The 72,089-nt window shown below is 35.0% G+C and overlaps 1 protein-coding gene across 1 annotated transcript; it reads left to right on the top strand.

The window, feature by feature from the left end:
• Nucleotides 1-21,563: 21,563 nt before the first annotated feature.
• LOC134367425 (charged multivesicular body protein 1B2) lies at nt 21,564-67,214 on the top strand. The gene is made up of 8 exons (XM_063084169.1): nt 21,564-21,678; nt 43,123-43,220; nt 60,240-60,386; nt 60,795-60,863; nt 60,969-61,076; nt 64,194-64,237; nt 66,572-66,644; nt 67,071-67,214. Exons 1-8 carry the CDS (start codon nt 21,663-21,665, stop codon nt 67,113-67,115), a joined length of 600 nt encoding a protein of 199 aa, XP_062940239.1. The 5' UTR covers nt 21,564-21,662; the 3' UTR covers nt 67,116-67,214.
• The last annotated feature ends 4,875 nt before the right edge of the window (nt 67,215-72,089 follow it).

Here is a 72,089-nt window from a genome sequence, read left to right as displayed (position 1 = left end):
TTTGTAATGCATCAAAATGATGGTTTAATGCCTGCATTGTGACAGCACTAAACTCATTTTAACATGAAGTGAATATCTACGCATTAAGGGAAACCTTAGTATTGGACACCTATTATTCATAGGCACTATTCTAAGTGTCTTACATACACTCTCTTTATTTCACAGCAACTCCATGAGGTAGATACTAGTCCCATTTTATAATGCACAAATCAAAACTCACAAAAGTAACTTGGTTCAAATAACACTAGATATTAATGAGAGACCACGGATTTAACCTAGGTATGTGGGAACACCAGTACTCATGCTCTTTTCATGATAATCATCTATTCTTTTCACCCAAGTTACCTTTGCTACCAGTTTCATAGAGCACCTGATGCAACAAGCACCTGAGGAGCTTTAAAATATACTGATGCTTCAGCCCCAGCAAAGAGATTCTGATGGAATTGGCCTGGTCACTGAGACTGCTAAAAGCTTCCAGGTGATCTCTCTATGTGTTCATCCCATTTTCAAGGACCAATGATTTGTGACAAAAATAGGCCATTCTTTTTTCCTCAAAAAAGACATAAAACATGAAATTCAACTGTAAGGTAGATGCTGGACATAGCCCTATTATAATTAACTACGTATCATGATCTAGGAAGTTAACTGTTAACTATTGATTATGAGTGCTAAAATGATAGTGAAAAGATGGATAATTCAAAATAATGGATAATCTCCAAAACTACTATGTTTGACCTTAAAATACATTACAGATTTTATATTCCTTGAATGTACATACACTGACTACTCAGCAAGGACAACCTACATGATAACATGATAACATGATGACAGATGGGGAAAACGAAAATCTTATCCACAAAATAATCAGCATATGAAAAACTGAGACCTAATATGATGATAATATTTAGCCAATTTCATAATAGGTTTTTAAGAACATGTATACTGAATGCACATTCTTTTAACTTTGAAAAGATTGTTTGGCTGAAGAAGGACTAGACAGGAATAATTGAAGTAGAGAATGAAAAGTTACTAAAATACATAAAGGAAAGTGACCTGTTCAACAAAAAGATAAATTTCAGCCATCAATAACTTTTGGACTGTATCCATTCCTGGCAGATCTATTTTTGATGTATGTACTATTTTCTAGTTGTGATAGAGAGAAAATAGCAACAGTATAAAGATACAAGAAACTTTTCAGTCAGTACTTTATTGATTTTATCAGCACCACACTCTCCCGAGTGAGCCACAGGACGGCCCTTTTATTGATTTTATAAATGGAGATTAACAACAAGAAAAAAAAATAGAATTTAGAATTCAATGAGATCATTTACTTCTTGTTCCTTCAACAGATAAAAATTAAAATCAGACAGAATAAGCATTTGGGCCATAAACTTTAATCATTACAAGCAGCAAAACACAGTCTTATAGAGAGATCATTTACTTCTTGTTCCTTCAACACATAAAAATTAAAATCAGATGGAATAAGCACTTGGGCTATAAACTTTAATCAATAGAAGTAGCAAAATACCAAACAGTCTTAAAGATCTATCATATACACCTCAAAAAAAAAAAAAAATCAACACTGAAATTTCTTATTTAGCCCAACAATGAAAACATTTCAGAAAACTGTTGTTATTCAACTTACCTTATAGAGACATAAAGTGTATTTCTATCAAATAAGTAAACACCAAATGGCACATAATATTTATCGCCTTTTTACTATGACCAGGTATTCTATTTCACCAGAAGCATCAGTAAATACAAAGTTAAGTTTTTAAGAGAATAAAAATAACATCAGTGCTCTACAAACAGGGCTATGTTTTTTGGAACTCTGTAGGCTAGTGATTTGAGTTTTTACATTAATTTGTCACTAAAGGTTTCTCCTTTTTTTCTGCATAAATATCACGCTTGAATTACCAAATAAAGTCTCACTAAAAATTAGTATGAGTTGTACTAACATTATAGAAACACTGCTTTTCACGGAAAGGTTTCTTGTTCTTCAGAAAAGAGCATAGAAAGGAGGTAGAAAATAGAGAGAAAGCGAGCAAATGGATGAAAAGCTCACCTGAATTAAACTGACTGAAAATATACATGTACAAATCATAGAAAATACAGTTATAAACCTGTGAACAATGAAGAATTTTTCAGTGCAGCCAAACCTATAAAGTTATCATTTCTGCAGTATTATAAATCACATGCTTATTGAGCACCTATTACATTAAAGAACTTAAGGGACCACAAAAACAAATAAGGCAGTATCCTTGCCTACTAACAATTTACAACTTAGCTAGGAAAATAACATGTACACCTGAAAAGTCAACTAGTGATACAAGCAGGATACATGTACATAAAGCACCTAATGAACTGCACAGAAAATGAGTATAAACAGAGAAAAGAGAGACTGGGTATGATCAAGAAAAGCTTCTAGGTATGGACCTTAAGTTTTATTTTGAAAGACAGGTAGAATTCTGACAAATGGGTAAAGGAGATAGAGTTAATATTCCAGGGAAGGGGAAATTGTAAACTAAAGTAGAAACAGAATGTGCAAGACAACAGTAACAAAAGGATAGCAATGAAACATACAAGGCACATGCACATGGGAGGCAAGCAGTTACCCAGCTGGTTTATACAAAAAGGAGAGAAATTGTCAGATCAAGTTAAAATATTATATAGTTACTATGCTAGGCTTCATCTTGTAGGTCATAGAGAGACACTAAAGTTTGAGTATAAAAGTCACACATTAAAGATTATGCTTTTGGAGTGATGTCATCAAGATGGCAGAATAGTAAACAATATGCAATTATTAAAAAATAAAGGCTGCCAACCTGGGACTGCTGGAGCTGGGGAAGAGGAAGAGAGACCTGTGGAGTTTGTGAAAGTGTGAAAGGCCACAGAAATAGTGTGTAGGGATGGGCCCTATCTTTCTAAGTCCTGGCCATATCTGAGCCATCCTGGTAGAGGGTAAAGATGGGTGCTGCACACAGATTGAAGCTGGAAAATAAGATGCAGTGGCACCCTTCGCATAAACCTGCTTGGAGTCTTCGGAAGAAAGAAGGGTATTGGAGTGAACCATACCAGCCCACAGGCCATAAAAATCAATGGCAGGATTCCCCTGGGCCCACATAGGAGCAAGCAGTTGCAGCCAACTGTAGAAAGGAGCCACCCAGAGGCCAGTCAGTTATTGCAAGGGATGCATACATGGCCTGCCCCATGGCAAGTGGTTGGAGGACAAAGGCTGGCCTGCTGGGGAAACCACTGAGCATACAGCGAGGGCAGCTGCTCTCAGTGGTAATCAGTCAAGGTGACAGAACTGCAGGGGGCACAATCTGCAGGAAAAACTCTGTATTAGGTCGTTTCTGTTGTTTATAACAAAATACATGGAACTGGGTAATTTACAAGAAAATGAAATTTATTGCTTAGAGGCTGGGAAGTTCAAAGTCCAAGGAGCACATGTGGTGAAGGCCTTGGTGGTGGTGACAGTGACAGTAGGCTATCACATTTTTAAATGGCACAGGAGAGACAGACACTAACCTCCTCAGAAACAGTCCTGGGCTGGAATTCCACACAGCCCAGACCTGGAAGTGATAAACAATCCACACAAAAAGCCCCCAGAGAATCAACAATAAAGCAGCAATTAGGTCAAGCACAGAGTACAAGGTCTGCTCACCACAGGAAGTTCTCCCAAATTGGGAACTAACCACAGGACAGCACAATAGTTCCTGTGCAGAGTCTAAGTGGTGGTGGTAAGTATTAATCCACCAGAGAACGGGAAAAAACCCACAGACCAGAGACAATGCTCTGATAACACATATAAAATCCAGAAGAGGTAGCGGATTCCTCAAATGTGCAGGCATCAATGTAAAGACATAAAGATCAAGAAAGAACAGAGAAATATGTCAACACCAAAGAAAACAAAGCATGAGCAATGGATGCAGAGGAATAGCAGATCTACGCAATGTCTGACAGACTATTCAGAATAACCCTCCTAAGGATGTTTGGAGAGTCACAAGAAAGTAAATATAGAAAATTAAATGATATCTGGCAAATAATCCAGGAGCAGAACTGGAAAGTTGACAAAGGAATAGAATCAATTTTTTTTTAAAGTAGAAATTCTAGAAATAACAAATATATTATCTGAATTGAAAAACGTGATACGAAGCTCCAACAGCAGATTAATCAAACAAAGGAAAGAATCAGTGAGCTCAAAGATAAAACACACAAAACTATCCCATCTGAGGAGCAATAAGAAAAAAGAATAAGAAAAAATGAATCAGAAACACAGCAAATATGGGATTCCCTCAAGTGAAATAATCTCTGCGTAATTGGCATACCTGAAGGAGAAGAAAAAGGAAGAACCTAGAAAGCATATTCAAGGAAATAATGACTGAAAAGTTCCCAAGTAGGGAGAAAGATGACAGCATCCAGATACAGTAAGCTCAGAGGTAGCCAATTAAATTCAGTCGAAAGAGGAACACCCCAGGACACATCATAATCAAATTATTAAAAAAACAAAGACAAAGAATACTGAAAGCAGCAAGAGAGAACACATAACATTCAACACGGCCCCGATATGTCTCTCAGTGGATTTCTCAGAAAAAAAGCCCAATAGGCCAGAAGAGAATGGGATGACAGATTCAAAGTGCTGAAGGAAAAAAGACTATCAGCCAAGAATTCTGTATTTGGCAAAACTAACCTCCAAATATGAAACAAAAATAAAGTCTTCCCCAGACAAACAAAAGCTAAGGGAATATATCAAAGCAGGATTTGTGATACCAGAAATTCTAAAGGGAGCTCTTCAATGTGAAAGAAAATGATGCTAAAGAGACAGGAAGAGGCCAAATCATAAAGAGACTTACGTAACTATGTTAAGGAGCTTGAATCCTATGTTACAAATTATGAGGAAACATTTAAGGGATTTAAGTTGAGGTACGGCATCATCAGACTTCAGTTTTAGATAGAATTTTCCGGTTGCTGTATAGTAGATGGCTTTGAAGGGGATAAAAATAGAAGGAAAATATTTGTTGAATAAATGATGAGTGAATGAATGCAGCTGTTATGTCTCATCCTCCTCTGCAAAGACCTCATTCACTCACTCTTAGCCGTATTCAATCTGGCTTCTATCTCCCCCACCCTAACTGCACTAAAACTCTTCTTAAGTTCACATACAGAGTACATATCGAAAAAGCTAATAAACAGTTTTCAGTACCATTTCATTTTATATGGAAATAAATTAACAGATCCAGAAATGTTTTTGAGGTAGAGTCCACGGGACTTAACGATGGACTGAAAGTGGAATATAAGAAAGAGGTAGGAGTAAAGAATTAATCCCTGCCTTCTGCCTTGAGCAATGTGGGCAAATGGTGTCATTTACAGAACTGGAGTAAAGAGAGAAAAAACAAGTGTGTTGTGTGTCTCCTGTGTGTGTCCTATGTTTGTGTGTTGAAATAGGTAGATCATTAATTCATTTACAGACATGTTCAATTTGAGATGCCTCAGAGACATCAGCTTATAAAATAGGCAGTAGGGTTTTTGAGACTAGGGTTCAGAGGAGAGGTTTACCCTGCAGATCTAAATTTAGAAGTAATCTGTATAAAGATGTCATTAAAAATAATGGGGATGGTCAAATGGTACAAACTTTCAGCTATAAGATGAATAAATTCTAGAGACCTAATATATAGCATGGTGACTACTGTATCATTAACTTGAATAATACTGTTAATAATACTGTATCATTTACTTGAATTTGCTAAGAAAGTAAATCTCAAGTGTTCTCACCACACATACACACACATACACAAAGGTAAATATGTGAGGTGATGAATATGTTGATTAGCCTAATTGTGGCTAATTATTTCACAGTGCATACATATATCAAAACATGACGTTGTATACCTTAAATATATACAATTTCTATTTGTCAAAAGAAAGTTATAGAAGTGGAAGAACCAATCTAGAGAGAAAACGTAGAGAGAGAAAAGGAACCAGGATAAATGCTTTATGAACTCCAACTTTACAAGGCAGATAAACAAGGAGGAGCCAGCACAGCAGACTGATGAGACGTCTGCAAAGAGGCAGGAGTAAAGCAAGGAAAGTATATTATCACGGGATCTAAGAAAAGTATCTCATAAAGAGTGTGACCAACTTTGTGGCATATTCCAGTCAATGAACACTGAAATAAACGGTTCATCAAATAAACATTAAATTAAGACCACTGAAAAGTTTTGTAGGAAGAAAACAAAACTATATACTTTTCTAAGTCACTGTTGGTGGAAGAGTTAAGAACAAAATGTTAACTTTGCAAAATTCACAGCACTAAGGATAAAATTTTAACATTGGCGAAATTCTGCTCTAACGTGGATACACTCATAAAATGTCTACCATGCCCCATCTTGTGTTAAGGATGTTAATATTATAGAAAACTTTGATTTTATATTCAGGGTATTCTGAGTAAGGATATAAGTTAGGCTATAAGTTAGGAAATGCAGTAATTGGTACATTATAAGTCAATAAGTATCAAAACGTCATGGTATTTTAAGAAATTTAATTAACAAAGAACCTTTTCTCAGCCCTTCAAGAACACAGAAAAGCAGTGTGATGATAGCTGGTTAAAATAAATGTTAAATGAGAATCTTAATGACTCATCTTTTCTTCCATACTGTTAATGGTTTAGTACTTTTTTTTTTTTTTTTTTTTTTTTTTTTTTAAAAGATGACCGGTAAGGGGATCTTAACCCTTGACTTGGTGTTGGCAGCACCACGCTCAGCCAGTGAGCGAACCGGCCATCCGTATATGGGATCCGAACCCGGGGCCTTGGTGTTATCAGCACCACACTCTCCCGAGTGAGCCACGGGCCGGCCCTGTGGTTTAGTACTTTTTAAGACCTCCAAAATTCCTGATTATAATTACATGGCTTTTATTAAATTAATAACAGCTTAAGCAAAATAAAAATCTGACTGCATGACTACATTGGTTGGTATAGCAATATATGAAGTTTTTCCATGTGTTAATTTATCTTAAAACACATTTGAAATTTTTTATTCAGGCTTGTTTATCCCTTTATACTTACCTTTACCTAGAAACACTTTTTTCTGACAATAAAAATATCTAATGTAAGAGGGTACTGACACTGATTAATTACATACAATGATTTCTATGGCTTGAATGTCCCCCCAAGCTCATGTTGGAGCTTAATCACCAATATGATATTTGAAAGGTGGGGGCTTTAAGTGGTGATTGGATTGTGAGGGCTACACCCTAATGAATGAATTAATCCATTTATGAATTAATGGGTTAATGGATAAATGGGTTATCACGGGAGTGGCACTAGGGGCTTTGTAAAGGGAGCACATGAACATGCTCTCGCTCAGTCCTTGCCATGTGATACCCTGCACAGCCACGGGACTCTGTAGAGAGTCCCCACCAAGAAGAAGGCCTTTGCCAGATGCACACCTTGGACCCTGGCCTTCTCAGCTTCCAAAACTGTAAGAAATAAATTCCATTTTCTTATAAATTACCCAGTTTCAGGTATTTTGCTATAAGTGACAGAAAACAAAATAATACAAAAATTGTATTTGGCATTTTGTATTTGTAATTGCCTAAGGCATTTGGCTGATTCTATGTTTTATTTCATGATCTAGAACAGATGCTGTGGGAACTTCCTTACTGAATGGAAGGGAATACCATCAGAGCTGGAGCAAACAAGCTTTGGTGCCAAAAAGAGCTATATTATTATGCTAAGTGTTTCAGGGTACAGATTTTAGAGAAGACAGGGTCAGTTGGCAGGGAACTAATTAGGTGGAAAAAATGGGCACAAGAGAGCTAGAGTGAGGGAAATAACAAAGCTAAGGGCAAAACTCTAAAACACTGGTAGCTAGCTACTAGGGAGGAAGTGGATAAACACTAAAATGCTTACTTTAAAAGTAGGGATGAGTGAATTTTATCACTGCTTTAGACACATGCCCAAGGGTTATATCTATATTAAATGGCACTGAAATATTAAAAACATCTCACACAATTCAAGTTACTTATAACATTATAAACTGAGGTCTTTTGGATAATTTGGATTTAATAAAACAACAAAGACATACTGAATGAAATGATCATAAAAAAAAAAAAAATTCAACCTGAAAAGACAAAATATAAAATGAAGAGAGATAATTCCACAGACGTACTAAAGATTTAGAGCATCTATGCAGTATTAATTGGCCAGAAAGAAATGGTAAGAAATATATAGAAAAGAAGACTTATTTTCTATCAAACTAAGGATGCACTACAAACACAGTAGTGTAACATACTTTTTGTATGTATTCTTGAGTTGATTTTCATTATTTACAGTAATTATGTTTTATAAAGTCACCATAAAAACTAAATCGGCAAATACTGAACCATTGTTCCTAGGGGAAATACAGAGTTAGGACCTTTCAAGTCTTTGGTCACAACATTTTCATTAACCAATTAATACATAACCATGTGTGTTTCTGTTTAAAGATATCTTAGTTAATACATATTGTTGATTCATTAACATTGAACTCATAGCCAATAGCACTATCACCCATGCCTGAATGAAGCTTATTTAACATAAATATTTTCTCCATAAGACACATCACAGTCTCTAGTGCTTAGAAACACTAGACAGCACTTCAGCACTACACCTACAGGCCATTTTAAGCAGCAAAGTCACCAAAAAAGAAAAAGAAAAACAAACAAACAAACAAAAACCAAAAACAACCAACCAAAAACACCAGAAAAATGTGAAAAACATGACACTAAATAGGCTGTGAAAGGAACCTAGCTATTTTGAACATATATATTGGCCTCTACAGTATGAGAGCTGAAACAAGAAGGCAGAGGATCGTGTTATTCAACCTCAGCTGGGAACCTGCACATTGGACAAGTCAAATTTTTCACTGCTATACACACGTGGGCAAAATAATACAAAAACACTGCAAGTATTGATTTTGGAATTACAAACAGGTTTTAGCAAGTAAGTGAAAAATTTGCAAATACGGAATCTGTGAAAAACAAGGATCTACTGTACTTGGAAGTCATTACCCTATTTCACTAAGGATATGTATGTAGGTCATATACTATAACTAAACCTGGAATCTCAAGATAGTAGCAGGTTTGTAGAAAAGTCTTTGCTTAGAACCTAAACCCAGTTAATTAGTCCACATATGAAATGCAACTGTCATCTGAGGTCTTCTATAGAGGGCACACACCAGACATACCGCTACTTATCAATACTTTCATCAGTTAAATAAAGGTACCAGATAATACTGCTTTTTCATTGTTCAATTATTTCACAAATCAGCACTACAATTAAAGGTAGATAACTTTATTTTGTAAAATATAACAGATCTTTGATTATATACAGCATGCTCTGACAATACATACTCACTGCATTTACATCAGAGTCAAGGGAAAGAATCAGGAGAACCAAACTACTTTGAACATATATATTTGCCTCTAAAATTTTTCTCCTTTTTCTCAGTCACTCATTATGTTAATTTATACTATTCTGTTATAGATCACATCATACAGATCATAACATTCAAAGATCACATTTATTTTCCAATTATTATTATTCTATAAAAACTATATATAAAGACCCACATGGCTAAAATATAAGGTAATTTATTCAAGCTAGGGAATGGATTGCTTAAACTTAGAGCACATGTTCTCTAAAAAAAAAAAAAGAAGAAGAAGGAAATAAAAGTAGCACATCTGAGACTCATCCTGCTAGGGAGAACTGAAATTTAGGAGCCTCAGTTCTTTCTACAAAACTCTTTTGTAGACTACATTTTCCTTCATTTCTCTAAGAATTTGCATATGCAATTAGTGTGTCCTTCACCTTTAGGAGTAAAAGGTGCACTCAGACATTAATTTTTCCCCTTTTTGTAAATAACTTTTAATATTTTTATAATAAATAAGATAGAGGAAATTTTATGTAACTTACAATATCATTGGGAGTGGGGAAGGGACTTCACAACAAAGGTCACAAAGTACTCAATGGTTCATTCCTTTAAAACATCCAACTAAAAAAATAAATATAGAAGTACAAAATACAACTATAGGCTTTTAACAGCAAGCAGCTACTCCAAATATATGTTCACTCTATAATTCAGAACTTATCCCATCTTCTATTTGGTTAGTTTCTTCTATATTAAATCCTATATAGTTGAATCTCATTTACTTCTATTGCTTGAAAAAAAGTGATTGGTATGCTGTTATGTATTTCTACATATAGCATCCCCTTTCTTTCTCCAAAACCTGCTGCCACAGGACTTATCAGAAACAACAGGTATTATTTTTCAGACAGTGCTTGTAATCAAAAACTTTGGTTATCCAAATGGCTTTTGCTTTGTTTTCTCTTAAAACATTTACCTCCTCTCACATTTATGAAGGAAATGAACTTTGCCTTCAGTGCTACTGAAGCATACTACCCCTTTCTGCACACTACCTTCTTTCTTCTGTTTCAATGTCCTACTACTACTACTCGTAGGGAGATAGCAAGGTGTAATTTTCCTCCCAAGTCTGCTCTTTCTGGGCACCACTGCACATTCCAGACCTTTCCTTTTTCTTTTCTATATCAAAACTTAACTGTGCTCCATTTCCTCTAGGTTTTGAAGCTTTTAGCTCCTGGTAAACTATTTCATGCTGAAAAGTTGCTGGCCATAATGTACATTATCCCCTTTAAGGAATATTAAAACAGGATTACATAAGAATCATGAACACTGAAATTTTCTGGTGTATGAAAGGATGGTGATGAGATTTACTTGGGTTAGCATTTTTTAAACAATGACCTTCAAACCACATAGGCAATATATCATAGCAAAAAAAAAGACTAGATTGGAAGGGAGGCGATCTAGATTCTAATATTGATTCTAATACCGTGTATGGGACTTGGCAAGTAACATCACCACTATGAACCTCAGTCTCCTCTGCAAAATGAAAGTGTTGGACTAGATCTTTAACAGCCTCAGCTTCTTTAACTTTTTACAATTCAGTTCTACAAAGACATAAGGTCAACTATACTGAGAATAGTGTACAAAATTAATTTGCCTGACTTGAAACTATACTATAATTTTCAATTTTGTTTCAATAGGTACAGTTGTCAGTAAAAAGTTTCCACGGCTCTTCTAATATACAAGCCTTTATTACAAACAACCAAAGGAGCTGAGTTACTGTTCTGTAACCTCTCTGAACACAGTCTATCAAATACCCCTCATTCTTTTCCCATATCATGTGAAACCAACAATAATCTGTACCCTTACTAGCAACTTTTTCAGACCAAGAACTTTAAGAAAAAACTTATCATAATTTACTGAAAACTATTTCTTAGTTTAGACCAAATCTAAAATTAATTTTGTTTATGCCAAAATTCTGCTTTAAATCTCAAACAGTTAACAGTTTGAACAGGAACCAACACTATCAATTTCTAAAGTGAATGATCCAAACTATCAAAATATTCTCCAAATCAAACCTGAAACAAAATGGCAATTCTTTTGGTTCAAATGCCTAAATTGGGTTCTACTTTACTCTGCTGTTAGAAATGTGTGGTAGCAGACCTCTCATCCAATAAGATGGTAGTAATTTAAAATTTATTCAAAGGAACCAATTAAAAACAGCATGCCTTCCAATACCAAAAAACTAAATTTTATTCACACCTTGTAAATTGTCTCGTCATTTGTCTGCCATTGAGTTAGTAATAATGAAATCTTATTGTGGCGTCACTGCTTTTGTATTATACTAAGCGTGAAGGGAAAAATGATGATGGTAGTACAGCAAAAGCTCTAATGATTTGTGTTTGCTTATGCGTTAAAATAGTGTAATGATTCCATAAATTTCTTTTTTTTTTTTTTTGTCTTTTTGTGACCGGCCGCACGGCGCTGAGCCAGTGAGCGCACCGGCCATCCCTATATAGGATCCGAACCCATGGCGGGAGCGCTGCGGCGCTGCTCCTGAGGGCGCCACGGGGTCGGCCCCCATAAATTTCAACTCATAAACAAAGGACAACTGATTTCTCAGTCTCACTCATCTGGTTCCGAAACCTGTAAAACTTTTAATATCACACAGCTCTGACCAATCACCCTCTTTACCATGACTCTAATACTTAAGAGAGAGTCAACTAGGGTTATATTACTAAGATATTACCCTCAATATGCTAATTTGATTAGTGGTGTGTTTGCCGGTGAATACATGCCATGAAATAAGAAACACATAGTTTAATTATATAAAAACCAAAGTTTCAAAACCTCCCAGTTAGGATTTAAATTAGAGTTCTTGACTCAACTAACAAAGGCATACCCCTAGAGTGGAAATAAATATTAATCTTTACCTCTATATATTCGATCTGGTTGTTCAACCTATCTAACACTTAATGTTCTCTATTTGTCTAAACCATGCCTATTTGATTCTTATGACCAAGTTGTAACTTCCTTGAAGACAGGATTCATGTCTTACATTTCTTTTTCATACAGAATTGTGGAAAAATAGAAGGTATCCAAAAATGTACACTAATTGAATAAACTAGGTTCAACAGAGCTATCCCCTATTATGACATTAGTACAAAGACATTACATGGAGAACTTTTATCCAAATATAATTTCCCCAAAAGAAATTAAAACCACAGGTCTGCTTCATGCAGAAAGGTAAACTATTGGTTGTAATAAAATCTGAATGCGTATTCTGTATAAAATGTATAATTTCAATTTTTCCTATGATTACAAGCATCAAGGTAGTTCTTTTTGTATTCCATCTTAGAGAGGGTATTTCTAAAATTCTTTCTACACTTCTATCACTAAAATGTTTCACACACAATTAAAAATAATAATGAAATGGGACTTCCTTGGTATACTGAGATCTTTTTTAACAACGAAAATCCTTTTTTCGTCTTGGGAGGGGAATATATTTCTCTCAAAAAGTATTCTAACAGCAAGGGCACTATAATATGTACTTAATAACTGTAAAATTGCAAAATCAACAGTCAAGTAACTTGTAATAATACCATTCATAAAGATAGCAAAGTCATAAAATCAGGAAAAAATTTGCTAGCACCAAAACCAATTATATTTTATCATTATTAGCCCAAAGACACCTAAGGCTCATAAAGGAGTATTTTACACTGCTAATTTTGTCGGAAGCTAATTTATGCTCAGTTCTTGACTAGTATCAAAAGTATCTAATAGTATCTAATATATAATTAATATATCTAATATATTTAAATATAATGACTCTGCTATTTTACTAAACAGGTAGTTCTCAACTTTAGATATATATACTTAAGGAAAAAAGATGATTTTAACAGGAATTTTTGGCTGTTGAAAATAACTAAGTTTCTCTTCTTTTCTAATACATTTATCTGTTTTAAATCGATTACTCCTCAAACATTTGCATATTTCTCCAATTACAGAAATGTAACTGGACATGAAGACAGTTCTCTAAATGAAAGAAATAGCTCTAATTTAAAAAGTAGTAATAAAACCTCATCAACATTAAAAACATACTAAGTCTCAACTGTTTGCAAGGAATTCTTTTGGTTCCAGGGGGTCAAAAGTCATATAAGGAATAAAATTACCTGGTTCTAAAGAAGGTTATAAACTAACTGAAGAAATAAGGCACACATATAAAAGGGTAATAACAATTTATGTGGTAGGCAAAGTTGTTTACTAAAGGATGCCACAGTGATTGTACCACTGAATGTTTGCTACCAAATTTCTAGATGGTACCTTGTCAGAAGTTAATAGGCTTCTAGCAAATATAAGAAACATATGATATCTGAGCATTAATGCACTCATGCACCTGGTGTGGCCCCTCTTTGCATGATGTAATACTATTAACTAAATATTCATCTTAATTGCACTGCATTCAACGAATTCTAGTAGACCCTATCCTGGGTCTGAAGTATAGAAAATAGGTTGGTTTTAAGTTTCCTTGGTCAAGTTGATTTTAAAAGTATCTAAAGAGTTATAACTGATTATGAATATTGAAATTAGTGAAAAAAGAAAAAAATTAAAGAGATTAATGAGAAAGGAGAAAATAACAGTAACAGAGAACTACTACTGGTTTAAACAAAAGAGAAACAGGAAACAGAAATAATATCATGAAGAATATCCCCATCAAATACATGTCCATAATCTTTTTTCCCCCTTTCCAAAGTTGAACAACCATTTATTAAAAACCATTTTATTTATTAATGTAATTGTCAAAGGTAATTTTCAAGAATATCTTTTCTACCTTGTTTATAAATACATCTTAAATGATGGGTTATCTAAAGGCTAAAATAAAAAAAAAAAAAAAGACTTAGGTCACACCAATTTGATGTATGGTCTTTAACAAGTTAAATAACCCCTTTTTCTTTTCCCCTCCAATTTATAAATTTATGTCTCTCTAAACTTTGTATCTTACTTTCCAGTTAATGAAACGTAGTTAGATGTGAAGCACTGAATAATTTTTTTTACACAGAACTAAATCTGAAAAGAAAAATAGAGGAAATAGGTTACTAATTTGTTTAGTCTGGACCATTGCTTAGTTCTGATTAAGTTTTGACTTAGGACTTGACCTAGAAATGGGTCAGCTGAATTCAGTCACCACAGAAACTCATTATTTTGTTTTCAGGTAATTGAGATACACAATTGTTTGTAAAATAAAATTTTAAGTTTTTTTTTTTCTGGCCAAATATGGAATTTGAGACGTGTTGTGGTCAAAGTGATGATCTAAATGGAACGTTTTATGAAAAGTCTGATAAATACCACTTGAGTAAGTTGCTGTCATCTTGGCCAAGGGTGCCCATGGGAATTGGCTTCTCATAGTTATGCCTTTTATATGTATATATATAAATATATATATATATATACACACACACATATAAATTCTTATTTTGAATTTGTCTTTTAATTGAATGTCTCTCTTATTCTAGTTTCATGGCAGATTAAATGACATATATTTTCCCTCTATATCTTCACATGCCTTATCCAATGCCCATTTTAGAAAAGAATTTTATACATGGAAATGTCAACTTCCAGTATAGCTCAGCTACAACTGACTAAGAATGGTTTTTAAAACTGTGAGGTTCAGATAGGATGAAAGCATATGGCAAGCCTTCTAGACCATAACTATGCAAATCAAACAGGCAATTAACCTGGTATACTTATACTTTGTAGACTTTTGCCTGATACATTGATCTTGTCCTGTGGTTAGCATTTCCTTCTGACTGAACAAGACCAATATAGAAGCCATTCTGGATCAGACCCATAGTCCAGTCAGCTCAGTATTCTGTTTCCGATATGTCAATTGTGCACTGCAGAGCACACAGTAGGCAATCAATATTTCATTGAACCGTTCTTAAACTAAGCAGGCATTTCTGACTTCTAAGGCACCAATCTCAAATAAAAACCAGCTCTTCCAAAAAATGCATTCAAATTTAACTCCTTCCTGCATCTTCATTTTCAGTATATAAAACCTTTTAACACACAAAATAGTAACTCTTTTATTTACCTTGAAATAGCTATTTCTACCCTATGTCACAGTAATTCTACTTCCATTATATACCTTAAGAAAATTCTTGCAAGTGTGCACAGACACAAAGAAATGTCCCTAAACACCGTCTTCTTTCTAGTCTCCAAAGTGAAAAATTTTATGATGACTTTTTTTCCCTCTAAAGATTTATTTTATTTTTTTTATTGAAACATAGTTGATTATATATATATATTTGTAGGGTACAGAGTTGAATATCAATACCTATGTACAAAATGTGATGATCAAATCAGGATAATTAGTATATTCATCATTACAAAATGTAATCATTCTTTGTGACCCTTTACCAATTTCTTGCTAACCCCCACAATGACTTCAAAATCCCTTTCCCGGATTCTAATTTCACCAACTTTAGTAAAGTGATTCAAAAGCTAGGGGTGATATTGTTTCTCTACTCTTGCTGTGGTTATTCCTAAAAAGGAGCAGGCTGAAAGACATTTCTGTTGCTATTGCTATTGTTTGCCTGTTGGTTTAATATAAAGGCAGTGTTCGATGATTCTAGAGCTAGATAAGTGGTTCTTTACTAGGGGCAACATTGTCCTTGAGAAGATATTTAGCAATGTCTTGAGACATTTTTCGTTGTCGCAGCTTGCAGAGAGGGATGCTACTGGTATCTAGAGGATAGAGGCCAATGATGCTGCTAAACATCCTACACTGTACGGGACACCCCCTCAAAACAAGGATCTGTCCAGCCCCAAATGTCTATGGTGCCGGTTAAAAAACCCTGATCTAGAGGTAAGAATTGTGGATCACACTATCTCTGATTTTGGAAAAAATAATATTCAAAAATCATAGAACGTGTGTACTAAAATACAGAGGACTTGAGAAATTTACAAAGCATGCTAGGCTTTGTTCTAATCAATTACCAGATAAAGTAAGAAGAGTCACTGGAATGACTTTGAAAGAATTTTGATTTGAGACTCCAGAATTAATCTTGGATGAACAGTTGTAATACTAAGAGAGTAATACTAAGCGAAAGCAGTATCTGGAATTAAATGTGTAGGTTCTATAGCCAATAAAATGGAATACCGGAGTACAAAATAATAGTCCTTTGGGAGAGCTATTTTTTTTTTTTTTTTTTTTACCTTGCATTCGCCTGCCCTTCTGATAAAAGCCTCTTATTTTTGCTTTTTCTTCCTTTAATTTTTTCTTCAAACAGCTCCTGAATGGTAAAATAAGAGAGATAAGGAAAATTAAAAATGAGTTTCTCTGAGAACTTAAGACTATGTTAAAGAATTTTGGAATCATACAACTCTCTAATTTGGAATCACCCAAAGTGGAAAAGTACCTCTAATGAGAGCAAATGCTTTACTCTTTCTCACCATATCACCCTTTAAGAATCAATCAACTTAGCTAATGACATCAAAATATAATTTCATTTCGATTATTCAAGTTTTGAAAACTTTTCCTGATGAAGTGTAATTTTAAAGTCATGAGTGCTCTGTTAAAATCAAAGATTTCTAGAGAAATGTTTATTCTAATAACTATACATTATAATCACCAAATATCACCAATTATTATTAAAATAAGGATGAAATGTTATCATGTATAGAAATGGTAAATATGTGGATGCATTTTTCCTAATTATCCAAAACTATTTTTTCCACTTTTTTTTTCTGTTCACTTAAATCATACATTGAGCTTCTCGTCTTTTCTCCTTGTGTTCCTCTCTCACTTCCTAATTATAAATTAGAAAAAATTTCAGGTCACCTATGGCAGCCACTCAAACCCATTCCTCTTGTCTTTAAACTTCCCCACTCCATACTTTATTTGCCTCAGCTAATAGAGCTTAACCTCTTCTGTAGGTAATCTCTTCCACCTGCCATTTTGAAGAGTTCTTGGCTAGGCTAATTTGCAAATAAAATCCAAAACAGCAGAACAATGAAACCAGCAAGGTGTTCTTTGCCAGCCTATGGAGGAAAAAAAAAAAAAAGCATTCCTATTATGAGCAGGAAAGATTCTCAGTATACACTGTTCTAGAAGTCCTAGGAAACTGAATCCATTTCTTCATATAGAAATCAGAAACACTGCCAGCCAGCCAGCTGCAACGATTATTCCTTTTACTCTTATACTGAATGGGCACCTGAGCTATATAAGGCAAGCAATGTAAGTGGTCTTATTAGTGATATTTGTGATTCCTCCTTGCCAATCTGCTATATACATTCAAAAGTGCTGGATTGGGAATCAAAGAGACCTGGATTGAATACAGACTCCATTTGCTCAAAACTTGCTTAGGCAAATCAAATAATCTCTCTGACCTTTTTGTTTTTGTGTTTTGTTGTTTTAATTGGTAAAAAGAGGATGATAATGCCTGCCCAGGTTACCTCAGAAGATTAAGTATCAAATGAAATGGTGTATATGACGCATTTTGTAGACTATTAAATTCCATCCAAATTAAGCTATTTTATGCAATAAAGGATTTATATGACTCTATATTAGAATATTCACTTCCATTATAAAAACAGAGGCAAAATATAGACTCCTGAGTCCCACTCCGAATTTACCCTATTGGAATCTATAAAGATGAGGCCCAGTCATCTATATTTCTATAGATTCAAGGACACCAGCGTTTGAGAAATACTGTATAATACTACACACCATTCTCATTTCTGGTGCACTCCTTTCTTTCCACTTCAATGGGAATTTCATTTTCATGTACCATTTAATTTTCTAATCTTAGAATCATTTCCTAAAAGATAACAAATGTGTTTACACAAAGCAATCAAAATTAAATATTAAAAATTAAGTAGTTTAGATTCTTAACTGCAATTGTTTTATAAATATTTTTAATAACAACAAAAAAAACCCCAAAGTTTGTTCTTTGTAACACACTGGGTTGCAAAACATGTAGAGAACTAAGAACGATTAATCATGAAAATAACTCAATTTCCTGGGGAATTATTATAATTTACTACATTAGTTTTGCTCATGTCAAATTTTAACATATTCAGTAGCTGCTGAGTTATGTGACTGATGTTGTTTTAGTTAAACCTTCATATTTAGAGTTAACTAGGTCCCAAAAGAACAATTTGGGAGATCCTACACCTCTTATCTCTAACGTTATAGCCCTGTTCTAAGGGTGACAGGAGAAGAGTAGTTGCCTACTTAGGTGAGACAGGGTAGGAGATATTGCTAAATCTGATAGTAAGGAGGAAACAAAACCAAGATCCAAGATAACCCAAAATAATAAGAAATATTAATAAATATAATAAACAATGAATGAATAATTGTGCCTAGGGTGAAGGAGTAAAATTATATTTTTAAAGAGAACGCTTGGTTTTTAATAAGTTAACCTCAATCATTACTATGATAAAATAAGCATATACAGATTTCATCCTAACGTGTTTAAGGGACTAAAATAAGTTATTGATCTTATGTGCTTAATCAGAGTATATGTTAAATTAACATTAATCTATTCTTAGAGGCTACATTAACCTGGAAACAATACAAATATCCATCATCAGGAGATCAGATAAATTACAATATATTCATACACTGGAATACTCTAAAGTAGTGAAAATGAATGATTCTTATCACACAGTTGAGGAACATTATGAGTTACAAAAGCAAGTCACAGAACAAGAAAAGCAGTATGATTTCATTTACACAAAGTTCAAAAACATGCTACACTAAATAATATAGTGTTTAGAGATGCAAATACTACAGTAAAACTGCAAAGAAAAACAGGGAAGTTATAAATTCAAGACAGCAGCTGCCTCTAAAGAGGGAGGGAAAGGAATGTAATTAGAAAGGGGTACACAGGGAATTTAAAGGAAATGGCAATGTCTTTCTTAAAGTGAAAGGTCTCAAGTGTGTATTTGCTATATCGCTTTTGTTTATTTTATACACATATATCACCAATATTTTATAGATATTCAATAGCTAATAAAACAACTAATACTTTATATTATTTATTTTTTATAATTTCTCTGTAATAAAAAAGTTTTACGCTTTTACCAGGTTTCAATTTCTTGCTCTCAACAACAGCAGTCATAACTGAATATACATTTACTTTAAGTAGTTCTGTGCCTAAGTTTAAAAATTTTTTTCTAAATCTAGCTTTCAAAAATCAGATATCCAAGAAAAAATATGTGGGTAATTTTTGGAGTCGAAATTAGGACATAACTCATAAAATAAAAACAACTTATTAATCTTCTAAGTGGTTAGTATTGGCTATGTACTCATTTTCTTAATATGAACATCAACAACAAATACCTTAAGTCAACAAATACCTTCAGATCTTAATTTTACTAAAATACTGATCCTATCCTAAGGATCTGTTTCTTAAGAAATTCCACAATATGCAAAAAACATTTTAAAAAAGACTTCTAAAAATGCCTTTTAAAAGATTATTATTCTTACAGGTTGCGTATATATAACTCTAAGACCTTAATCTTTATATAAAACTTGGAAATGCTTAAGCTTTAGCAAATTGTTCTCATGTATACTCATATCTGGATTTGTTGAAAAAGCCGTTCTAAAAAACACTGTCTAGAGAAGATGTGTTCTAAAAATATTTTTTACCTTTATACTAAAAACAAAAAAAAATTCTCCAACAGTGAAATACAATTGTTTATCTCGTACGGAAAATGATGAAACTATGATGACATTTGCTAAGTTTTATGTTTTTATAAAGTAAGTCTTGCATCTCAAATACAAACTGAGATCAAAAAATAAAAATAATCTTTATACAGTTTCACCTACGGAAGTGGTTTCCAGATCATACTTTCCCAGAACCTTGTATTCAAAAAGGTTTTCCAGCATTGAGGGTTTATAATTACGTAACAGTCTGAAGCCTCCCACCAATCATCATGAACACAAAAGGGTAAAATAAAACAGTAGTTTTTAAAACCATTTGTGGTTCCAAAAGAAACAATCCTAAACATAAAAAGATTATCCAATTATAAACTTAATTCCCCCACATACTGAAATTTTAAAGATGAGAAAAAAAATTTTTTTTTTTTTCTTTTAAAGATGACCGGTAAGGGGATCTTAACCCTTGACTGGGTGTTGTCAGCACCACACTCAGCCAGTGAGCGAACCCGCCATCCCTATATGGGATCCGAACCCGGGGCCTTGGTGTTATCAGCACCGCACTCTCCCGAGTGAGCCACGGGCCCGCCCAAAGATGAGAAAATTTTTAAAGCAAAATTTCTTAAATTCTGAAGAGAATAATTATGCTAGTTAATTTTTTTACCACAGCAATATCTGAGTTCCCCTCTGGAATTTCCAAGAGTTTTGAACTGAAATGAAGCGACACCAACTCCAAAGATTCCGTTCGTTTCCATAAATCCAAAGATGGCGATTAATAAATCGCCTTCGGACATTTTAATAAGTCCCGTATAAAACGCCAACTACTAGTATTTCGATTAACTTCCTCGCTCATTATAGCTTAGAAAGATTTCGTAGTATTTTTCGTATCTCACACCACCTACTGCAAAAAGTAATAATCATCACCCAGTTAGTATAAATATATATTTTGCAGCAACTTTATCTCTTAAGCCTAGCCTTACTTTTCTGTTTTCCCCCTCCAGCCTAAAATCTTGATGATCACGATCCTTTATAAAATCTCAACTTCACAACTTAAAATTGCCAACCACGCTAAATACTTAGGCCCTTATTTTATACGCTTATAATGTTTTTAAAAAGTATTTTAAAAGCCCTATACCTTTTTCCTTCATCCGTTAAGACAGTCTCTGAGAATAGAGGTGAGGGGCGAGGGATAGTGTGAAATCTGAGGGAAGCGGTGGGGCGGAACGTTAAGAAGAGTTCGGAATGTGACAAAAGAACCAGGTTAGCTGGCTGACGGAAGGACGAAAACCGCTAGGCGCGGGGTTCCTAGGTGCACACGAAAGACCCGAGGGGGAGGGGCGTAACCTCTTGCCCTCAAGCCCCCGAACGCCCCCAAGCGACCGGAACCCACTCTAACTGCCACTACTCGCGGCAGCCATTTTGGCGTTGTCCCGGCTCCGCCCCCCACAGGCTAGAAGCAGACACAGGAAGTGGGATTGTAAACAGAACAGCCGGGTGGGCTGGCTGCGCGGGATTAGCGTCGGGCTCCGTGCGCCCTGCGGTTCAAACCGTGCCGCAGCCCCGGGCCGTCGCTTCCCGAGAAAAGTCGTGGAACTATGTCGAATATGGAGAGTATCCTTTTCCGTTTGAAAAGCTGCTGCTAGGGCCTGGAGAACGGGGGAAAGGCAGATGCTGGGGGGCTACTGGTGGTGACCTTTCTGGTCCAGTTGTGGAGGGGTGAGTGCTCTGGCGCCCATTAGTAGGCTCCAGCAGCTTGGTATTTGTTGTTTTCTGGTAGCCGCCGCCATCCTAGAATCAGGGGAGGCGGGGCTGCTTCGGGAAGGGTCTGGGACTGATTTGAGGGCTGCTCTCACCTACACTTTCAGTGTTTGTTCTCTTTGAAATTGAGATGAAATGGCTCGAGGATGGAGGCAAGGCGACAGGAGTTTGCAGAGGCTTGGGGCAGAGGTATAGGTTTTAAATGTAATACGAGGACAAATAGCTTTTGTTGAACTGCACTTTTTTCCTGGAGGATACTGGTACTGATGTAAAGTGCTTAATAGCAGACCTCCAACCTAAAATGAGTGGTTGCTGTTAATCTGATTTAACACATGAATAAACTCCGTAGTTCCTAAAATTCATCAGTTGCACCTGTGTTCCCGCTTAAGCAAGGAGGTCAGGGTTTAGAACAGAGCCGTGGGAAGCTCTGAATTGGAGAAGGATGAAATTTTCACAATTGAAATGTCTAATTCTTCCTTCCAGAAGTTGTCATTGTAGAAAACAGAGTAGCTTAGTATCTTGCCATTGAATGAAACTTGGCAAAATGATAAAATTTGGGGAATAGGAATTGTTTGATATCTCATGGTAAAGATCTTTTGGCTTCATCAGTTTGTAAGCTTGAAATATAGGACATTTGGTGAAAGGATTAAATTATATAAACCACACTGAGAATGTTGCTAACATTATATCATGTGGTGGACTGGCCAAGATAAACCAAGAATAAAATGTGAACCCTTGAGGAGGGGCACAGGTCGTTTCATGAACAGAGTAGATGACTAAAAGGCCTACTATACTCCAGTTTAAAGGATAATAAAGGAAGTGTAGGTGTACTAGTACCATAAGGGGAAGAACACCAGACTATGAGTCAGATCAATTTCTAATTCCAGTTCCTCTTAAACCTGTGAGTTAGGGCAAGTCATATATCTTCTATCATGCAAAGTTTACTTGCCTATGAAACCTACTGACCTGCCAACCTTATAAAGCTGTTGTGAAGATGAAATGGAAATGCTTACCAAATTGTAAAGTTTTTAACGTGCTGTTAAGAGGAAATAGAGTACAAATTATCTCTTTCCCCAGAACTTTTGGAAAGATTTGAATAGTTCTAAAAGTGTTTTTGTTTCCTGCTTTAATAATACAAGGTATTTTTGCTCCCCCTAAGCCTACCCTAAGTGTTTTTTAAGAACAAAATAACTGGTTACTAATTTCACTGAAAGGTATGCCTGACTTTAATTATAATAGTGCTATTATCAGTAGTTTAATACCTAACAGAAATGAACTATTAACCAAGTTCACTGTAACAAAGTGAGGAAGTTTAACTTGATTCATTACATCTGGCAGTGATTAATTCTCTTGGTTCATTTATGCAGAATCTGGACCTTTTCCATGGAGTATAGAAGAGGAGAATGACATATGGACTCAGACCTGTCTTCCATAACTAACTTGAACTAAAACTTTGTCACCTTTATAAAATGCAAAAATCTCATTATTATACTATATAAGAAGACTAACCGTGCTAACATAATTCAGTTAGAATGGTAATTTTGACTTCTGTCTTTGAATAATTAAACTCACTGAATTTACCATGGTGGGTTATGGCAAATATAACTTTAAAAAACTTGATGGAATGGCCACATTTATTTTTTGTGACATATTTATGTAGGTGTTTCTCAAGTATTTAATTAATAGCAGTATGTGTGCAATATTTACACAGGGTGTTTGGGGACTAGGGTTAGATTAACTATAGGAGTGTAACAATAGTAGAGAAATAATTAAGGGATACTTCTCTGGTCCACACTTTTTTTTTTTTTTTTTTTTTTTGCTTCTCTACATTTTTACTCTTCCGATTAACTGATTAACTTATAACTCATTTTGTTGTTGTTGGACTTAACTCAAGCGTGATTCATTAATGGGAAGCTTTCCATCTTTCTAATCCCTTAATCTGCCATCCCTGCCAAACCTAGGAATCTGAGAGTACCAGTTCCCACCATTTTCTCCTATGTGCTCCCTTCTCCATCTATTTTCCTTTACATTTTAGAATCTCCCTCCTTTCCCCATTTATTGTAATCATGTGTTTACTTATCTGTCTCTTGCATTAGATTGTGAGTTCCTGGAGGACAGGGTCCTTTTATTTTTTAACTCTCATTTCCTTGCACAGCACTGGACCCATAGTGGACACAAAAATAAATGACTTTCTAGTAAAAGTGAATTATTAACATATATTAACATTACTGTGGGCTAAGCAATACACCCAGGTTGTGGATACATAGAGGAGTCTATGATCCATCCCCAACTTTGAGCAGCTTTTGATCTAGTAGAGCCAAGACACACATGGGTGGAAATAAGTAGCAATACAAGTTAACACATTACTAACTGAGATGAATGGTATGAACAGTTTATTCTAAATAAACTTCTTGAAATTGTAAGCAAAATTGTGTGTGTAAGTATGTGCATTTTCCTGGGGAGACTGTCTGTAGCTGGCATCTTTCTCCAAGGGATTCTAACCTGAAAAAAGTTAAACAATGAAGTAGATAATAGGCACTGTAGACATTCTGAGAGTAGAGAAAGGGAGGTACTAGATTGGTATCATTATTTCCTTTTGTAATCACCCAGACACTTGAGGCTGTGTTACAGGCAAAGACTGCCAGCTACATTAAAAATGTCTTTTAGACATTATGAATCATTCATCACTTTAAATCCTAAGACAGATGTAATTACATATTTGTTTCTGAGGCTTTTCTAGCGTTAACAAATGTATTGTGATGTATTTCGACCAAGATATTAATAATGTTTCAAATTTACCTTTTAGATTTGTTACCTGACAGTATTAAATGTAAGGATTATGTATGGTTTATCGTTTGATGCCATTTGAGGGCCAATTCTGAGCAATTCCTATGAAAGTTAAAATGCAAGGGGGGGAATAAGATCTGAGCTGGATTTGAGTTCCTTTTTGCTCTTGTATTCAGCAACTTATCCTCAGTTATCTATAGTTAGGCTTCAGTTTTCACATGAGTAAAATGAGGGGGGTTGACAAATGATCTCTAAGATTCCTTTCAGTTCTGATGATCTGTGATTCTCTGATCCTAAACTGTACCTCCCCAAAATACACAAGGGATGATCAAGATGCTGGGAACTGAAAAAGGGGAAAGTTGAATGCATAATGCCACTTCTCGTCAAATGTATGAATAAACAATCTATGGCATTGGTACTACTGCTTTTTCTGGGGCAGCTGCTAGTGGAATATTTTTATTTCCTTCCTCTTACCTCCTTTTTTTCTCTGAACTTCTACTTTTGTACACCCTGAGGATTGCATAATCCTTCTTTTGGCACTTGGAATGAAATAGCTTGTGCCCTGTGTTTGTATAACTTATTTTCACTTAGTGTTTCTCGATGCACTTTAGAGATGTAGGTGGAACATGAAATTTCTACTATGAATTTCTATAGCAAACTGACTATAATGATTTTTCTATAGAAATTCTATAAATTTATATAGCAAACAGACTATAACAATATTTGTTCAGGAAACAGATTGAACTCAATTCTAAAAGCAAGGCTTCTTTCTGTATATGCAATGAATATGTTGAACCGTATGATTCTTATTTAAATTTTACAGAGATAAGCTATTAAGACATAGCTGATTTTCATCCTTTGCCTGTCAGCAGTGTAATTGCCAATAAATGAAATTATATAGAATGTTTTAAAAAGACATTTGGACTTTTTATTTCCTGACTTACCGTGTTACCCAATTAAAATAGGTGACTTAGCAAAGTCATGAGGAGGTAATTACTATAGCTGTCATTTATTGAACACCTAGTATATAACACCAAACTGTGTGCTGGAGCTTTTGAATAGATTATCTCAAATCCTTGAAGCAACACGGGGTGACAGGTGGTATAATCTCCATTTTATAGAAGAAGTTGTTAAAGCTAAGAAAGCCACAGAGCTTGTAAGCATAGTGTAAAGGATTTGGGCTGGGCTCCAAAGTCTCTGTTCACTTTTCACAGTGCCTCCAGAACTTGGAGCGCAATTCAGTTATGTTTGATGGAATCCTAGGGGTTATGTAGAGCTACTTTTTCTATATATTGATATGCCACTTGAGATTTTGCTTAAGGAGTTGGAAAAAAGTAAGAATCTATGTAGGCACTTTATGGGAAAGCCTAACCTAGATTCCAAGTCTGGTTGGTAGATATTCCCTGTTAAAAGTTACACCTATATGATACAATGTTTTAAATTTTGATTGTGTAAAATTTAAAGGTGGGGAATTAATACTTTCTGAAACTTTAAAGTAATAGAAATGTTTAGGTGATTCATTGATTTCCTTATTTATCAAACCCAAGGGCCAAGCAAGTTAGTTTTTTGCTTTTGCATGGATTTTGGCAGGAGGGAAACCTATTGCCATTAGTAAAGATCTTTGAGACCAGTTTCACAGACTCACTACTGTTGTTTATATTAGCCAAAAAGTAAGCACAGTGGTATGTGCTAAACCTCACAGGGGCTGGATAAATCCAGTGTAGGGAATTGAGATACCTGCAGCTAAGAGTCTTACTACCTAGATAAGGTTTGAAAAGGTAGTGACTATGAATACAAGAACTGGATAATTTCCCTAGCTCTGCCTCTAGCTGACTAAGCTCCCTACCCCACCTGTTATTATAAATCAGAACTTACTTTTAATTCATTCCAAATTCTAACATCTTTTCCGATTTCTTCAACCTCAGTATGTTAATGAGGGGAGGGGACGGACTGCAGGACACCCGTGTGTATACAAACAGTACAAGTGACAGTTGACAGCCTGGCATCAAAGGAGAAAACAGAAAACTATTACATCAAAGAACGGTTATTAACAGCTATTTATATGGATGCTGAGTAATCAGGAAAATATACCATTTTGTAGATTATTCAAAATTGTTGTTTAAAAGTTTTATCAAAAATTGCTTAAAAATAGTTTAGCAACTTAGAAACTGAACCTGAACCTTAGCTTAAAAAAATGTCTCCTTATGTGGAACACTGTAGTGCTGAGAGTGTTGGTTAAGTAAGGTATTAAAACTATAGCAGTAGTACTGGCAGCAGTGACAGCAATAGGAATAGTAATCCATTGAGTAATTAGAAAAATTATTTTTGATGTACAGTATTTCATTTAGCATTGAAGGATGACAGAAGCACCACTGTCAAATATATTCATATATGTCTGTGTAACCTAAGCAACTTGTTCTGTTGAATCTTTTGCAATAAGCCAGTGGGAAAAGATTGCCGATGTGGAAAATAATGACATCAATTCAGCTACTAAATCGAGCTATGAATCAGAGTTGAAATACTGTGCGATAGTTTAGATATTTTAGTTTGCTGTAAATCTCTGGAGTATTTTTCTATTTGTAAAAATAACACTGGTAGAATAATCTTCACTGATGAATCACAAATTTAGTTTGGCAAACTGGTTGCTATTAAGTCAGCCTTTGTTTTTCTTTGCCCACTGAAAAAACAATGGCTGAAATATTTTATTTTTGATGGATTGAAAGTTTAGAAAGACTAAACAGTAATATTTATCAACATGTGTAGAATGATTGATATCTAAGGCCCTAAAAAAGTGTTATGTAATCCCAGGCTATGACACCTTGTGCTTCAGAGATAATGGCCTCCACAGTAGTTCTCTGACTCTGTGCTTTTGCATACTGTTCCTTTGCCTAGTGTACCCTTTTCTCTCCCCTCCCTAACACTTTTCTCCTTTGAGACTCACTTAAAATATCACCTCTTTATGAAAACTGGAGAGATAGGTAGTCCTCCTCTGTGGGTTTATGTGCTTCAAAAAGTTTATGGAATTAAAATACATTAATCTTTCCGTGAACTTTTTGAAGACGATTTGTATATGTTTATACTTAAATTGTACTAAAGCTGTTGGTAATCTTGTCTCTCATCCATATCATAGCATAAGGCTGAGGTCAAGAAATTCATCCTCTTACTAATTTCTGAATTTATACAACTATTTAGGAGACTAGTAAAAATTCACATTCCCGTAATGTGTATCTTGCCTCTTAAATTGAAAAGACCTTGGCTGCTGTGTGTGTATACATGTATGTATATGTGCATGTTCATTTTCTTTATGGGACTGAATTGTTACTCTGACTTTATTAAAACTAATGTAATAATAGGGCTGTAGTTGTCAGAACTGCTAGTAATTATGATTTAATGAAGATTCCTATATTTTACAAACCACTATTGAATTGTATAAAGTACTATTCATAGTTAAAATATTCCTCCTGGCACCTAAAAGTAAATTACTTAAAAACAATTATTTTTTTATTGGTTATGAATATTCATGGCACACAGAGCAAATTGTCACCACTTGTGCCTAGGATGTGATGGCCAGATCCGTGCTGGCAGTATGCCCATTACCACAAATTGTGATGATACCTCCTGTCCCCCACCCAATTATCCCCGACCTCCCTCCTCATCCCCCTTTCCCCACTCCACTTTGTATCCCTAAATATGTTCTCTTCCTCTGAAGACTCAATGCCCCACTGTGGTCTTCCTTTCCTTCCTCCTTTCTCTCTTAGCTCCCACTTATGAGTGAGTACATATGGTATTTATCCCTCTGTGCTTTGCTTATTTCACTCAACATAAGTTTCTCCAAGTTCATCCATGTTGTTTCAAATGGTAGAATTTCAATCTTTTTTATGGCAGAGTAGTATTCCCTGGTGTATATATACCACATTTTCCTTATGCAATCATCCATCGATGAACATTTAGGTTGGTTCCATATCTTGGCTGTTGTGAACAGAGCTGCAATAAACATGGGAGTGCAGGTATCCCTTTGACATGATGATTTCCATTCCTTTGGGCATATACCCAGAAGTGGGATTGCTGCATTGTATCTAAGATCTATCTATAGTTTGAGAAATCTCAGACTGTTTTCCATAGTGGCTGTACTAATTTACAGTCCCACCAACAGTGTAGTTCCCTTCCCTCCACATCCTCTCCAGCATTTGTTATTCTGTCTTTTTAATTATACCAGTCTAACTAGGGTGAGATGATATCTCAGTGTGGTTTTAATTTGCATTTCCCTGATAACTAGTGAGGTTGAGTATTTTTTCATGTACCCATTGACCATTTGTATGTCTTCCTTTGAAAAATGTCTGTTTAGTTCCTTTCTCCAGTTTTTAATTAGGTGATTTGTTTACTGTGTAAGTGCTTGAGTTCCTTGTATATTCTGGATGTTAATCTCTTGTCAGATGCATAGTTAGCAAAAATTTTCTCCCTCCGTGTACGTTGTCATTTCACTCTGTTGATTGTTTCCTTTGCTGTGCGGAAGCTTTTTAATTTGATATAGTGCCATTTGTTTATTTTTTCTTTTGTTGCTTTTGCTTTTGGGCTCTTGTTCATAATGGCTGTACCCAGACCTAGTTCCTGACGTGTTTCACCTATATTTTCCCTTAGTAATTTTTCAGTTTCAGGTCTTATACTTAAGTATACTTAAGTCTTTAATCCATTTTGAGTTGATTTTAGTATATGGTGAGAGGTGCATGTCTAATTCCATTCTTCTGCACATGGATACCCAATTTTCCCAGCACCACTTATTGAATAGGCAGTCTTTTCCCCAATGTATGTGTTTGTTCCCTTTGTCAAATATCAGATAGCTGTAAGCCTGAGGGGTGATTTTGGGGTTCTCTATTCTCCACTGCTCTGAGTGTCTATTTCTATGCCAGTACCATGCCATTTTGGTTCCTATAGCTTTGTAGTATAATTTGAAGTCAGGTAGTGTTATGCCTCCAGCTATATTTTTTTTTTTTTGGTCAGGATTGCTTTGGCTATTCAGGGTCTTTTGTTGTTCCATATGAATGTTGAGATTGTTTTTTCCATTTCTGTGAAGAATGTCATTGGTATTTTGATGGAGATTGCATTGAATCTGTAGATTGCTTTGGGTAGTATAGACATTTCCACAATGTTAATTCCTCCAATCCAAGAGCATGTGATGTCTTTCCCTGTTTTTGTGTTGTCTTTAATTTCTTTCAGTAGTGGTTTGTATTTCTCATTGTAGAGATCTTTCATCTCCTTGGTTAAATTGATTCCTAGGTATTTAATTTTTTGTGTGACTGTTGTAAATGGGCTTACTTTCTTGATTTCTCTGTTAGCTCATTACTGGAGAATGTAAATGCAACTGATTTTTTGGCATTTATTTTGTGTCCTGTAATGGTACTGAAGTTATTAACCAGCAGTAGGAGTTTTTTGATAGTCTTTAGGTTTTTCTGTATATAGTATTATGTCATCTGCAAATAGGGATAGTTTGACTTCATCTTTTCCAATCTGGATGCCCTTTATCTCTTTCTCTTGACTGATTGCTCTGGCTAGTACCTCTGGTACTGTGTTAAATAGAAGTGGTGAAAGTGGGCATTGTTGTCTTCTTTCTGTTCTTAAGGGAAAAGCCTTATTTTTTCCCCTTTCAGAATGATACTGGTGGTGGCTTTCTCATAGATGGCTTTTATTGTGTTGAGATACTTTCCTTCTATACCTAATTTGTTGAGTCTGAAGGGATGTTAAATTTTGTGAAATGCTTTTTCAGCATTTATTGAGATAATCATATGGTTTTTGTCCTTGAGTTTATTGATGTGATGTATCACATTTATTGACTTTCGAATGTTGAACCATCCTTGCATCCCTGGGATGAATCCCACTTGATCATGGTATATAATTTTTTTGATGTGTTGCTGTATTCCGATTGCTTATATTTTGTTGAGGATTTTTGCATCTATATTCATCAGGGATATTGGCCTGTAATTTTCTTTTTTTTGTTGTGTCTTTATCTGGTTTTGTTATCAGAGTTATGTTAGCCTTATAGAATGAGTTTGGGAGAATGGCTTCTATTTCAATTTTTTGGAATAGTTTGAGGGGAATTGGTATTAATTCCTCTTTAAAGGTTTGATAGAATTCAGCTTTAAAGCCATCCGGACCTGGACTTTTCTCTGTTGGAAGATTGCTGATTACTGCTTCAATCTCATTGCTTATAATTGGTCTGTTCAGGTTTTCTATCTCTTCTTGGTTCAGTCTGGGTAGTTTGTATGTGTCCAGAAACTTATCCGTATCTTCCAGGTTTTCATATTTGTTGTCATACAGTTGTTTATAATAGTCTCTAATGGTTCTTCGCATTTCTGTGGTATCAGTTGTAATGTCTCCCTTTTCATTTTTGATTTTTGTCATTTGGGCTTTTTCTCTTCTTTTTGTTAACCTAGCTAATGGTTTGTCTATTTTATTTCTTTTCTCAAAAAATCAATGTTTTGTTTCATTGATCTTTTCCTTCGTTTTTTGGGTCTCTATTTCATTTAGTTCTGCTCTTTAAAATTTAATTTGTAAGTACTATAAAGCTTTAGACTGCTTTACTGAACCCTATATCTGTTTAAGGAGAAAATATTTCTTACACGAATTTAGAAATAGCTTGATTGTTCAAGAAACTAACTTTACATAGGCTCCTTTCCAAAAAGAAACATTAAAAAATTGCCTTATTCCTAATTCTTAAGTGCTTTTATTCTATTTGGTATGTCTTTAAACAAGAACCACTCTTCATATAATGGGTGACTGAGAAAATAACCATACACAGGTATCAGGTTTTGAGTTGCTGTTTGTTTTAATATTCAAATCAGAATTCACACTTCTTTAAATTTTAGAAAGGCGTAATAAGGTACATATGCCATATATTACATTATATCTCTAATGGTGTTTGAGCCAGCACTTCATAATCAAACAGTAATATTTCTATGCTTACAGTGAAGCACGTGAACATCATTGGGATAAATTAAAGTCTATACATAACTTCTTGTTCAGATCAGGTTTTGTCATCAAATTTTTTCTAGTCAGGTCATGTTTTCTTACGAAGTGTTATGTATAACTTTCAATTATCAGAACTGTTCGTATTTTGGAATTGCTGATGAGAGATCTTGGATCTATATTTGATTCGTGTATGTATATCTCTCTGTCTGTGAATATGAGAGCAACTGAAGTGTTTCAGTATTTCAATTTTGCTGTAGAAGGGGATGGTAACTCAATAGTTTCTAAACCTAGATGTGCATGAAGATCACCTGATAAGCTTTTAAAAACTAGATTTCTGAGACCCGTGTCAGATCTACCAAATTGAAAATTCCGGGAAATGGGCACAGAACTCTTAATGTATTTATTGAACTTTTATCTGTAATTGTGATGTTGCTGATTTGTGATGAGGTTTCAAGATCAAGTCAAATGGGAAAAATAAAAATGGACAATGTAAATAAAGTATTTTGCAAAGCTAAATGTATTCAATTTTAAGAGCTATCCTTTATTCTGTGACTCTTTCTATATTTTGGTGTTGATGTATTCTTTTTTAATTACACTGATCCACAAAATAAAGTTGAGGGACCTCTATGACATTGGTTTTCTAACTCAGTGGTTTTATTATGAATGAAATTTTATGTGGAATCCTAATATATAACGCAAACAGCATTTGATTCGTATAAACTTATTTATAAGTTTAAATGTATAACTGAGTCCTCTTGTCCAGCATCAGTGATACTTTTTTTCAAAATAATTCATATACCACTGCAAAAACATTTTTCTAGTATTCATTTATTTAAAAGTATTGAGTACTTCTGTTAAAAACTGCACTAAGATGATGATACGATGATGATGAGGATTCATCCTTATTCGCAGGGTGTTCATAGTCTACTTGAAGGATCAGACACATGACCAAACAGTTACAGTGAAGTATAGAAAAGTACATAATGTGATCTATAAAGTGACATGGGCATGTCAGAGAAAGTAGTTACTGACACTTTCAACTTCAAATGAGTATTTCTACAGAGTACTTAAAGTTTAGGAACAGAATATATGAAGACAGTCTTGGAAAGCAGCTATTTTATTTTAAATTTATATCAAGCACAAACAGGTTCAAGTTATAATATTGCTACACATTTCTAACAGTGTTGTCTGTATACTAGTATATATTTAATATATGTCTTTTGTTTTTTCCTCTTAATTTTCGAACTACCCTTCTTTTTAAAAATAAAGATACCATCTCATGGAATAAGTACTATAAGCTCTTAATTAATCTAACCATTTATTCAAAATGATTTTTTTAATTATTAAACTTTAATCCTTACCCCCCCCCCACAAAAGTACAAAAATGAATAAAATAAACACCAGGTACTTACCACTGGGCTTAAGAAATAAAACCTTGTGAACTCATCTCTCTTCTTCCCCCACCAAAGGTACCACTATACAAAAGTTGATGTTTTTGATTTTTGTGCATTTGTTTATACTTTACCACATACATGTACATTAAGATATAGTTTTATATTACATGTTTTCAAGTTTTATAGGTACAGTATCACACTGCTATTTTCTTTCAATTCATGATGATGCTTGGGATACATTTGTGATGTTATTTTTATATTCATGTCTATGTATTTTTTCCTTATAGAAATATATTGCAATCTACCCATTCTCTTAGTGATAGACATTTAGATTGTTTTTATTTTTTTCTGTCATTACAAGCAATCTACTATGATCATTTTTGTACATATTTCCTATGTAGACTGGGGACAGTTTTTTGGGGTATATACCTAAGAGTGGGATTGCTGGGTTAGAGAATATGTGTACTTTCAGTTTTTTATGTAAACATTTGTATTATCTGAAAATAAGTATTTTGACACTGTAATGGATTTCCACTGTATTCCATATACCTTTTATTTCTTTTTTTTTTATCATGTTTACTAGGACACCAAAAAATGCTTTAATAAAAATAATTAGAGCAGGATAATTTTTTTGCTACTGATTTTAAAAGGAATTCTAACTATTCACTATTAAGAATGATGTTTGCTGTAGATTTTTGGTTGATAATTTTTTCAGGTTAAGGAAGTTTTCTTCCATTCTTAGTTTGCTAAGAGTTTGGTCATGAACCGTTCATCTGAATGTTGATTTGATGAATCCACCAAATGTTGGATTTTATTTAATGATTTTTTCCTTCTGTATTGAGATTATCATTTGTGATTTCTTCTTTAATATTCTAATATGGTTTTTTTTACTTCATTTCCATTGCTAATAACAAAATACCTGTAACTATGTGATTTGTGAGAATATGAAATTTATTGCTTACAGTTTTGGAGGCTGGGAAGTCCACGGTGCAGGGAACACATCTGGTGGTGGCTGTAATGACCCAGGGGTGTCAGATGCCAGAGCAGAGAGAACCTAACTTCCTTATTCACTTTTCTTTTAAAGCTGTCCAAACCATGCCCATGACCACCATTTTTAATCCAATCAGTCACCTCTTCAAGGCCACACCTTTCAATTAGCATAATAGGATTTCCCATCCTTTTGACAGTCACAGTGGGAGCCAAGTTTCTAATATATAAAATTTGGGGGACACAATTCAAGCTTCAATGAATTTGGGGGGGACATTCAGTCCACTACAGTGGTTAAAATACATGGATAGTTTTGATTTAAAACATCCTTGCACTGCCAAAATAAATCCATCATGTTTATGAAGAATCTTTAACACACTGCATGATTGCTAATACTGTGTTCTGTATTTTTGCATCTCTGTTCATACGTGAGCTTGGCCTATAATTGTCCCTTCATATACACTGTCCTTTTCTGGTTTGGGTATCAAAGTTGAGAAGTGTTTATTCTTTTTTCTTTTCTGTGGGAAAGTTTATGTAAAATAGTAATTGCTTTTTTATTAAGAATATTCATGAGATACAAAGCTAATTGTTCCCCCTCCTGCCCATGATGTGAGGGCCAGATTCGTACTGAGGGCATACCCCTTACCAGAAATTACTTTTTTTGGTGTAATGCACCAATAAAACCATATGGGCCTGCTCCTGTTATTTGTTTATGTAGCTGTTAAAATATTTTAAAACATTGAATCAGGCATTTAGAATTATTCAGATTTTTTTATTTCTTTGAGTTTGTTTCAGTAATTGTTCTAGGATTATCTGTTTTGTCTAAGACTTCCAATTATATAGTGTTCATAATTTATTACAGGTTGAGTATCCCTAATCTGAAAAAATTGGAAATCCGAAATGATTCTGGTCCGAAGAATTTTGGAGAAGGCATACTCAACCAGTATTTTAAAACATGTCTTCTGTATCTGCAGTTATTTCTCCTTTTTTATTCCTACACTATTTATGACTTTTTTTTCCCTTGATCAGTAGTCTTGATTGATACTAACAGAGCTATACCTGCTTATTGTAGGATTTTATTTATCTGGTATAACTTTTTCTGTCTTTTCATATCTAACATTTGTATGTCTTTGTGTTTTAAAATCCTGTTTAAAGCACGTAGTGGTAATTTGTTTTACTGTTTTCTTAATCCTGACATTTTGAGAATATTTCTATTCATTTATTGTATGATATCTCTGTGGCCTGTTCTCTCTGTGAATCACTTCTCTTTCGCTGCCTTCTTTTGGATATATTAAGTGGTTCACCCCATTTTTCCCTTCTACTATTTTGCAAGTTACATGCTACTTCTTTAGCAGTACCATTGATATTTCAACATGCATAGTTAAATGTCAAAGCTAATCAGAAACCCTTTTCTTCTGAATAACACAGAGATTTAAAAATATTTAACATCAGTCACTCCATCCTCTTTCTTACATGTTTTCATTGTCTGTTTATGTTACTTCTGCTTTTTTTTTCCTCCAAAATGAGACATTATAATTATCATACATGAGGATGCTTCAAAAGGTTTGTGGAAAAATGGAATTGAAAGATAATGTGAATCTTTCCATGAATGCTTTGAAGACCCCCACATATAGTCAGTATTTCTATGGATTTACTCATGTGTTTATCAGTCTCTATGTTCACCAAGCCTTTCATTATATCAGATCTTAATTATGTTTTTGTGAAATAAATTTGATTTTTACCATTCTCTGATTCTACAAATTCGCCTACTTGCTAAAATTTAGAACCTGAAAAAATCAACACAGTACTTGGGGCACTTTCATGGTCGGCTTTATCTGATTTTCTGTTTTACTGATCTATTCATCTAAACCTGTAGGAATGATGAAATTCCTGGGTTGTGGATGTCTCTCTAACATGGGAATATGTTAAGTTAATGTTTCAGGGTGATGTTTCTAAGAGGATTGTAGTAATATACAATTGAACCCCAAATCCACATGATGACATGGCCATAGTTATAAATTCTTAGGGGAGCCTCTGCTCTTCCTCCAGCTCCCAGCCAAGACTCGTAAGACCAGTTAATCTTGTCATTTCACCTTCCTTTGCCAGCTGATAGGATTTTTTTTTCTACCTACCCTATGCTAATATTGTAGTCTTCAAGGGTCCTAGCTTTATCCGAAAGTTCAGTTCCAACACCATATCATAGGGGGCTTTAGGGGTTTCAGTGTTTGCTTGCTGCTGGATAGTTCCTTTGTTTCTGTCTCCCAGGATTTCCCCTGCTGTTTTGCAAGATAAGCTCTGCATTTAAAAGGAATTCTATTGTAGTTTATCCAGTATTTCAAAGTGTTTTTCTAAATCTTTAGGCTTCCATATTTCTAGAAGTGGTTTGTGTCTTTTTAGGGTGACAGGGAAAAAAGCATTATAGTATGGAATGGACATTTATAGTATATCTCATTAATAATATATTGGTCAATATTTTATACCACAATCACTCTTAACTACTAAATAAGAGTTACTTATACTAGGCATTCAGTATTCAGTCCTATTTGCAGTTTACAGTAAATTTCAGGTTCAGGGAAAGCATAAATCATTTGTTTAAAAAAATAAATATAAAGAATATTTAGGCAGGAACACACACGGCGTTCTTGGCAGGAGCCATGGGCAGCCCCTCACCACCCAGCAGAAGGCAGCAGCACACATTGGGTCCTAGGCAAGAACCATGAGCAGCCTCCCACCACCTGGCAGAAGGCAAGGAGCACACCAAAAATACCACTTGCATATGGGTGATCCACCACAGCAACTGTCAATGTAAGGGCATTCTGCTGCTGCAGTAGCAGCCATAGCCACTGTGCAGGTGTCCCGCTGACCACTCGACTGCATCAACATAAAGAGAATTACCAGCAGAGACCAAAATAAGATGAAGTCTCTCTCCTCAAAGCCCACTCCAGAATAACAGAAAAAGCAACTTCTCTACCAGATGACCAGACATCGATGTAGAGATACTAGAAATACAAAAAAACAAGAAATGTGTCACCACTAAAGGAATACAGTAATTCTCAAATACCAGACCTTACAGAGCAGAAAACCCTTGAAATGACCAAAAAGGAATTCCAAGCAACAATCTTAAGGAAATTCAATGAGACACAAGAAGACTCAGACAACATAATGAAATGAAAAAATCTAGGATATTAAGGAGGAAATTTAAAAATTTACAAAGAGAGTAATACCTTAAGAATGTACCACAACTCATGGAACCGAAAGATTCAATCAACAAAATAACACAACTGAGAGCTTAAGCAGCAGGTTAGAGCAAGCAGAAGAAAGAAATTCTGATCTCGAATATAGTCTTTTTGAAACAAAGAAAAGGAAATAAGAATTTTTTTAAAATGAAGAAAATCTAAGAGAGTATATACCTTAAGCACCCAAACATCTGAATCATGGGTATTCCAGAAGTGAAGGAGAAAGAAAAGGCATTGAAAACCTACTCAGTGATATAATAACAGAAAACTTCCCAGGTAAAAAAGACACTAACCTTCAGAACCAGAAAGCCCCAAAATCCCTAAACAGATTCAATCCAAAAAGATCCTCTCCAAGACACATTATAGTCAAACAGGCAAAATTCAAAGACAAAATCCTAAAGGCAGCAAGAGAAAAGCATCATGTCACCTATGAGGTAGCCTCTACCAGACTAACAGCAGACTTCTCAACAGAAACTGTACAGGCCAGGCCAGAAGAAAATAGGATGATATATTCAAAGTACTAAAAGAAAAAACAAAACTGCTGGCCAAGAGTGCTATTCCAGCAAGGCTATCCTTCAGAAATGAGGGAAAAGTAGTGTATTTTCCAGATAGACAAAAACTGCAGGAGTTCACCACCACACAAGCAGCCCTGCAAGAAATCCTCAAGGGAGTCCTGCATCTGGAATCTGAAAAATGATAATCAGTACCACAAATATACGAGAAAGAACAAAACCCACCAATAGAACAAAAATGCAAACAGAGAAAGAAACTAAATGTTATCACCTCAGAAAACCAACAAACATTAAATGGGGAAAGACAGATTAAAATATATTTAAAACATCCAGATGAAGATAAACTACCAGGAATAAGATAGTACATTTCAATAACAACCCACAAGGTAAATGGATTTATCTCCTCACTCAGAAGACACAGACTGACTAGATTGAAAACATAGACCCAATTATATGTTGCCTTCAACAGACTCACTTCACCTGTAGAGACCAAACAGACTAGTAGTGAAGGGATGGAAAAATATATACCACACAAATGGAAATCAAAAACCATGAAGAGACAAGGCCATTATCTAATGATAAAGGGATCGACCAGCAGGAGGACATAACAATCACAAATATATATGCACCCATCACTGGAGCATCTAGATATATAAAATAAACATTAGGCCTAAATAAAGAGATAGACCCCAATACAAAAATAGTAGAGGACATGAACACCCATCTCTCAACACTTGACAGATCATCTAGGCAACAAATCAATAGAAAAACACAGGATTTAAACTACACTTTAGACCAGAACATCTCATCCATCAACTACAGAATGTACATTGTTCTCATCAGCACAAGGAATATTCTCCAGGAGACACCACATTAGGTCACAAGTCAAGTCTCAACAAATTTTTTAAAAATGAGATAATTTCAAGTGTCTTTTCATACCACAACAGATTAACACTAGAAATAACAAGCAAAACTCTGGAAACTATACAAATACATGAAAATTAAACAACATGCTCCTGAATGACCTATGGGTCCAAGAAGAAATTAAACAGGAAATCAATAAAATTCTTGAAACTAATGAAAATAAAGACACATCATACCAAAACGATTGGATTACTGCAAAAGCAGTATTAAGATGGAAGTTTATTGCAATAAACACATCAGAAGAACAGATTTCATATAAAAAACCTAACACTTCACTTCAAAGAACTAGAAAAACAAGAACAATCCAATCCCCAAATTAGTAGATGGAAAGAAATAATTAAGATCAGAGCAAAACTAAATGAAATAGAGACCAGAAACGTACAGGTCAATATCTCTGATGAACATAGACACAAAAATCATCAACAAATTAGCAATCAGAATACAGCAACACATCAAAAAAATTATACACCATGATCAAGTGGGAATCATCCCAGAGATGCTAAGATAGTTCAGCCTACACAAGTCAATAAATGTGATATGCCACATCAACAAAATCGAGAACAAGAAATATGTGATTATCTCAATAGACACACAAAAAGCATTTCACAAAATTCAACACCCCTTCGTGATAAAGACTCATCAAATTAGGTATAGAAGGAAAATATCTCAACACAGTAAAAGCCATATATTACAAACCCACTGCCAATATCATCCTCAATGGGGAAAAACTGAAAGCTTCACCCTTAAGAACAAGGAGACAAAGATGCCCACTCACCATTCCTATTCAACATAGTATTGGAAGTACATAGCAAGCAGGCAAGAGAAAGAAACAAAGGCCATCTAGATTGGAAGACGAAGTCAAATATTCCCTGTTTGCCAATCACATTATCCTACATTTAGAAAAACGTAAAGACTATGAAAAAAACTCTAAGATGACAAACGGTTTCAGTAAATTTGCTAGGTACAAAGTCAACACACAAAATCAGTAGTGTTTTTATACTCCAATAACGAAATAGCACTGAAAGCAATCAAGAAAGCAAGTCCATTTGCAATAGCCACACACACAAAAAATACCTAGGAATAAATTTAACCAAGGAAATGAAAGATCACTACAATGAGAACTACAAATCACTGCTGAAAGAAATTAAAGAGGACACACAAAGATGGGAAGACATTCCATGCTCTTGGATTGGAAGAATTAACATTGTGAAAATGTCCATACTACCCAAAGCGTTCTGCAGATTCAATCCCCTACAAAATAGGGAACCCAGAAATCAACCCACATAACTTATAGCCAACTGATATTCAACATAGGCAACAGGAGCATACATTGTTGAGAAGACTGCCTCTTTATTAAGTGGTGCTGGGAGAACTGGGCATCCATATGTAGAAGAATGAAACTAGACCTATACCTCCCACCATATACCAAAATCAACTCAAAGTGGATTAAAGACTTGGACCTGAAATTATAAAACTACAGAAAGAAAATGTAGGGAAACACTTCAGGAAATAAGCCTGGGTAAAGAAGACCTCAGAAGCACAGGCAACAGAAGTACAACTAAATGGGATTATGTCAAACTAAAAAGCTTCTGCACAGCAAAAGTAAGTTAGAATGAAAAGACAATCTACAGAATGGGAGAAAATATTTGCAAATATGCATCTGAGAAGGGATTAATATCCAGAATATACAAGAAACTCAGACAACTTAACAGTATAAAAACAAGTAATCCAATTAACAAATGGGCAAAGTAGCTGAATAGGCATTTCTCAAAGGAAGATATACAAATGGCCAACAGACACATGAAAAAATGCTCACCATCACTAAGCATCAGGGAAATGCAAATCAAAATCACATTAAATATGTCATGCCAGTTAGACTGGCCATTATCAAAAAGATTTACAAAAGCTGGTGAGGATGTGGAGAAAATGGAATCCTCCTATACTAGTTGGTGGGACTGTAAAATTGGTGTAGCCATTACGGAAAATGGTATAGAGGTTCCTCAAACAGCTTCAGATAGAACTGCCATAAGATCCAGTAGTCCCGCTGCTGGGAGTATACCCAAAGAAATGGAAATCATCATGTCGAAGCAATACCTGCACTCCCATGTTCATCACAACTCTATTTTGAATAGCCAAGAGTTGGAAGCAATCTAAATGTCTATTGATGGATGACTGGATAAGGAAAATATGGTATAGATACACAATGGAATACTATTCTGCCATAAAAAGAAATGAAATTCTGCATTCACAGCAACATGGATGAACTTAGAGAAAATTATGTTAGGCAAACTAAGCTAGGTACAGGAAGAGAAATATCCTGTGTCCTCACTCATAAGTGGGAGCTGGAAAAAAAAGAAAGATACAACAATCACAATAATTCCTTGAACTTTCAAAGTTAGAGAATAGAACTGAAGCCTGCCAGTGATGGGAAAAGGGTGGGACAGTAGGGGTTAGAGAGAAAGTGGTAAAGTGCCATAAAATAAGTTTATGTTGTATAATGATAAAATTAAAAAAATAAAACTGAGTAAAAAAAAAAATCGCCTCATAATTCAGCTTTTATGTGTAGTGACTTTTTCTACAGACAGCAATTCTATTTGGAAGATGATTTAGGAAATGAAAAATTCATTCCTTTTTCTTTCTTTTCATGTATATATAAGTGATTGATTTTTAACTGAGTTTGATTTCCCCTCCCTAATCCCAAGTGACATTTGGCAGTGTCTGGAGATGTTTTTGGATGTTACAAGGGAGAAGTGGGTGCTATTGACATCTAGTGGGCAAAGGACAGGGATACTGCTAAATTCGTAGGATTCATAGACAGCCCCCACAACAAAGAATTATCTGGCCCAAAATATCAGTGCTGCTGCGGTTGGGAAATCCTACCAAACCTTGTATATAAAAGGAGCTATAACTTCCTTAGTCACCTACCTGAAATTGTTAAATCTTACAAATGAAAAGTACAACTTACATTAAAATGACCCAGAAATTCATACACATGACTCATTTTCTTAACAATTCTAGGTATATCTAGAATTTATACTCTGAAAACTGCTCAGAGTAGCAATTCATCCCTGTCATTATCCATAAATAGTTTTAAATTAGAACCATTAAGCCATTGAGAGATGAACAAGATAGCTTAATTTATGATTTAGCTTTGGTAAATGAAACATTGTTTTCTCATAGTGATATAATCAGTTCAAAAAACAGCCCTTTAAACTATATTGTGTATGTGCACCTTTTAAACAATGAACCCTCCATTTTTTCTAGATGTCCTGAAGAAATTCAGAACCAAGGTTAAAAAAGTAAAATTTATCTTTTTCTAAAGGTCAAATATGTCAAACCTTCCTTTCTAGTGAGTTAATCATGACATAAACCAGTTGGTTTTTAAATAATTCACATTGATTTGTCATATTAATGTACATGTACTTTATATTTTTGTGTCATCAAAGATTTATGATATTGCTCATTGGGGTTTTTTGAAGGGAGTAATTTTCTTCCCATTATACTTTTTTTCCTTTTTAAATGATTGTTTTCTCCCTTTTAATCTCAAGTTTTAATCATAAAATAATTTTAGATTTAAAAGTTGCAAAAATAGAGTTCTTGTATACTCTTTACTAAGCTCCTAATGTGTCTTACATAACTATAGTATAATTATCAAAAGGAAATCAACATCACTACAATATTGACTAAACTACAGATCTTATTTGTATTTCACCAGTATTTCTACTAACGTGTTTTTTCTGTTCTAGGATACAAATCAGGATCCCACATTGTGGTTAGCTGTTGTGTCTCCTTAGTCTCCTCAGTCTGTGACAGTTACTCAGTCTTTCCTTGTTGTTCTTGAATTTGACAATTTTTTTAAAAATTTTATTTATTTATTTATTTTTGTCTTTTTTTGTGACCAGTAAGGGGATCGCAACCCTTGGCTTGCTGTCTCCCGCACCGCGCTCAGCCAGTGAGTGCACCAGCCAGCCCTATATAGGATCTGAACCCGCGGCGGGAGCGCTACTGCGCTCCGAAGCGCCACACTCTCCCGAGTGTACCACAGGGTCGGCCCTGAATTTGACAATTTTAAAGAGTCAGCTATATCACATGTCTCAGTTTAGGATTGTCTGATGTTTTTTCTTGAGTAGATTGAAGTTATGTTTTTGGCAACACCACCATAGAAGTGATGCTGTACTGTTTTCAGTTTGTCGTTTCAGAAGGTAAAAGGATGTTGAAGTGTCTTATTACTGGTGATGTTAACCTTGCTTAAGGTGGTGTCTACAAAATTTTTTCACTGTGAAGTTATTTTTCCCATTATAATATCTTCTAATTTGAATTTCTAATAGAAAATAAGCGTAGAAGAGATAAACTGTTCTGTTTCTTCAAATCTTTATGACTAGTTGGTTTTAATAGCATAATCTTATCTGATTAATTTTATAATTTTAACATCTTTTTTACTGGTAGTTATGTTGGGAAAATGACATTTTGAATAGCCTTAACCTGTATTTTCAGAACATTTATTCAACTTGAAGTTTGCTGCAAAAGAACTTAATAGGAATGCCAAGAGATGTGATAAAGAAGAAAAGGCTGAAAAGGACAAGATTAAAAAGGTAAGCCACTTTTAATGTTTAGTTTTTTTTTTCACTCACGAAATGAGCATAATTAATCATGGAAGAATGGTTAGTTGTATACAGTTCATTTTACACTGAAGAAAGATTAACTGGCTGTAGCATTCTAAACAAAGTATCCCTTTATTATCCTACATTGTTGATAATGCCTGTGTTTAAATGTTTATTACCATTTATATGTACAAGTATGGCCCACAAGATGGAGTGTAACTATTGTGTTACTTAAATCTAAATACTGTCCTTTGGTTTACTGTTAAAATCACTCTTACTGAGAAGTATAAAGCCCATATGTAAGAACATTTAACATTTTTTTGGCTGATTATAATTTCTACAGTTTTCAGCATTTTATATTTAACCATTGCATAGCATTAATGTATATTGTGATTAGTATATTTGCTAGGAGGATTCACATGACTCAGTATATAGTTGCACTCACAGCTATGATTTATTTCAGTAAAAGGATACAAAGCAGAATAAACAAAGGGAAAAGGTGAATGGGGTGAAGTCTGGAGGATCTAGGCTCAAGATGTCAAGAGTGATCTCCCAGTGGTGTCACAGAGGACAAGCTTCATTCCTCCAGCTAGTTATGACAGCACATGTGAAATGTCTACTGGTGAAGTTCTCCTGGGCCTAGGAATCCAAGGTTTATGTCATTAGTTAGTCACATAGGCACTTTCTGCCTAGCACATACCAAAATCCCAGATCTCCAGAAGTAAATCAGGTGTTTGGTATAAATCACCATTGTTTGTACAGTTTAGGCACAGTAAGCCACTCTTCCCAGTGATGGGCACATTTCCCAAGTCCAAGTTCCTAGATGCCAGCCAAGTGCCAAAATTATAAGTAGGCCTTTCTAAGGATGGTAGTCTTAGGCCTGCTGTGTTAATTCTTTTCTGCTCATGTGCATTTATAGATCTGTTTTTAATATTGTATTACCTTTTATATTTAGATAGGGATAATAGCATATATCAGTTCTTATATTGAGTCACTGGGTATTTTGTCTATACTCTTGAGAAAAGTTTACAAGAAGAAAACTTTTAGGAAAGAAGATGGAAGTATTTAGGCTGAGTTAGGAGAAAAAATAAGCTTGAAATTGATGTGTTAGGATTACTCTTCTCTAAAAACATGCTCAACTACTGCAAGGAAAGAAAAACCTCTAAAAGACGTTTATACTTTAATTTTTCTAATGTTTTGGTATACTGAGGAGTTTAAAATTAATCAAAAAATCATTTTTGAGGTACCAAATCTTAGGAAAGCACAGTAGTATTAAAACGTGCAAGTTATTCTACCATATACAATCCCAATTAACATTCTTTTATTCAAGCAGTTGACTGACAGGGAACAGTGCTTCATGAGCATGTCTAGTGCATCGTGATTCTACTCTTCCTGCTATATATTTCTTCACAATTTACTTTTTATTTTCCTCCACTGTCTACTTCCCCCAAGTTTTATACTCTTTATCCTTCTTTATTTTCCCAATATGTTCCAACCCGTCTTACAGTAACCTTTTCTCATTACTATTAAAACGTTTTAAAAGCATCTTCCATTGAAGTGAACTCTCAAAGGGTTTGATTTTGAAGTGTGCGAATCCATATACCAAAATATGTTTCATATAAATTGAAAATAGAAACCCTTAAAAATAAAACCATATATATACAAGAAGTGAAAATGAGGGGCAGGAATTTTTATAATTTTGTAGTGGGGGCTGCAAAACAGAAAACACAGAAGCCAAAAAAGGAAGACTGATAAATTTGACTATATAGAAAAAAATTTTTGTATGTCTAAGAATTCCATTAAAAAGTCAAAAGAAAAAGAAAATACCTAGGAAAGAATCTTTGCATCTTTGCACAAATACAATAGCATATCTGTTTAATATATAAAAAAGCTCTTAAACCAATTAAGAAAAAAGCTAATAGTTTATTAAAAATTAGGCAAAGCATATCAAGTATTTCACAGGAAAGTCTTTTAAATACTGTTACACTTTCCTCTGTGTAACTGAGATGGAGAAAAGAGAAAGAATTCACTCAAAGTACCATCAGTGAGGCCTGGAGGGACTGCAACCCATCAGGGGAGCAGCCCCGATCCAAAATCAGCTTTCCTTTTTATTGACAAGGAAGTTTCACAAGGAAAATCAGTTGATTCAATCATCAAAGAACAAGGGCAATGTTACAAAAGTATAGCTTACCATGGAAACTAGTAACATCAGTAAAATAAAGTGACATTCCAAGGTACAATTAGTAAAAAGCTAAGTTGGTCAAATTGGCTCATTATCTAAAGTATGACCTCTCCTAAATACACTTATTTCTAAAGTTTCCCCCAACAGACAGCTTGCTCCTAGAGACTTTATAGCCTAGGGAAAATTTCCTGTCCTTTGCAAGGTCAATATTTGAAACTGCAAGGCTTTGGAAAACCAAGCCCTGTGAAGTACATATGCTTTTATGCATATTCCACAAAACGCAAAAAGGGATCAGCGTCACAATTTTTAAATGCTTTATTTTTAAAATATAAATTATGATAGATTTATAAAGCTGAAAAAGTTTGATAATGTGCTTTGTTATCAAGGACATGGGGGAATAGCCACTAATAAAAATTAGTATGATGGGACTTCAGAAAGTTCATGGAAAATGGAATTAAAAGATAAAAATTATAAACTTTATTTTCCTCATAAGCTATACCAAGTTCAAGACACTTCTGTAAGCTATTATACCAGCTACTTAGTCCATCCCTAAAGAACTGAGGGTCCTGGGAATTTAACCATGTCAATGCAGTCTTCACATTATCAACTGAAGAAAACAAGTTGCCATTTAAAAATTTTTTAAGACTAGGAAACAAAAAGAAGTCAAAAGGAGTTGAATCAGGACTGTAAGGTGGATGCCGAATTATTTCCCATCAAATCTCTCACAAAATTGCCCTTGTTTGAGAGGAATGAGCAGGAGCATTTGTTGTGGTATAGGACTCTCTGGTGAAGCTTTCCCAGTCATTTTTCTGCTAAAGCTTTGGCCAGCCTTCTCCAAACCTTCTCATAATAAGCAGATGTTATTGTTCTTTGGCCCTCCAGAAAGTCTGGACCACTTCCATCTCTTGGTAGCCATGGCTTGCTTTGATTGTGCTTTGTCTTCAGGATCATACTAGTAAAGTCAAGTTTCATCTCTTGCTACAATTCATTGAAGAAATGCTTTAGGATCTTGGTTCCACTTATTTAGAATTTCCATTAAAAGCTCTGCTATTGTCTGCAGTTGACCTGAGCACAACAGTTTTGGCACCCATCAAGCAGAAAGTTTACTCTACTGTAATTATTCAGTCAAAATTTTGTAAGCAAAGCAGTTGAAATGTCTTTGGTGTTGGCTATTGTTTCTGCTGCTAATTGTCAGTCCTCTCTAATTGGGGCACCAACAGGATTAAGTTTTTCCTTGAAACTTGATGTAAATCTTCTGCTGTCCCTTCTTAAAATGATATATCCATTTGTAAACTGCTGATTTCTTTGGAGCATTGTACCCTTCATCTTTTTATGAAGCATCAGTTATTTCATCATTCTTCCACCCAAGCTTCACCATCAATTTGGTGTTTGCTCTTGCTTCAATTAGCAGAATTCATGGTGCTCTGATGGGGCTCTTTTCAAACTGATGTCTTATCCTTCTTAGTGCCTCAAACTAAATCCTGTTCAGACATATTATAACAAGTTAGTACAAGTTTATTTGGGTGCAAAAAATTTTGAAATTCATGCATTGTTTTTTCATAATACGCATTTTCCACAAACTTTTTGAAGACCCCTTGAGAAGTATTAAAAAGAAAGTATGAAATTATCATTTAAGCGAGTGGAATAAGTTAATTAGGAAAATATATTAATCCATCAACAAGTCATCTGGATGCTCTTAAATCCCTTTTAAATCAGATAACTTGGCAAGATGTAAGCAACATTAAAACACTCTGACCCAACAATTTTACTTCTAGGAATTCATCTTAAGGACATGATCAAAGATCACCCTAAAGATTTATACATAAGAATGTTCACTACAGTGGTATTTAAAATAGGGGGAAAAATAGTTAGCTATCACTTTGATGCCCAATAATAGAGGACTGATTAGGTAATTATAATATATCCATATCACAGAATACTGTTTTATTAATCTAAAAAATAATGTTTCAGAAAAATAGCTAATGACATGGGGGAAATGCTCACAACATAAATAACAGCAACCTATTAACACTTACTGAATGCCTGTTATGTACCAGGCACTGGGAATACAATGAGTAAGACAGATCCCAACTGGTGGAAGGAAACAATCACAAAAAATAAACAAGGCAACTACATTAGACAGCAGTAAGTGCTTTAATGAAAATAAAACAGGGCAATCTAATAGGGCAGTAGAATGGATGGACTACTTTAGGCTGGGTAGTTAGGAAAGATCACTTGAGGGAAATGACATTTAAGTTGAAAAATGAATGTCCAGAAGGAAACAGCCCTGCAAAGATCTGGGGGAAAAGTTTGTTCAGCCAGAGGAAACAGCTAATGCAAAGTCTTCAAGACAAGATTAAGCTGGATGTATTCTAGAAAAAGTGTAAAGTCCATTGTTTGCTGGAACAGAGTGATTAAGGGGGGTAGTAAGAGATGAGGTTGGACATGCAGGCAGGGCCAGATAGTATAAAGTGTTATATATAGGGCATGGTAAGTATTCTGGATTTTGTGATGGGAAGCCACTATAGGGCTCTAAGTGGGAAATGACATGATCATAATCTACTGTAAAAATGATCACTCTGGATATTGGGGAAAGAATAGGCCATAGTGGGCAAAGGTAGATGTAGCTGAGAGGTTAGGGCAGTAGGGCAGGAAAGAAATGATGTGGTTTGGCTTAGGGTATTGGCAGTGGAGATGGTGAGACCTAGTAAGGTTCAGGATATATTTTGAAGGTAGACTTGTTGTGGACTACATGCGGGGTAAAAGTAAGTAATTATGACTTCCAGGCTTCTAGCTTGAACAAATGGGTACAGAGTTGCTATTTACTAAAATGGAAAATATTGGAGAAGTAGATAATGATTATGTTTTAGTATGTATACGGGGTGGAAATCAAGCATTCTAGTTTTGGAAAATATTAGGTTTGAGATGTCTGTTAAATACCCAGATAGAAATGACAGAATGAGAGCCAGATATGTGAGTTTGGAGCATAAGAAAGACATAAGGGCTACTAGGATATCCATCATTCTGTTCTTTCCTCTCATTTACACTTCAACTTGCCGTAACCTGGATTTTGCCTCTTCTACTCTACTGAAATTGCTCTTGATAAGGTCATCACTGTCATTCTACTGACCATATCCAGATAATTTTTAATCTTCTTACCTGCTATATATATCTTGAAAAATTCAATTTTATTTATATTTTGCCCTGCCAGCCATTCTATCCTTGAATCTCTCTTCTCCCTAGACTTCTAATATAACTCTTTCACTCCTAGTTTTCCTCCTTCCTACTTCTCCGGTTGTTCTTTTTTGATCTTCGCTGGTTCCTTTTTCTCCACCTCCCTTCTCCCATACCATTAAATGTTGATACAAAGTTACTTCAGAAAGTTTGTGGAAAAATAGAATGAAAAGATAATATGAATCTTTCCATGAACTCTTTGAAGACCTTTTGTATTTCCCAGACAGGTTTCTTCAACCTGGTGTGGCCCTCACTCCTTACCCACATCTCTGATAAATCCTATCCATGCTCATGGTTAAAACTACTCACTCAGAACTCTGCAGACCAAATCTATTACCTGAGCTCCAGAATGAAAGATCAATTTCCTATTAGATGACTACATTGGGATAGGAACCTCACACTTAGCATATCAAAAGCTCAAAAATTTCCCCCAACAATGTGATCACTTTCTGGTATTTTTCCAATTCAGGGAAAGGTACTACCATCTATCCAATCAGCTGTCCAACCTAAAGATCAGAGAGTCATCCCTGAAGACTCCTTTTTGCCTTCAGCATTCTGTCACCCAATCCAGATTCTACCACTTCAACAGCTTTTAAATTCATCACTTTATTTCCACTGCTACCAGTACTGCCCTAATAGAGACAACTTGTTTTTCGCCTTGACTATTACAAACCTTTTTGCCAGAAGACCTGTCTTTAGTTTCAGAGTCCAACCCAGGGTATGCACACTTTTTCTGTAAAGGGCCAGACAATAAATATTTTAGACTTTGCAGGCCACATGGTCTCTGTAACAACTACTCAACTCTGCTGTTATAGCACAAATGAAGCTACAGATATTATGTAAATTAATGAGTATGGCATGTTCCAATAAAACTTTATTTACAAAACAAGTTCAAGCCAGATCTGACCTGCAGGCTGTAGTTTGCCAATTTGTACTATAACTTGTTCTTGCCAAAATGTCTAACACAAGTATTTTCTCCATGTTACTTCCCTGATCTTTTATTTTCACTGGTTTTCCATCATCCTTAAGTTGAAATAAAAACTCTTCTCTTCACATACAAGGTCTTTCATAACTTGCCTTCTTCTTTAGTCAGTCTCCCTATAGTACTGAACAACTTGTAGTTCCCCAACATGCTGTGCTCTCACACTTCTGTGTCTTTGCTGTTCCCTCTGCCTTATTTCCTCATGGGCTAATTGAAGTTCAACACAAATTAAGTTTTGATGAAGGGGAGGATAACGATGAATTTCATTGTGGACTTGTTAAGCAAACTGACATTTCCACAATAGATTTTCCCAGCATGTAGTTGGATATTCAAGTGTGAAGTACAAGAGAGACAACAGATTTGGGAGTCATCAGTACACAATAATTGAGCCAGGAGAGTAGATAGAAGAATGTAAAAGGTAAGAAGAGAGGCAGGACAAAGAAGCTCGAGGAATAAAAATCTTTATGAAGCAAACAGAGGAAGAAAAACCTATGAAGGAGACTATATGAAAACTAGGGGGATGCCCAGGGCCAAAGGACAGGATTTTTATGACTGAAGAAACCTGAAAACATATGTATTGCTGAAGGGAGGAAGCCAGTAAAGATGGGGAGGTGGAAGACACACAACAGCACAAGAGTCAGGAAACAAAAGCCTAGAGGAAGAAGTAGGTGATGAGGTCAAGAGCCCAGATGGAGGGAGGAAGGACAGGTTTCCTACCAAAACAAGAGGGGGGAAAGCAAACATAGGTGTAATGATGTAGTTTAGTTGGGGATATACAGTGGGAGGTGGGCAGGTCTTAGAGTAGAAGGACCAGTAGAAAGCTGAGATACTTCTGATGCCTTAATTTTCTCAAAATAGAAAGCAAGATAATCTTCTGAGTAAGGAGGTTATCTCAGTCCATTTGGGCTGCTATACCAAAACACCATAAACTGAGTGGCTTATAAACAATAAAAATTTATTTCTCATAGTTATGGAAGCTGGGAAGTCTAAGATGAAGGTGCTGGCAGAGTCAGTATCTGGTGAGGGCCCACTTCCTGGTTCATAGATGTGCCTTATAACTGTGTCCTCACATGGTGGAAGGGGCAAGGCAGCTCTCTGGGTCCTCACTTATAAAGGCATTAATCCCACTCATGAGGGCTCTGCCCTCATGATCTAATCACCTTCCAGAGCCCCTGCCCCTAATACTATCACACTGATGATTAGGTTTCAACATATGAATTTGTGGGATTGGGGAGCACAAGCATTCAGAACATAGCAGGTTAGGCATTAAATAGGAGATTTAAGGCACCACTTTTTTAATGATCATAAAATTTATGACTCTCAGCCAATCAGTTAAAAAGATGAACACCACAATAGAAAAATACACAAAGGTTATAAACAAGTAGGTCACAAAAAAATACAAATGTCCAAGCATGAAAAGATGCTCAAGCTCATTCATAAGAAAAGTCAGAACAATGAAATATCATATTTAACTAATCAGCTTGGGAAAAAAAATAAGTTTTTTAATACCCAGTGTTGGCAAGAGTGTAGAGAAACTGCCATTCTTGAATAGATGGACAACTGATTCTTGCTTTTCTCAATTAACAGTATTCCATTTCAATATACTTAGTTCTGTCTTCTCAATGGCTACACAGTATTCCATAATATGTTACTACCATAATTTAAAAATTCATTATTAATGGGCACAGAGGTCATGACTTTTTTTCAAACAAATAAATTTTATTGGCATCTAAAAACAAAATTCACCCAACACTGATTTGTTGTTTTTTACTCACTGCAGTATAAGGAGCAATTACAAACATTTTTGAGAAACAGAAACCACAGTGTAGATTTTACAAAATCACTTTTTAAAATCTTCGTATTGTGCTCCTCAAATATCTAGAGCCAGTCTTTGCATAAAATATCACAACTTTGGTGTTACCTTAGATTTCTGCAGCAGTCTAAAGATATGGATAAGATACACTACCACTTGCTATTTTGAAATAAATCTACTACCATATCCAACCTAATGACAGTATCTAAAAAATCCTTTCTTCCATAGGAAGTCTCTGACATTTTCATTTATTTTTTGTACTATGGCAAATTAGACAATGCCAAATTGCCCTCCAACTTATATATTGGTCTCCCTTGTCCCCTAAGTATAATCTTAACAGAGCAGCAAGAGAGCATTTTAGAAACAGAAGTCAGATCATATCACTTTTCTGTTCAAAATTGTGTCTTGGTCTCACTACAGGTAAAATCTAGAGACCTTGAAATGGCCTTAAAGCTATTTATGATCTGTTACTTATCTGACTTCATCTCTTGTTCTCTTTATTCACACGCTGTGCCTCAGACACATTGACTGTCCTGCTGCGTAAGTGACATGCTTACATAGGGTCTTTTCACTTGCTGATTTTCTGCCTGCTGTGCTGAATATCCATATGACTAGCTTCATCTCTTCTTCCAGCAGAGAGAAAACACTTTCGATCCCAGGTGTTTACTCAGATGTCAACGTCACAGTAAGCCTTCCCTGGCCACCCTCTGTAAAATTTCAGTAACCCCAACCCTAACTCTACCTATTCTAATTCTCTGCTCTATTTTTCTCCCTGACGCCTACCATTATTTAACATACTATCTATTTTAATTATCTTGTTTATTGTCAGACTCTTAACTAGAATGTTCCATAAGATCAGAGGTTTTTGTGTTTGGGGTTTACTACTGAATCCCAGGTATCTAGAATACTGTCTGGCATTTGTTAGATTCTCAATACATGTTTGAATAAATGAATTTATGTCTATTAAGACAGTTACCCCCAGGATCTGAGACTAAGTGACTGGTGTAGGAGGAAGGTCTGTTTTTTATTATATACTCTTTTTTACTGAATACCGTACCCACATGCATATATTTCTTTTGTAGTATTAATTTTAAAGAATTAGGCATCAAGCAAGAAAATCTTAAGGAAGAAAGGAGGGAATGCTTTAATAAATGATGTTGGAAAACAATAGATCCCTACCTTTCATCAAAAATAAACACCAAATTTAGTAAATATTTAAATGTGCAGAGGAAACCATTAAAATGTCTTAAGAAATTACCTTAAAGTGCAGAAGGACGTTTTGAGCATCATGAGAAACCATAAAGGAAACATCTGATATAAAAGAATATGCTTCTTTACATTAAAAACATACGTAAAATATAAAAGGTCAACCAACAATCTTGAAAAGGTCATATTACATATAACGAAATTTTAATCATTTTAACATGGAGTGTTCCTGCAAATCAGTAAGCAAAAGACCAAAAAGATGGATAAAGACACAAATGGCTCATAAAAGAAAAAATACAAGTGGCTGTTAAACATATAAAATATGTTCAACTTCATTTTTAATCAAAGGAAAATGAGGTATCACTTTTCACCTCTCAGATTGTCATAGATTATAATTAATATCCCATGTTGATGAGTTTGAGGGAGAAACAGGAACTCTTTTATACCTCTAGAAAAGATGTAAATCGATACCAGAATTCTGTGGAGGGCAATTAAAATTGTGCATACTGAGCTCCACCAGCCGCCAAGGTGAGCTGAGACCTGTGTGGCACCAGGGGCTCAGTCTACAGCCGTGGAAAACTGGAACAGGAGCCAAGGTGGTGTAATATAGCCACTGCAATAACTACTGTCACCCCAAGGACAGTTCACCACCACAGTAGCAGCCAGGGCCATTCTACAAGCAACCTGTCACTCACTCAACTTCACTGGTGTAAGAGTCACCAGTAGAGCCTGCAAATAGAGGAGGAAATCTTTATCTTCACAGTCAACCCCAGAGTAATAGAAGAAGCAAGACTTCTACAAGATGACCAAACATCAACCAAAATATACTAGAACTAAAAACAAACAAGATGTGACACCACTGAAGGAATACAGTACTGCTCAAATACCAGACCCCATAGAACAGGGGATCCTTGAAATATCTAAAGAGGAACTCCAACCAATGATCTTAAGAAAACTCAAAGAGATAAAAGAAGACTCAATTAGAGAACACAATGAAACAAGAAAAGATATCCAGAATATGAAGGAGGAAATTTACAAAGAGTTTAATACCTTCAAAAAGAGTGTAGCAGAACTCCTAAAATGAAAGATTCACTCAGTGAAATATAAAACACAACAGAGAGCTTGAGCAGCAGGCTAGATAAAGCAGAAGAAAGAATTTCAGATCTCAAAGATGGTCTTTTCAAAAGAACCCAGGCAGACTAAAAAAAAAAAAAAAAGAATTAAAATAATGAAGAAAACTTAAGAGAGATAGCAGACAACCTCAGGTGCTCAAATATCTGAATTGTGGGTATTCCATATTGAAAACCTATTCAAGAAAATAATAACAGAAAATTTCTCAGGTATAGGGAGAGATGCAGACCTTCATTTTTTTTTTTTTTTTTTTTTTTTTTCCGTTTCTTCATGACCGGCACTCAGCCAGTGAGTGCACCGGTCAGTCCTATATAGGATCCGAACCCGCGGCAGGAGCGTCGCCGTGCTGCCAGCGCAGCACTCTACCAAGTGCGCCACGGGCTCGGCCCGAGATGCAGACCTTCAGATCCAGGAAGCTCAAAGGTCCCCAAACAAATTCAATCCAAAAAGATCCTCACCAAGACACATTATAGTCACATTTGCAAAGCTGAAAGACAAAGAGATAATTCTAAAAGCAGCAAGAGAAAAGCATCAAGTCACCTATAAGAGAACCCCCATCAGACTAATAGCAGACTTCTCAACTAAACCCTACAAGCCAGAAGAAAGTGGAATGCTATGTTCAAAATATTAAAGGGAAAAAAGTGCCAGCCAACAATTCTTAACCCAGCCAGGCTGTCCTTCAGAAATGAGGGAGAAATAGTGTATTTCCCAGACAAACAAAAGTTGTAGAAGTTCACCACCACACAACGAGCTCTGCAAGAAATTGCCAAGGGAGTTCTTCATCTGGAATCTGAATAATGATGATCACTATCATGAATACACAAGAAAGAGCAAAACCCACTGTTAAAACAAAAATGCCAGTTTTTTCTTCAGAAAGGGAAGTCCAATCATGCCATCTCACATATCCAACTAACACTGGGAAGATTCGAGAGACCCACTTCACTTGTAGAGACACACACAGACTAAAAGTGAAGGGATGGAAAAAGATATACCATGTGTATGGAAACCAAAAATGAGCAAGAGTAGCTATTCTTATATTGGATAAAATAGACTTTAAACCAAAAAACATAAAAAGAGACAAAGAAGGCCACTTTATAATGATAAAGGGATCTGTCCTGCCTGAAGACATAACAGTCAGAAATATATATATGCACCCAATACTGGAGCTCCCAGATATATAAAGCAAACATTCTTAGACCTAAGAAAGAAATAGCCCCTAATATGTTAATGCTGGGTGACCTGAAAACTCCTCTCAATATGGTACAGATCTTCCAGGCAACAAATCAACAAAGAGACACAGAATTTAAACTAAACCTTAGACCATCTGGACCTGGCAGATATAAACGGAACATTTCACCCAACAACTAAAGAATATACTTTCTTTTCATCAGCACATGGAACATTCTCCAGGATAGAGCACATATTAGGTCACAAATTCAGTCTCAGTAAACTTAAAAAAAATGAAATCATTCCAAGTATCTTTTCAGATCACAATGGACTAAAACTGGAAATTAATAACAAGCAAAACCCAGGAAACTATACAAACACGTGGAAACTAAACAATAGGCTCCTGAATGATCTATGGGTCCAAGAATAAATTAAACAGGAAATCAAAAAATTTCTTGAAACTAAGAAGATAAAGATACATCATACCAAAACCTGTGGGATACTGCAAAATCTGTACTAAGAGGCAAATTTATTGCAATAAATGCTTACATCAAAAGAATGGAAAGACTTTAAATAAATGACTTAACCCTGCACCTCAAAGAACTAGAAAAACAACAACAATGCAATTCTTAAGGCATTAGATTGAAAGAAATAATATCAGAGCAGAACAAAATGAAATGGAGACCAGAAAAATGATACAAAAGATCAACATAAAAAAAAGTTAGTTTCTTGAGAAGATAAATAAAATAGACAAACCATTAGCTAGGTTAACCTAAAAAAGAGAGAAGACCCAGATAACAAAAATCAGAGATGAAAAGAGAGACAATACAATTGATACCACAGAAATATGAAGAACCATTAGAGATTATTATAAACAACTGTATGACAACAAATATGAAAATCTGGAAGATATGGATAAGTTTCTGGAAACATACAAACTACCCGGACTGAACCAAGAAGAGATAAAAAACCTGAACGGATCAGTAACAAGCCACAAGACTGAAGTTGTAACCAGCAATCTTCCAACAAAGAAAAGCCCAGGTCCGGATGGCTTTACAGCTGAATTCTATCAAACCTTTAAAGAGGAATTACCAGCAATTCTCCTCAGTTACAAAAAATTGAAACAAGCCATTCTCCCAAACTCATTCTACAAGGTCAACATAACTCTGATACTAAAACTAGATAAAGACACAACAAAAAATACCATACAATATGCTTGGTGAACACAGATGGAGAAATCCTCAACAAAATATTAGCAATCAGAATACAGCAACACATCAAAAAAGTTATACACCATGATCAATTGGGATTCATCCCAGGGATGCAAGGATATTTCAACATACAAAAGTCAATAAATATGGTACATAACATCAATAAACTCAAGGACAAAAACCATGTGACTATCTCAATAGATGCTGGAAAAGCATTTCACAAAATTCAACATCCCTTCATGATGGAGACTCTCAACAAATTAGGTATAGAAGGTAAGTGTCTCAACACAATAAAAGCCAAGCATGAGAGGCCCTACTGCCAGTATCATTCTGAATGGGAAAAACCTGAAGGCTTTTCCCTTAAGAACAGGAAGAAGACAAGGATGCCCACTCTCACCACTTCTATTTAACATAGTACTGGGGGTACTAGCCACAGCAGTCAGGCAAGAGAAAGAAATCAAGGGCATCCAGATTGGAAAAGATTAAGTCAAACTGTCCCCATTTGCAGATGACATGACACTATATATAGAAAAACCTAAGATTCTATCAAAAAACTCCTAGAGCTGGATAATAACTTCAGTAATATTACAGGATACAAAATAAATGCCCCCAAATCAGTTGCATTTATATTCTCCAATAATGAGCTAACAGAAATCAAGAGAGTAAGCCCATTTACAACAGTCACACAAAAAATAAAATACCTAGGAATCAGTTTAACCAAGGAGGTGAAAGATCTCTACAATGAGAACTATAAACCACTACGCAAAGAAATTAAAGACACAAAAAGATGGAAGAACATTCCATGCTCTTGGATTGGAAGAATTAACATTGTGAAAATGCCTGTACTACCAAAAGCGGTCTACAGATTCAATGCAATCTCCATGAAAATACCAATGACATTCTTCACAGAAAAGGAAAAAATATCTCAACATTCATATGGAACAACAAAAGCCCCTGAATAGCCAAAGCAATCCTGACCAAAAAAAAAATAAAGCCAGAGGCATAACACTACCTGACTTCAAATTATACTACAAAGCTATAGGAACCAAAACAGCATGGTACTAGCATAAAAATAGACATTCTGACCAATGGAGCAGAATAGAGAACCCAGAAATTACCCCTTAGGCTTACAGCCATCTGATACTAGACAAAGGCAACAAAAAACTACATTGGAGAAAAGACTGCCTCTTCAGTAAGTGGTGCTGGGAAAATTGGATATCCATATGCAGAAGAATGAAACTAGACATGCACCTCTCACCATATACTAAAATCAACTCAAAATGGATTAAAGACTTAAGTATACTTAAGTATAAGACCTGAAACTGAAAAATTACTAAGGGAAAATATAGGTGAAACACGTCAGGAACTAGGTCTCGGTACAGCCATTATGAACAAGAGCCCAAAAGCAAAAGCAAGAAAAGAAAAAAATAAACAAATGGCACTATATCAAACTGAAAAACTTATGCACAGCAACGGAAACAATCAACAGAGTGAAATAACAACCTACAGAGAAAATTTTTGCTAACTGTGCATCCAACGGGGGATTAATATCCACAATATACAAGGAACTCAGGCAACTACACAGTAAAAAAACAAATAACCGAATTTAGAAATGGGCAAAAGAGGTGAATAAACATTTTTCAAAGACATACAAATGGCCATCAGGTGCATGAAAAAATGCTCAACATCACCAGTCAGCAGGGAAATGCAAATTAAAACTACAGTTAGATATCACCTCACCCCAGTGAGACCGGTTATAATCATAAGAAAATAGCAAATGCTGGCAAGGATGTGGAAAGAAGGGAAAGCTCCTACACTGTTGATGGGACTGTAAGTTGGTACAGCCACTATGGAAAACAGTATGGAAGCTTCTCTAACAACTACAGATAGATCTTCCATACAATGCAGGAATCCCACTTCTGGGTATGTACTGAAAGGAATAGAAATCATCATGTCGAAGGATACCTGCACTCCTATGTTCATCACAGCTCTGTTTACAACAGGCAAGATTTGGAACCAACCTAAATGTCCATCAATGGACGACGGGATAAGAAAAATGTGGTATATATACACAATGGAATACTACTCTGCCATAAAAAAGGATGAAATTCTGCTATTCGCAACAAGATGGATGAGCTTGGAGAAACTTGAGTGAAATAAGCAAAGCACAGATGGAAAAATACTGCATGTCCTCACTCATAAGTGGGAGCTAAAAGAGAAAGGAAGGAAGGAAAGAAAGTCCACAGTGGCGCATTGGATTGTAGAAGGAGAGAGCATACCTAGGTATGCAAAGAAGTGTGGGGGAACATGGATGGGGAGAGATGTTGGGGATAACCGGGTGGGGTAGATGGGGTATAATTGCAATATGTGGTAATGGGCATGCTGCCAGTATGGATCTTGCCATCACATCTTGGGCACAAGTGGTGACAGCTTTGTGCCCCATGAATAGTCATATCCAGTAAAAATTTTTAAAAAATTAAAATTGTGCAAACCTCTGCATTCAGTAATTCTGCATCTAGGAATTTGTCTTATGAAAATACTCAGAAAACATATAAGGTTGCATGTACTAGTGAAGTTATCACATTGCTATTTGTGAAGAATTGGAAACAAATATCCAGCAATCAAGGATCTTATCCTTGTTCTCAATTTCAGTCACTTCTGTACTACCTTCTTGGTTTTGCTGTATTGGAGAACCATCTTAATTATTAATATATTTTTTAAAAATATATTTTATTTTATTTTGTCGATATACAATGTGGTTGATTATTGCGGCCCATTACTGAAACTTCCCTCCCTCTCCCCCCTCCCTCCCAACAATGTCCTTTCTGTATGCTTGTCGTATCAACTTCAAGGAATAGCAATTGTTATTTCTTCTTCCCCCCCGCCATTTTGTGTGTGTGTGTGGGGGGGGGAATTTATTTATTTTTAGCTCCCACAAATAAGTGAGAACATGTGATATTTCTCTTTCTGTGCCTGACTTGTTTCACTTAATATAATTCTCTCTAGGTCCATCCATGTCGTTGCAAATGGCAATATTTCATTCTTTTTTATAGCAGAGTAGTATTCCATTGTGTAGATATACCACATTTTCTGTATCTATTCATCTGATGATGGACATTCGGGCTGGTTCCAACTCTTGGCTATTGTAAAGAGTGCTGCGATGAACATTGGGGAACAGGTATACCTTCGACTTGATGATTTCCATTCTTCTGGGTATATTCCCAGCAGTGGGATAGCTGGGTCATATGGTAGATCTATCTGCAATTGTTTGAGGAACCTCCATACCATTTTCCATAGAGGCTGCACCATTTCACAGTCCCACCAACAATGTGTGAGAGTTCCTTTTCCTCCACAACCTCGCCAGCATTTATCATTCAGAGTCTTTTGGATTTTAGCATTAATATTTTTTAAATTGACTCAACTGTAGCCCTGACCTAAGCTGTTATACCAGGAAAAGCATGGATTTGTGCTAGTTACATCATTTTCATATACACATTTAAATACATGCGTAATTAAAGAAGATACTTATGTCTGTGTAACATCTAGAATCATTTTATATACCATCAGTAGTGTTTGTACTAAAGGAGTAAACCCTGGTTAATGGTACATCCATACAATGTAGCCATTAGAAATTATGAGGTAGTTTTATATTTTTTTTTTTTTACTGAAAAAGATTGTTTCGATATGTGAGAAAACAGGTTCCAAAACATATGTTCTATGCATGTACTTCTATAATAAATATATTTATATTATAGCAAATATGCTTATGTACTTGTAATACTGTAAAGTACACTAAAATACTAACAGTGGTAATGGCTCAGTGATGTGATTATGGGCAATTTTTTTGACTTATTTTTTATATTCTAACTTCTTAAACTATTAATGAACATATTTTCTAATGATAAGATTAAAAATTAAAGAACTATAAATTCTAACAAGTTAGGGCATATCTATTTTCTAAAAAGCTAATTGTAAAAGCTCTTACAGATTATAGGTTAATTTGAGGTCGTTTTCTTCTTATTAAAATATTTGTACTTCTGCTCTTTGTTTTCACCAATATTTACTTTTTCTCTCTTTAAAACAGGCCATTCAGAAAGGCAATACAGAAGTTGCAAGAATACATGCTGAAAATGCAATCCGCCAGAAAAACCAAGCAATCAATTTTTTGAGAATGAGTGCTAGAGTTGATGCTGTGGCTGCCAGAGTTCAAACTGCAGTAACAATGGGCAAGGTAAGACCTAATATCTAAAAATAGTAGGAACTCTTGATTTAAGTTTAATGAGAATATTGAGAGTTGTCAGGAATCTAAATCTGTTACAGGGTGCTACAGGGTGCTGGTAAAGGCCCTTATGGACAGGAGTGACACAGTCAAAATGCTTAGTGAGGAAAATGATTTTGGCAGTGGATTTTTTTTTTTTTTTTTTTTTTTTAACTAAGGTCTAGTTAGTTGTCTTCTAATGAACTGAAGAGACAAAGATATGAGACAGTACTAAACCAGAAATACGTAATAGTGTATTTTTATTGCTAGAAAAAAGACAAGTTTTTTCAGTTATCTGTAAGTAATATATTTAAGAGAATACAAAAATTTTGCAGTTGCTTGTATTATAAGATGCTAAATCTGTTTTAATACCTCAAATAGGTAACAAAGTCCATGGCAGGTGTAGTTAAGTCTATGGATGCTACATTGAGGAGTATGAACCTTGAAAAGGTAAAAAAAAAAAAAAAAAAAAAAAAAAAAAAGAATTATTTGATGTTCAGATAGCATCTTTTCAGTGTAAGTTTTTCTTATGGCCTTTTTTTTTTTTTTTAACAGATATCTGCCTTGATGGACAAATTTGAACACCAGTTTGAAACGCTGGATGTTCAAACACAACAAATGGAAGACACAATGAGTAGCACTACAACCCTAACAACACCACAAGTAAGAATAGTTTCTTTACTTAGAATAACTTAAAAATTACTCCATCTCAAAATATAATAGTTCTGTGAGGCTAAATCATGTCTAGAGTGCTAAATAAATATGATATACCCCCAGAATGCAGGTAGAAAGTTATTGCTCTGCCCCCAGATTCTTGAGGAGGTATTGGAAGACTATACTCCCTAGCTCAGTTTGGAGTTCTGGTAATTATACTGATCACATAACTAGAGTCTAGAGTCTGTTTCCCCTGGCTGCCACTGGTCCTTCTTGATGAAGGCATTGCACTAGAGGCTCACTGAGCCCAATTGTTATTAAGTATTATCTCAAGCCTCAGCTTGTTCATCTGATTGCACATATTCTTCTGCTTCCTGCTTACTCATGAGGTGTATTATTTGTGCATGAGTCACAGTTGAACAAATAGGACGTTACAAGATCAATTTTTTTTCACAAATTTAGGATGTTTTCTAAACCTGTAACCTGGGCAGAGACCTGCTACAGAGAAAATTCAAATTTGAAACTAGTTTTCATGACATGAGCCAGAAAATTTTGTGAAATTTAAATACTCAGATAGAAAATTTCTTTCATTAACACCCTTGTCTTTAATCCCAGTACCTATCACATGATTAGTCAAATGAATATAGAACCTCTTACCGCTACTTCAGATGCTAATATGGAAAGACTATTATTTACAAAATAGGTTAGAAAGAAATTGACAACTGTCCATCAAAATTTTACTGCAGGTAACTCTTTTCACAAAGAGGTAAACAATAAGAGAACAAGCTTATATTTAGGGTTTAGAGTTAAGAAAGGATTCATGTGTATATCTTATAGTGAGCTTATATTTAACCATTTTTAATACTCTCGGCTAGAGCCTTGCTGCCCAAAGTATATACAAGATTCAGGAACATATATGTCACATAGGAGCTCATTGTGAATGCAGAATTTTGGACCCCATTCCCAGATATATTGAATCAGAATCTTCATTTTAACAGGATTCCAGGATGATGTGTATGCCGAGTTTGAGAAGCATTGTTCCCAGAGTTTCTCATTCATATTCAGTCACCTTAGGTGATCCCCAAGTGATTTTATGATCAGTCAAGTTTAGGAAACACAAGTGAATTGGAAAGATGACTTTTGAAGTCAGGACACTTGAATTTCTAATCCCTGCTTTTCCACTAATTAACTTTGCGACCTTGATTAAGATACTCACTACCCCAGGACTCAGTTTTCATAATTGTAAAATGTAAGGGTTGAATCTGATGACAGTTAAAGTGCTTTTAGCTCTAAAAAATCTGAGATTCTTTCACCCAGCATTTGCCGAGTACCTTCTTCTATTTCAGATATTGTGCCAAGTGCTGGGGACATTCAAATATATAAAAGCTCAACCAAGACTTAAAACAGAAATAGAGAGAGATCTAGTTGAACACACTCAGTTGCCTAAGTTCTCGCATCCTGCTAATGAGTAATTACCATTCACATTGGCATATCCACTTTGGAAAAGCAATTTGGTAATATCTTCAGTCCATTCTTAACATAGCAGCCAGAGTAATCCTATTAAAACAAGTCAGATTATGTCACTCTTCTGCACACAACCTTCTTGTGGCTCTACGTTTCCCTCAGGTTCTTTTCAAAGGCCCACAAGGACCTGTCTCACACTGCTTATATGACCTGATCTCCTATTACTGCTCCTCACTCTACTTAGTCACTTGGCTTCCTTGTCAGTTATTCCTTGAGGTATATTTCTGCCTCAGCTGTTCCACTTGCAGTTTTCTCTCCCTTGAATGTTCTTCCTCCAGACGTGCTCATAGTTCACTCCTATATCTCCTTCAGTTCTTTGTTCAATTCGTTTTCATAGTGAGGTCTTTCCTGATCATCTTACTTAAAATTGCATTAACAGTACACCTACCATGCCCTGTACTCTCTACCTTTCCTGCTGTATTTTTCTCCACAGTACATACATATCAACTTCTCGTGTAGTATAGACTACTATAACAATTTATCCCTTCACATACACACACACACTAGAATGTAAGTTTAATGAGAGGAGGGATTTTTATTGACTTTGTTCATTGATGCCTCCCTAGCACTTAAAATGATATCTGGTATAAAGTAGGGACTCAATATTTGTTAAATATTGTTGAGTAAATCAGAGTATACAAAAATGTATGTAACCTATGACCTAATACTTCCACTTTCAAATTTATACACAAACAAGCCCTTACATGTGTGTTCAAAGATATATATACACACACACGAGAATGTCCATTGTACCATTGTCTATAATAGGAAGAGGTTGAGTGAGGAAAGCAAGTTATAGAATAATGTCCTAGTATAATACCATTTAAGTAAATTTTAAAAACACAAATATTGCTATTTTCGATATGAAGTAAAAACAAAATGTTAATATAGGAATTTGATCAAAGATTTTCTGAACTTTTTCTGTATTTTGGAAATATTTTTAAAGTGAATGAAAGAGAACAAGAGAAACTAAGGCCCAGCAGCAAGGTTAGTGATTTGCTTAAAACCATTCACTTAATTAATGGTAGAGCTGGGACCACATCTTAGAACTCCCACCTGTACGTTCAAAATATTCTTAACAACTAAATTAAAAACACGAGTTCTTTGATTAATCAGACTCTGTTCCCTGAGAACAGATATTTACTTTAGTAAATATCACAATATTTATATTTTATTCATCTCTGGATATTTTAGAGTCATTCTTAGTATCAGATTTGCATCAACTGGAAGAAAGAACAATTAAAGTTATTCTAATCTAAAATTTAAATCTGTTGCACTTTAAATAAAAGCAAAGTAGGTTAGAACGGACCTTTATAAATGGGTTGACTTTCTCTAGAGAGCTACATTACTCACTTAAAGTATATGTGAATCTTGCTAATATTTTTCACATAATCTCATGGTTTAAGTCTTTAGAATTTAACATTATTCAGAAAAAGTCATATTTTGAAATAATTTAGCTCCCTCTGGTGGTTAAAAAATATTTTTAAAAACTTTCTTTTAAAAATTGTAGACCAGTTCTCCCTTTTTAAAGCAAAATCAAAACCAAAAACCACCCAAAAAGCAAATGTTGTTAAAATATAAATTCTCGTTTTCTTATTCTAGAACCAGGTGGATATGCTGCTTCAAGAAATGGCAGATGAAGCTGGGTAAGAAGTTATTTAGGTAGTTTTGGATAATCTTGATTTACAGTTTAGAGGTTCTAATATTCTGTAGTGTGGGTGAAAATATTTGTCTTTACCACCAATAGTCAGAATTAGGTTTTTAACCCTAGAATTTATTGTTTCAGTGGCCTTTAATACAGTCATCCAGTTCCTTGCCATGCTGATAAAAATGTGACTTTGTTCAAATCATCCTAGTATTTTCTTAAATCTCTGGAAATAGACCTGTTTAGTGTGTGATAACAAGAAATGAGGAAGGTAAACAAGGGAGGCAGGAGTGTTTAAACATTTGCTCAGTACTTACTCTGCACAGCATAAGTCAAATGTGTGTTGTTGTTTGTGGGTTTGTTTTAAAGAAAAAGGATCTTCCAAAAGAATTCTGTGATCAAGTCATTGAGTCATAAATCTAGTTTGAGTCCTGTAAACTGAACAATATATACAAAATGTCAAAGGGGTTCAAAACACAGCAACATTGCAGATTGTTTTTATAAAAAATAATTGACACCCTTTTGTGGTGCTACTATAGGAAATAGGATGTCTGATAGGCGTTGTTTATTTCAGGCCCTTCATGTTTGGAGGAATAAATTGACCATGATATCAGTGCCACAGAGGTCATGTTATATCAGTATTCTCTGGTATACTATTTGGTTCAAGATAACATAGTAGTAAATAATAAAAATATATATATCTGAGATAAAGATTAAAACTGAGTGATAACTATATTTTATCTTCAAAGGTAGAATAATAGGTTGAAATAGGATTTATGTACTTTATTCTTTTCTCCTGGGAAGAGAAGATTTGAAGACACCTGGAAAATAGAGTTGCTGAATATTACTCTAGTATCTGAGATTAGAATGAACAGTTAAGTTTATCAACTCTTTAGATCACTAATGTATCATTAGTAAATTAAAACCATGAGGTTTGCAGTATTTGGAAACAGGGCTCGAGATTAGGTTGTGCACTATTTTGCTTTGTTAGTATCCTTATGTAGCCCACATACCCACACAGAAAGTAGCAGGAAATGTGATTTTTGTTAAGTATTATAAAAAGACCAAGACATTGTGTTTCAGAAAACTCCATCTTAGTCGTAAGACACTAAGGACTTGTTTCTGTTTCTACTAAAGACTACAGCAAGGGAGGTCTTATAAAATTAGTATTGTCACATTCCAACCTTACTGACCCTCAGTGGTATATCAAGAATAGTAAGCAACTTTTTGATAAGATTTAGAGCAGGATGTCTCAGCCTTGACACTATTAACATTTTGGGCTGCATAATTCTGGAGGCTGACCTGTGCATCATAGGATGTTTAGCAGCATCTCTGGCCTCTACCTGCTAGATACCAGTAGCACCCACTTTCCCCAGTTGTGACAGCCAAGCAGTCTCCAGACATTGCCAGATATTTCTTGGGGAAGTGGAGGACCAAAATTAAGAGATTAGTTATGTCAACAATGGGTGGTGACTGGAGCAGTAGAAGCAGGTAGAACTACTGATGCAGAAACACTGATGCCCATCCTTAAATGTGTTTAAGTATCCAATTGCTGTTTGAGCTTGTGATTCTTTCAACAAAATTTTAGTATATCTTTACCTTTTCAATAAAAATCTGTTTATAGAATCTCAAAATGACTGTTGAAGTTACTATATTCCCTGTAGTGTTTTTAAACTAGAGTTGGCACACACTAGTTTAGAGACAAGTAGAAAGGATAGTTTATATCCCAGAGGAGTAGTACAATGACAGTTGAAATTATGGGCCTTGAGACAGACAAACCTAGGTTCAAATTCTGTCTCTATTATTGGTGTCATCTTTGGCAAGTGTACTTAACTTTTCTGATCCTCAGTTGTATGATTGGATGCAATAATGATTCCTACTAAAGGTAGCTCAGGAGCTAAACAATGAAATTGAAGTTAACTCAAATGTTAGATATATGATCCTCAGGCTACATTTTATCTAGGCTGTTTTATTTTTTCAGCCTATTGTCCTTCGCAATAGGATACATATAGTACTCTTCAGTAAGTCGAATATATTGGATGACTATTATTTTGGTGTTTTGTTCAGAAGGCCAGATCCTTTCCCAGCCTTTTATTAGCTTTTCTGTTGTAAGATTACCATCTACATGGGTTGCTGTCAGGGCTCAAAAGGAAAACTTTAAAATTAGTAAGTTTATGTATATCTATTTACAAGATTGAACTTGTTTTTTTATTTAAATTAAGGTAAAATGCAAGGTGTAATATTCAAATTTGCAGTACCTATTTTATTGCTTATTATAATTAAAGAAAAATGCTTGTATTAACACTCATTTATACCAATCATTTTTAAATTGTAGGCTTGATCTCAATATGGAACTACCACAGGGTCAGACAGGTTCTGTTGGCACAAGTGTTGCTTCGATGGAACAGGTAGAGGTTGTATTTTCGGTTTATTGATATGTGCTTGAAGTGTATTGAAATAATTTGGGGAAAATATATACGTATTTTATATAAATAGTCATATAAGTTAAACATATATTCACTTTTTCTTTTATAAAAAGTATTTGTCTACTATAATATTACATCATAGTAAGTTAGTAAAATATAATTAGCCTTTAGCTCCATAATGATGGGCCTTTATTTCCATGCACATTTCATTGAATGTGCTCCCCTTTGTTACTTCTGCTCATGTTCTCCATTTCTTCTGAAATGTTTTAAAAAATTAAATGTTTTAAAAAATTAAAACGTGTGAATTTTTGAGACAGGATTTTAAATATTTAAAATGTGAGCTAGCTAAACTATTAGCAATTTATATTTGTCACAGCCTTGATGATTTGTAAAATCTGTTTTCTCCAGGATGAACTATCACAGAGACTTGCTCGTCTACGTGATCAAGTGTAATTTAAAGAACTGGTGCTTTTGTTTGCTTCACTTGCTTCTGAAACATTCCTTGTGTGTGTATATAGATAGCTGCACTCCAGTTACACTAAAAACACTATATATGCCAGAATGCTTAAACAGTTGTATATAATGCTTTCTTTTGCCTTGCTGTACTTTCAAGTACACTAAGAAATTCCAGGGAGTTTCCACCTTGATAGATTTTATAGTTCTGTATATTATGAGTAAAAGTGTGAGGGACATATTTTTGTAGATGTCTTTGACGGAGCTAATATTAGCTTCTTGTATATTAAACATCTTCCTCAAAAGTTAGATCAAATCTTGCACAAAATACTGCAAAGTATAGTACTTAATACAGAATAAAGTATACAAGTTTTTTTTTTTAATTCAAAGTAGTTTTTAAGCTCTGTCTGTATAAGAATAAAAGCAGGGAAAGCATGTTTACTTGATATGTTTATATAGCCCAAAACACCTCATTTAGTGTCATACAATGAATGATGCTATTTCTTGTTTTATGTTTTTGTTATCCAAGCAGAAATTCAGTTGACTTTTAATGTGTTCAACAGTTTTCAAATTTAAATCATTATTAGAATTTTTACCTAGTAATTTAATGACTACTATTCAAATTCTTTAAATTTTCTCTTTATTAAATATCATTGTTATTAAGACTCCCAGAAAAATTTAACTTTTCATACTTTCAAGTCTGAAACACATTTTTAATGATTCTATTTCTACTCAACTCTTGTTATAATGTATTTTTAAACAGTAGAGGTTAATTTGCCTGGTAATAATATCATTTACATTTTTCTGTGATTGATTGGTTTCTGAGAATGTTGGACTATGTTTTAAACCAACAAAATAACAAACAGGAAAATAAGCTAACTCAAGTTACAACTACTGTAAGTCCTGATTAAATGTGTTTATTCTTTTATCTTAAAACAACTCTTTAATAACTGGAAGAAATAATAAGTTAAAATATTTTGCTCAGCCATGCAAATAACTTCCAGCCCAATCATAGTTGGGAGCACAACAGAGGATGTGTGATGTACGGGGGGGAGGGACACCGAAGTCATAAGGTTGTAAAGAACAGATTCTGGAAGGTCAGGATCCTTGGGAGAAAGCATTTGGTGACCAGTTGTACTACTTGTCATTTCCCTGGAAATATCTATATTTTACCCAACTAAAATGAAGAAATTACCATGTGCCTGCAATTTTCTGATATAATAGTCTCAAGTGTGAAGTGACCAAGTCATATTATAGCAAGCATACTGCTAATCTAGGTTACGTTAAGTACATTAGGTATTTTTTCTTACTTGCTGCAAGATTAACCCATGAAAGAATTCCAATATTTTGTGAAGTTCTATTGAAGAGATTTGTTTAGAAAATTCCCATTGTAAGTCATGAAGGCATTCAAAGTGCAATTAAGGAGAGACTTCTTTGCTCAGTATTCTATTCATATATGTTTCATACCATATATAAAAAGCTTGTGTGAGTGAAGACTATATTCACTGATTAATGAAATGAGAAATTCTTTTGCTAAATTTGGGTTAAACCTATTTAATTTTCTTGGTACTTAACCTCAGTGTGGGAATCTTCCATTTTGCTTATAGTTGCTGCTTTGTCCTTTCTACTTAAATGGTAAATTTGTTTGTTTGTATTGGAACATCCTGGGCAGCCACAGAAGAGATTATTACAGACTAAAATGTCTATGAAATATAAAGTTTCCTTATTTACTATTTGTGGAAATGGTGTAGTTTTGTTCTTTTGACTGGAATAAAAATTGTTAAATTGCGAATACTGCTTATTTAAATCTAGAAATATAAATTATTCTGATCTAAAGATAACTGCTGATACTTAAGCCACATCAGATTTGTCTTTTAAAAAGTTTGTTTTAAGCCTACATTCCTTGGCTTGCGGGTCCCTTCCTCCATCATCAAAGCGTACCCCTCCAGTCTCTACTTCTGTTGCTACATCTCTTTGATTTTGGTCCTTTGCTTCTCTCTTATAAGAGCCTTTGTGATTACATTGTTCTACCTGGGTAATTTAGAATAATATGTCCATCTCAAGGTCCTTAACTGAATAACATCTGCAAAGTTCCTTTTGCCATGTAAGGTTATAATATATTTATAGGTTCTGGGGATTAGGATGTGGAAATCTTTGAGCAGCTATTATTCTTTCTGCCACTGGGACTTCTACTGGCCTCTAGTGGGTAGAAACCTGGGATGCTGCTAAACGTCTTACTATGAAGAGGACAGGCTCCAAAACAAAGTTATCTGGCACAAATGTCAGTAATGTTGAGGTTGAGAAACCCTGCTTTAGGTAATTTGTTATATAGCATTGAGGCATTTGCTGAATAATACACTGAATAATGATTCCCTAAAATTATCTAAGTTTTATAGGAAAATCAAAGAACTGAGTGATACCACGCTCAGCCAGTGAGCACACCAGCCATCCCCATATAGGATCTGAACCCACGGCCTCAGCCCCTCAAATTATTTTACTTTGGGGTTCCTCTATTCTTATAAATGTAGTAAAAATTCCTTTCGTAGAATTTGTTCTTAAACCTGTGAACTCTTACCTATTAGTATACTTTTTTTGATTTTTTTATTAGCATATTATTACAAATCATGATTTTTCTTTATGCCCTTTACCCGACCTATCACTCTCCAAAACCCCTCCTCCTCTCCCTCCCCACAATCTCTAGTATCCTTAGGTTTGTTCTCTCCTTCTGAAAGTTCAATGTATTATTGTCTTTTCTTTCTTTCCCTCTTTTTTAGCACCCAGTTATGAGTGAGAACATGCAGTATTTCTCTTTCCTTGTCTGGCTTATTTCACTTAATTTTCCCAGACTCATCCATGTTGCTGCAAATAGCAGAATTTCATTCTTTTTTATAGTTGAGTAGTATTCCATTGTGTATATGTATATGTATACACCACATTTTCCTTATCCATTCTTCCATCAGTGGACACTGAGGTTGGTTCCATATTTTGACTATTGTAAATAGAGCTGCAATGAACATGGGAGTGCAGGTATCCCTTTGACATGATTTCCATTCCTTTGGATATATACCGAGTAGTGGGATTGCTGGATCATATTGTAGTTCTACCCATGGTTGTTTGAGGAACCTCTGTACTGTTAGTTCCCTATCAATCTCATTTTCTCCTGATTTTTTTTTTCTAAGTATTTGTTATTTGGTTGAACATATAAGGTCATTCAAATGCTCAGAAACATTGTGCTTCATCTTCACCCTTTAGACAATGTGACTGACAAATTATTTCTCTTCTCATATGCCTGGACATCTAAAATTTTCCACCTTCCTGTAAACCATTTTAGGTAAACATTATGGGCTAGATTATTTTACCTGGTTAATTTATTACCGGTCATTGCTACAGAGAGGAAACAGGAATAGGAGATAGAACAGGTAAATTATGATAAGAGATGAGTTTGCTTTATAGTTTAGAAAATTATGGGTAAAGACTATCTGAAGAAAGTGCAAGGGTAGTAGCTATATGTGAAGAAAGTAAAAACCAAAAGATTGATAGGATGCCAAAAAACAGCCTAATTTTCTATGGAGTTACTGACGCTAATAGATAACAGCTTCAGGATAAAGTCTAGGTTGGTTCTTGTTTAAACTGTGGAGGAAAAGTCCTAGCTCTGATACTAACTTCGATAATTCTCTTACCCACTTTTGGGCCTTAGATTCCTTTTCTACAAATCTTTTCAGAGTACACTGACTGCATAAGTTGCAGCAAGTTGCTGTAATACAACATTCTCTCCATTCTTTTGTTTTCTACCACTCTCCAAAAGAATTCTAAATGCAGAATTATGATGTTATGGGTCTTTGAATCGTTTGTCTCTGAAGACCTAGAAAACATGTGGTTTCACCTCATTTCCAATTTTACAGGATAGAAGACCTAACACCGGAGAGATTCAGATTCACATTTGTTGAGCACCTACTGTGTGTTAGGAACTGTTCTTGGTACTTTGATATATTAAGGTTATTTAATCCTCAAAAGAATCCTGTGAACAGGTGGATGGCTGTTATTCTGATCTTTAGAGGGAACAGGCTGACAATTTAAGTAGCTTGCCTACCTTTATACAACTACACAAAAGCAGAGCCTGGGGTTTGATCACAAATGTGACTCACTTCGAATCCAGTGATCATGTCTTATTCTTCATAATGCTATTTCCAATATATAATGTGCTGATTTTATTACTGAAGCAGACGGTGAAAACTACTAGTAAAATTCTTGACTAAGTTCATCCAAAGACAATCAGGTGTTTAGTAGAGTGTTTCTAGACAAGGATTGGTTTTTTCCTTAGTCTTAGCTGTCAAGAAATATTACTTTTCTCCAATTTAGAAATCACAACCATTTTTTTCACAAGTTAACTAGTGGAATCAGTTTGTTACAAAGTTAACTAAGTTGTACTTATACTCGATCTTTTCATTTTCCACACTGGAAAATACTCCCGCACAGGAAGATATATTGATAAAATCATTCAACTGACATTGCGAAAATAAAATCTGTCTTACCTATTGATGATACTGTCTATATTCTTATAAAATATACTGCTCCCTTACAGTAGCAGTAGGCACAAAGTTCTTGAAAGTGCCTTGCTATAAATGACTAAGTGTGCCTTTGGTACTTAATAACCTATGAGTTATTTGTCTGCCAGATAGCTAAAAGCCTTCCAACCTCCAGTCAGAAAAGTTTAAATGGAATGTTAAAGGGAAGTTATCCCTGTAAAATAAGTTACTTGTACTTTATGTTCTCAAATTTAGTAAGGGAAGGAAAATAGTCTTTAATATGTCACTTGGTCATTAAAATAAAGTTGGGTCTCATGTTCCAAATGAAGATTCTTAAGATGAATTCTGTGTACCTACTTCTTAGAAATTTTACTCTTAGAAAGTTGATCATGCTGGAGCTTGACATGTTTAGCTTTTGCTTTATCAAAATGACATGAAGTCATTCTGA

The sequence above is a fragment of the Cynocephalus volans genome, chromosome X (assembly GCF_027409185.1).
Source record: "Cynocephalus volans isolate mCynVol1 chromosome X, mCynVol1.pri, whole genome shotgun sequence".
NCBI classification, from domain to species: domain Eukaryota; kingdom Metazoa; phylum Chordata; class Mammalia; order Dermoptera; family Cynocephalidae; genus Cynocephalus; species Cynocephalus volans.
Note: the sequence above shows the minus strand (reverse complement) of the source record. Positions and strands in the feature narration are given on the sequence as shown.

Bases quoted from the DNA above. Each gene is read 5' to 3' on its own strand.
- LOC134367425 (XM_063084169.1), top strand. The intron at 60,864-60,968 runs GTAAAAAAAAAA...TTTTTTTAACAG, and splicing joins GGAGTATGAACCTTGAAAAG to ATATCTGCCTTGATGGACAA. The intron at 66,645-67,070 runs GTAGAGGTTGTA...TGTTTTCTCCAG, and splicing joins GTGTTGCTTCGATGGAACAG to GATGAACTATCACAGAGACT.